Source organism: Prunus avium, chromosome 4, assembly GCF_965620075.1.
Source record: "Prunus avium chromosome 4, drPruAviu1.hap1.1, whole genome shotgun sequence".
NCBI lineage: Eukaryota > Viridiplantae > Streptophyta > Magnoliopsida > Rosales > Rosaceae > Prunus > Prunus avium.
The window spans coordinates 15,720,069-15,792,157 of record NC_142287.1 but is presented as its reverse complement, the minus strand read 5'-3'; the positions used below and the strand labels follow the sequence as shown (position 1 = coordinate 15,792,157).

Genomic DNA, 72,089 nt, shown 5'->3' with positions numbered 1-72,089 from the left:
TCTTCACTGTAAGTGGGGGAATTATCTGATTTCAACTTATTCACCTAATATTATACAACAACATTCACATGTTAGTTTGAGAAAATGAAATACTACAATATATATGTCAATTACAAAACACTTAAAACTTACATATTCCAAAAACCATTTTGGAAACAATTCAAGGTGTTTCTTGGAATACAAATGCGATGGATGTTCTCGCTTCATCATCTCTTCATGCTCATCTAAATATGGCATTATCTCATCACAATTGTTCAATACGAACCAATGCGCCACCTCCATGTCATTTTTGGAAAACGACTCTTCTCGTACAGGATCTCCAAAGGGTCGTGCACTTTGGGCAAAAACAGAAAGTTGCTCATTTCTCACACCTCCGTCATTATTGCGCTGAGGTCGATTGAAAGCCGTGTCCACGTCTTTTAAATACATTCCACAAAAAGTAAGCGCCTCATATTGAACCCAAGCCTCTACAATTGATCCTTCGGGCTTCGCTCTGTTGCGTACGCTTTTTTTCAGCTCTCCGAGTAGCCTGCCAAAATAAAATGAAAAGATGCAAATTAGCAAGTAGGAAGCATGAGATAATGATGCTTACACGAATGATGATGATTATATACCTTTCTATTGGATACATCCAGCGATAGTTGACTGGACCAGCAAGCAATGCCTCTTCTGGTAAGTGAACCATCACATGAATCATACTCGTGAAGAAAGCCGGAGGAAATATCATCTCAAACTTGCATAAGACTTGGACAATGTCATGGCGCAACTGATCAATGTCTGTCTTTCGCAACGTTTTTGCCGCCAGTTGGGAAAAAAATCTGGACAACAATATGATTGGCTTCACTACATCTTCCGGCAATAGGTGTCGAATCCCCACAGGAAGTAGGCGTTGCATAAACACATGACAGTCATGGCTCTTGAGTCCAGTAAATTTACCCCCGTCAACATTCACGCAACGTGCGATATTAGAAGCATATCCGTCAGGAAACTTAACAGACGAGACAAACTGTAGAAACTCTTTTCTGTCATTCGGTTTCATTGAAAAAAATGCAAGATCTCTTATAGCTTTATCAGTGCCCCTTTTCAGCCATAAACCCCTTCGTATGCCCATTCTTTCCAAATCAAGACGAGCTTTTATCGTGTCCTTTGTCTTCTCCTTGATATCTAGAATAGTTCCTATCAATGTGTCAAACACATTTTTCTCAACATGCATAACGTCGAGATTGTGCCTCAATTTTAGTTTCGACCAATATGGAAGCTCAAAAAACATAGACTTGTGCGTCCAGTTCATATGTGTAGCAGGTCTTGTCCGACTAACTGTTTTCCCAAACGGAGCAAAATCCAAACCATTAAGCTGTTCCAAGATTTGATCACCGGACGATTCTCTAGGTCTTGCGCGACGCTCTTTGTTCCCGTCGAACTCTTTATCCTTTTCCCGCCACTCGTGGTCCCATGGCAACCATCTTCGATGCCCAAGGTAACACACTTTTCCAGCGTGCCAACTAGAAGTTACATCTTCCTTGCATACAGGGCATGCCATATAACCCTTTGTGCTCCACCCCGACACCATTGCATATGCGGGAAAATCATTCACAGTCCACATAACTGCCGCCCGCAAAGTGAACATCTTCCCAGTGGATTTATCGTACGTACGCACACCGTTGGTCCATAAATCCTTGAGCTCATCAACCAACAGCCTTAAGTACACATCGATTGACCTGCCAGGATCCTCAGTTATCAAAACAGTCATCATCATGTACTCTTTTTTCATGCATTTCCAAGGCGGCAAATTATATGGGAATACGAAAATCGGCCAAGTGCTGTGGTGTTGATTTAGAACCCCGTACGGATTGAATCCATCAGTGGCAAGTGATATTTCTATATGTATATGTTTTTATTTTAGAAATTTGCATTTGTCCCCCTCTTGATACTCTAAAAAGAAAAACCTAGATGCCAAAAACCATGTAAATTCCAGACATTTGATTATTTCATATAAAGAAACTATATTTTTTATGAAAAAAGTTCAAGACTTGAAAAAGAAGTAGCAGCTGAAAAGAAGTAGCAGCAAAAGCTGTTGTTCTTCTTGTTGTTTATATATATTTTTTTTTTATGTTTTGGAAATTGGAAGGAAGAAGCATAGAGGAGTGGAGAAGGGCTGGGGAAGCCGGCTGGGCTAGTGTTTCTTGGGAGAGTTGGATCTGGGTAGGGTTTTATTTATTTATTTTTATTTTATTTTATTTTATTTTTAAAGCATAGAGAAGAAAAAAAAAATTATTTATTAATTTTTCCATTTTATTTATATATATTTTTAATTAAACAAGTAATTACATTACTTTTTATTTTATTTTATATTTAATTCAATTTAAATAAAAAAAGTGGGCCATTCACATTACACATCATCACTTGTGGTAAAAAGACTAAAATAACCCTGCCACGTCATCAAAACTAACAGAGTTATTAATGGAGATAACAGTGAGGGGTAAAGTGAAACACAAAATCACGGTCAATTAGGTTAGGTCGTCCACTTTAACTTTAAGTGGGTAAAGTGAGATTTGACCGAAGTTTCAGGGGGCACTACAGTAAATAAGCTTTTCTGGAATTTATTCAAAAACCCTAGAAATACCCTAACTCCCCTTCTTCCTCATGGGCACTTCTCTCTATTCGCCTGACTCTCTCTCTCTCCCATCTCTCTCGCATCACATACCAGGCCAACCACTTTGGCCGGTGATTTCTCTCAACCCTGGCATCCTCTAGCGACCATCCACCCCACAAAACGATCGTCTCTCCGTCCTCTACTAACAGAGCAGTCTCTTTGCGTTATATTCTTGCAATTGGCCAACAACACAGTCTCTTTGCATTCTTGTCGCGCAATTGCCATTATATGTGCGCACAATTGTATGTTTATACTTCTACTAAATGCAATTGATGTGTATCCATTCATTTTCATATTAATTATGTACAATGAAAGACATGTTGCCTATTTTCAAGAAATGGATGCAGAAGCAATAAAAAAGAATGGAGTTTAGGGCCAAAACTCCGTACCTAATAGTGAAGGTTATTTGCAGAGGATGAGTCACATGAAGAAACTGAAAATGTCCCATCTTTACAGTTTTTGGACGGCATAATATAAGAAAATACTGAGATTAGCGGACACTTTGAGTATGATGGGTTAAACTTCCAAAATATGAGCATTGCTTATTTAGAGGGGAGGGAGTTTGCAAAATTTGAGGAAGCAGAAAGATTTTACTAGAACTATGCTCTTGCAATTGGTTTTAGCATAAGAATAAGTCGTTTGAGACGTAGAGAGGGTAGAGTTGTGATGGGAAGACAATGGGTGTGCTCAAAATAAGGGAGTAGATCAAAGAAATGGACGAATAAAGAAGATACGGTTAGTACACCAAGGAAAGAGACTAGAGAGAATTGTCATGCTTCATTTGCTGTGAAGTATTGTCCTAAATGGGATGTTTATATTGTGAATAAATGTGTAAAGGAGCACAACCACCGACTTGCTAACTCACGTAAGGTGCCTTTTCTTTGTTCCCACCGGTGTGTTACGGAATTCAACATAGCACAATCTATTTCTATGAGAAAAGCCTCTATTAAAACCAGTCGGACATACGACTATATGGTTGACCAAGCAGGTGGATACATGAAAGTGGGGTTCACCAATAAGGATTTATATAACAGGATGGATTTTGAGCATCGACAAGTGGTATTGGATGGTGATGCACAAGCAGCAATAAGCTACATTAATGCCAAGGCAATAGCAGACCCGAAATGTTTTTTGCATGTTTAGTGTAGATGAGGAGAATAGATTGGCAAATTTGTTTTGGAGAGACTCTCAATCTCTACCCGATTATTGTTGCTTTGGGGATGTATTGATATTTGATAGCACGTACAAGACCAACGTATATGACAAGTAAAAACAATGGATTTTAGTGCACCTCACCATTCTAATCACACAAAACCTAAGGAAAATATTATTTTGCTTTATATTTAAATTTTAACATAAAAATGACCAAATCTCATTATATAAAACTGATCAGTTCATAATTGTATATTAGTTTGCACCCATCTAGCTTATGATTTGGTTATGTTATTGAGTTAAACTTGTGCTTTTAATCCCTTTTCTGTTTATCATTCAGTTCATTGGGCCTTAGGTAGCAATGGTGGCTTTGGATAGGAAAAGATGCAAAATGGTGCAAAAACGAGCAGACTGAGTTAGCAATTTATTTCGGCCTTAACTTCCTCCTCCCAACTTGTATTGGCCCAATTTATATGTGGTTGGAAAGAAGAGATTCTGAACTGCAAGATGGACTGCTAAAACGTATCAATTGATGAAGTCAAGCCCAATCCGTGGGCTCATCAAAATGCACACCATACATTCCAGTCTATTTTTCGGCAGTCAACTTGCAAGGCCCAAAACGTACACTTGTATTGCTCAGATGGGAATGCATTCGTCATACAAGTTGTTTCAATGGGTGTTTATTATGACATATCCAAATTTGAGCCCCATTGGATACATATTGAAACCTCAGGCCTTCCTACACCAAGCCTGGTTCAGAAGAATCTTTTATTTCCAGCAACCAAAAAGAAAACCCACATGGGTTGGCAGCAAAAGGCAGCCACGATTGAACACCTTTGAACACCCATGTGAAGAAAGCTTGAGGTGCAGCAAAAGAAGTATGGGATGGGATTGATTCCAACCACACTAACATAGACAAGATAAAGTGGGAGTTATGGATTTTATTAAAGGAGGAATGGTGGTGTTGGATTTCATCATGATGTTCCTCCCTCTTAGCCTTATAAATAGAGAAGTCTTCAAACTACAAAATTCACTTCAGCCATCCTCCACACTTCCGTCATTCCATCAACACATCCAGAAATCATCCTCATACATTCCCACAACCCCAAACACTCCAGCAATCAACCCAATACTCTAAACTGCCCCAAAATCACCAAAACAGCTCCAGAAAACCTCCCTTCCATTTCCCTACGAATTTCCTCTTTCTCAACCATCATCACTCACCCAAACTCATCCCAAATCACCTACTAGCTGTCATACATCATTCTAGACATGGGGAAGCTCTTGGAGAAGCATTAGACGTGGAGAAGCACTTGAAGAAGTCTTGGACACCACAAGAACTTCAGAAAATGGTTTTTTCTACTCTTATTGCATTCCTTATGTTTTCTCATTTCTATCTAAGTTTATTTTTCATTATGAGCAGCTAATTTCATAACTAGGGCTTCGATGTAACCTAACATGAATATTCTGGGTTTATAAGTTTGAAGTTTGGAGTTTCAAGTTTGATTCATGATTCATGTTTTTATTCATTATGCTTATCAGTTAATATACTTGTTTGAATGATTGATCACCATTAGAACTTGTATGTTAGCTATCTTGGTTTGAATCAAGAGTAGACACCATGCTTTGACTCAAATTGAACTATGAATAGGAAGAGTATGTATGGACATTCGACAACAAGGATTAGATACATGCTTGGTTGTTTAAATTATTCTTCTATGCTTAATGGGTTCCTAATGCTTAATTTATGTTAGACAACAAATGATCAAATTAGGGAATTAGGAACACAAGGTTAGAACTAGACATCATGGCCTAATCATACTTTAGCTAGAATCAATCTTTGAATATGAATTAGACTTGTTACTTGACTCCTTATAACCCAGAATTGAATTGTTATGGTGATTCGAATGCCCTAGTCTCCAAATCTGTTTTCCAACTCTTAAAACCACTCTTTATTACATTTGTTTACTTGTTTTTGTTTGCAATTTCATTTTGCTTCTTTTGTTCAACAATCACAACCACTCTTACTTTAAATTCTGTTTTAGACATAATCTCCTACTTTCTTGAATTTGGTAATCTAAGTACATAACTAGTTTTAACTTCTCAGTCTTCATGGGTACGACCTCGTACTTGTCTTGCTATACTACTAATTGCCCCGTACAATTGCGAGTTAACATAATATTAACAACAAAAACCCAAGTATTGTAATTTACAAACGTAAGGATATCATTTACAAATTTTTGGAATGCCTATGTCCATAATAGTGTAATGTTGGTCCTTACTGTTGTAAATAATTGTTCTTACAATGACAAGGACCCAATCTACTCCTCCAAGGAGAATGGCCCAATTTACTCCTCCAAGGTTCATTCTTACCTTAATATTGTATTGAGGGTCATTTTCTTTGTAAATTACGCTATTACAGGTGTAAGGATCCCTTTTATAAATTTATGGAACCCCTATGTCCATAAGAATATAACGGAAGTCCTAATGTTGTCAACCCTCCGTGTTCACAAGGGTAAGGACCAATTTTAGTCCACCAAGGTCCACGCTTACCCTATTCTTATAAAAGGGTTCCTTGTTGTTGTAAATTATGGTATTACGAGATTAACGATGGCTTTTACAATGTAATGGAACGAGTATGTCTATTTTAGTATAATACGAAGCCTTTATGCTATAACCATTATCCTTGTTTACAAGAATAATGACTCAATTTACTCATCTAGGGTTCATTCTTACCTTAACATTGTATTAGGGGTCATTTCCTTTGTAAATTATGCTATTACAGGTGTAAGGATCCCTTTTAAGAATATAACGGAAGTCCTATATGTTGTAAACCCTCCGTGTTTACAAGGGTAAGGACCAATTTTATTCCGCCAAGGTCCACGCATACCCTATTCTTTTACAAGGGTTCCTTGTTGTTGTAAATTATGGTATTACGAGATTAAGAATGGCTTTTACAATGTAATGGAACGAGTATGTCCATTTTAGTATAATATGAATCCTTAATATTGTAACCACCGCTTTGTTTACAAGGATAATGACTCAATTTACTCCTCCAAAGTTCATTCTTACCTTAACATTGTATCGGGGATCATTTTTCTTTGTACTAGATATCCTTATCTTTGTAAATTACGATATTACAAGATTAAGGATGGGTTTTACAATCCTAAGGAATACAAATGTCTAACCACCACAGCATAATATGAATTTAACAACGTGCAGTGTACGTTGGGAATGGTGTTTGACAACGCATTTATCAATCACTTTCATGTTGTGGATAACAGTTAGACAACTTCTTATTTACGTTGCATATTATGTTTTCGCAACACTCTTTAAACGTTGTCTAATTGTTATCCACAATGTGATTTGGGACGTTGTAATTCTATCAATCATGTTCATCCAAATCATGTTCAAATTTGTGTCATTTGTGCAATACACTCAATATCTTCAAAACAACTTCCAGCAAATCAATCATAAAATAAATATCAGTCACATTTATAAAATAAAATAAAAGCATTAAGAGTGGTACCATTTCAACAAAAATAAACAATCTTAACTGAATTACCACAAAAGTTCAATCTCAATGCCTTTTAAGAACTTTAGTACTCAAAATCCTACTATACCATCAAATGCATTGAGAAATAGTTTGACTCTCCAAACCAGAAGTTCTAATCCACTTACAAAAGTACATTTGTCTTAGAACAACTCTCTAGATAAAGCTTTTGTTGTCAAGTCCTTGAGCAAAACATTCTCACCAACCAGTCATTACAAATCTGCAATTGAATGTAATTCATAAAAATAAAACAAAACATAAGACTACATATTATATATTTGGCAAACTGCTAGAAATAAATGAAAACATGTTTGTGGAAAACAAATATTTACCTCTCTAGAACAATTTGATGCAGCTCTTAGGCCAAGCTATTGTACTTCCTAAAGCATGATCCAAAGTTCGAACTTTATCTGTAGCTCTATATACGTTCACATTAGGAACGCTTATCGCCTCAACCCAAACTTTCCAACAATCTCTTCCAAGAGGCATGTGATGCACTTTCACTCTTGGATCAGTTGATGCTATTTTCCCTTCCGCTATAACTTCTTCTTCATCAAATGCATACCAATTTAGTAGTTGACATCTTGCATTCTCATATTGATAATTTCCTTGCATAGTACCGCTCCCTTCTTGTAACTACAATTTCAAAAATCAATGTAGTTTAAAAGTCTCATTATATGTACTCTACACCACTCAAATGAAAATGTAATGACAAAGATTTTACCTGAGGAGTACACAAATGAGAGCTCATTCCTTCTTCAAAGTTTTTATTTTGAAGCTGTAACAATTTTTAATTAAAAAAAGACTTAATAGATATCTTCAACATTAATACATGAGCTTTGAAGATAAAATACAGATTTTACTAGTTGAGATTGTTTATAGACCAGAGCACTCATTTCTTCCATCTTCTTTTCAAGTGTCTCCATCCTTCGATTTTGAGCATGTACCAAAGATGTTTGGTTTTGAAACTTCTGTTCAAGTTCTTTCACCTTCCCACTGTACTGAATATGCGCATTCAATTTAGTGGGTGTAACTCCAAATCCAACCCCTCGTACTCGCCTGTGAAGTTCAAGTCCTAGTACATGTGTAAGAGCATCTTCATGTATATTTTCTTGTGTTTCTGGATTTGCCTGAACATGATCTGTAATTTATTTCTGAAATTTCATTCACGTTAGTGTACATTTAATGGCAAGTTTAAACAAAAGAAGAAGTATATGTTGTGGAAATCGATCTCACCATTGCTTTGATAAGAGTTTCATTGGGAGTTGCACCTTTCTTTGGTTTATGTCCTTCAATCCAAACATCAGATTTATGTATTGATGATGGATTTGGACTCTCTTTCCTCTATAACACAAGCAATATAATAATGCATTAATACATAAGAGGAAGAAAGGTGAGTTTTTCTTTTTTTATCTCCATGTCTCTGATTTCCTGTAGCTTCTTATATTTAAGTCCTTATCTCTTTTGCTCTAACACCACTCTCTTTGTTAAGTAAGTTTCCCCCCAAAGTTTCCCACCTTTTTTATTTATATATATTGTCTATAGCTGTATATAAATTAATAGAAAGAATACAACAATGCATTACAACTAGACTAAAGAAAATATTACCATTTGATACTTTGTAAGAGCATATCCCTTTCTGCTCATTGTATGTTGGTATTTTTGGTTTTTTTGTATTGCCCTATACTTCTTGCTCTTTGCCTAAAAGATGAATATAATTGTAAAATTAATATATATCTTACAAACACATAAAACTAGGTACTTATAATACTTACTTCAAAGCTTGCAAATATCTTTGACTTGAATTGCCTCCAACAATTGTCCATCATTCTAGAAATTATTTTTTTGTTGGTGTTGTTTACTGTGAATCTTTGCTGTGAAAAAAAAATGCATACCAAAGCTTTTAATACTAAAAAGCCAAATAAATTACTATATTTGAATCAAATCAAGCACATATGAAAACTTATAATTACTAAAAATTTAAATAAATAAACTACATGTACCTGAATAAGTTCCCAAAGATCCTCCTTGTTATTTTTATCAACCTTCGTCCAATCTTCACTGGTGATAGGGATGTGCTCTCACACTATTACTCCAATATAAGACGAAAGTTGATCTGAATGCCTAGAATCAGTCTAACCAAGAGGATTGAATCCAACCTCAAGAGGTTGAGCCCTATTTTTAAGCATTCCCATTCTAGTAGGGCCTCGTTTCTTTTGTTTATTCCCAACAATTGTAGCACTTCCAGCACTTGAAGCAACTTGAGCAATTGGATTAGTTCATCTACTTGGGTGAGAAGCTATTGTAGGAGCAATTGGAGCAGCTACAGCTCCTCTACTTGTTGGAGAAGTTGTTGTAGGAGCAACTGAAGCAGTTGCGGCTCCTCTTCTTGCTGGAGAAGTTGTTGTATGAGCAACTGGAGCTGTTGTAGCTGTTTTATGAGCAATTGGCTTTGGTGAAACATTTGGCGGTAGTGAATCATTTGAATTTTTGAGCCTTTTATTCTTTTGTTGGTGATAGGCAGCCAATATTGCTTGTCCTTGCTTCATTACTTTTTCTTGACCCTGTTTAGAAGCCTTTAAAAACAAACAGATATAATTTTTTTTTTTTTTGAAAAAACACAATTAATATAATAAGGGCTTTAAGAAACGTTTTACTGAAAGCAAATGAGATAGAATTACTTACTAAACTGCTCATCTTTAAGTCTTAACTTTATTCAGCAGGTTCAAGATTTTAAGAATCTTTAGCACACTATACCAACAATGCAAAGCATTTGTATACATTATACTTATCATATAAATAAGTAATGTAAAATTATGAATTACACAATATGCCCCTCTACATCAACCCTTGTAAAAGGTTCATCCTCATAAACATCAAGTGTTTGCAGTGCAACATTATTTTGCATGGATGGTACATCATCACTCTCTTCAAATGTCTTTAATTCATCGTAACCTCACCAAGAACAATAACTCACCAAGAAAATAGAGAAGCAGATTTGAAGACAAATTCAACATTTAGGGCTCATCCCCAAATTCTAGTTGATTTTCAGTTTTCAAGAAGGGAGGATGTTACGATTGGGTTCTCAAAAGCAAGCCCAAGAATTGTGTTGCAGGTTTTGGTTTTTAGGACTGAGCGCCAATTTTTCCTCTACTATTTTGGTTTAGTGCCAAATATTTTGGCAATTGGGATTGAAACATTATAATAATAGAATAATAATTTCTAAAATATTTTTATCAAATTCAACAACATCCATGTAAACGTTGTGAATATTAAACACTATTTCGCAATGCCCAAATCTTCGTTGTATTGTTTAATAGGAATCACAACATGCATCCATCGCAACGTTACGGATATAAAATACTATTTCGCAACGTACAACTCTATATTGTATTTTTTAAAATATAAATCACAACATTCACAGCAATATTGGGGATATATTATATTATTTCACAACGCACAATGCCACGTTGTTATATCAATTTTCAACAACGTGTTTTTTACACGTCATAAAATGATGGTTTGCAATGGTGTATGACAACGTGCGCTAAATGAACGTTATTGATCACCCTTTTTCACAACGTTCAAATAGGACATTGCAATTTTTCATGTGGTCGTATCCCATTTTTGTTGTAGTGAACATAGAGTAATACAAGACCTTAATATTGTAAACATTTGTGCTTACAAGTATAAGGACCCAATTTACTTTCCTAATGTCTCAAATTACCTTAATATTGTACTAGATGTCTTTATCTTTGTAATTTACGATATTACAAGATTAATGATGGAATTTAAAATCTTATGGAACACAAATGTCCAACATAGAATAATACGAGTCCTTAATATTGTAAACATTTGTGTTTGCACGTATAAGGATCCAATTTACTTTCCTAATGTCCCACTTGACCTTAATATTATACTAGATGTCCTTATCTTTGTAAATTACAATATTACAAGATTAAAGATGGATTTTACAATCTTATGGAACACAAATGTCCAACATAGAGTAATACGGAACCTTAATATTATAAACACTTGCATTTACAAGTATAAGGACCCAATTTACTTTCCTAATGTCCCAAGTTACCTTAATATTGTACTAGATGTCCTTATCTTTATAATTTACGATATTATAAGATTAAGGATTTAATTTACAATCTTATGGAACACAAATGTCCAACTTAGAATAATACGAGTCCTTAATATTGTAAACATTTGTGTTTACACGTATAAAGACCCAATTTACTTTCCTAATGTCCCACTTGACCTTTATATGGGAGCTTTAGTTTTAAAACACAATATAGTTTACTAATTTGGAAGATAGGAATACAATTTCATCTAATTAGCATAAGGCCAAAGACCAAAATGAGTACCCAATTTTACAAAAATATCATTAAAAAATATCAAAATTACACACAATGCCATTCCTTCTAGGGCAAACATACTATGTCACATGTCCACATCCAGCCAACCACCACCGGCGGCCAGCCACCTGCAGCCGGCCACCTCCTGCCAGCCGCCGGCGGCCACCTCCGGCCACCTTTCGCCGCCGGCCAGCTACCACCGCCGGACTCCAGCGCCGCTAGCTAGCAACCGCTGTCACCGGCCGCCACCGCCCGTCGCCGGCCTGCCACCATCTGCATGGGACCAACTCCGTTGCCCCTTATTCATATTTAAAAAAAAAAAAAAGATTTTGTGTCATTAAAGGGACTTGAACCTTGACCCTCAAAGGAAGAGGGCTCACTCACAAACCACTACACCAAACTTGATTTTGTAATATTTATTCAATTATACAATATTTATATAAATGATCAACGGTAATGGAAACTGCGATGCAGAAATGGAAACTGCAATGTAGAAGCAGAAACTGCAAGGCAGAAACAGAAATTGCGATGCATAAAGAGAAACTGCAATACAAAAATAGACACTGAAATGCTGAGCCTGGGCAAAAATGCTCAGCTCTAAAGTTAAACAAAACAAAACAATAGTTTTTTTTTATTCAAAACGTGTTAGGAGAGAGGGAATCAGACTGAAAACCACCTAGAATGTAAATTAGGTTATTCATGTTTCTGTTTTTTGCATTGCACATTCCGTTTTCTGCATTGCAGTTTCCGTTTTCTGCAATGCAGTTTCCGTTTTCTGTTTTCGATCCTTTCACAATCAATGCAGCAATGTTACCCAGCAGATAAGCACCAAGAATCATGTCAAAAGACACATAAAACATGATGAATATCATATCCCTCACATTCACTGCCTGTATCTCTCCATATCCTGGAAAACAAAAAAGGAAAAAGCATACACATTTATAACCCATCTTGAAAATAAATCAGGGATATATAATAAGAAATGAATTAGGAAGTTTAATTAATTGATTAATTACCAACAGTGGCCATGGTAACAACGGCAAAATAGAGTGAGGTGATGTAACGCTTCCAGAGGTCAATCTCTTGGAAATGGGAATAGCTATAGTCACCCATCTTCAAGCTTCCAATCCAAGTGTATCCCTCCTGGGAGGGAGGCATGGTTGTGGCCAGATAATAAAAGAAGCAGGCAACCGTATGTGTGCTGTAAAGTTCCACAACAAAAAGCTTGGCAATTCTTGTGAAAAGGTAGTTGATCCTTATATCTTTCTCCAGCTTCTCAAAAAACTCTGTCACTCGGCATGCTCGGCTCAGACGTATCCACAACAGGTACCTCACACCCTCTTCTCTTCCAGAAGCTTGCAATGCAATTAAGATGAGATATCATTTATTAAATTAATTTAATATTTGAAATCGAAGTTAATTAATTGTAGCCCTAGCTTACCTTGTAGATGGCGTCCCAAGGCAGACAACCCAGTAAATCGAGGAGGAAGCGAGACTTTAAGTAGCGGAGGGCGATGAGGTTGCGATTGTAGACAAGTCGGTGAGAGTGGAAGTCGCGGTAGGCGACGAAGAAGTGGACGACAATGTCGATGAGAAAGGCGAGCTGGCCTGCGATGTCGAGCAAGAAGAGGTTCTCCGGCAGACCTCTGAAGAAGCCGAACTCCAAGGGGGTGAAGAAGGACGAGTAGGGAGAAGACGCGGAGAGAGAGAGAGATCTGAGAAACTAACGGATTTGGGTTAGGTTTTTAAATGAAAAGGGTATAATTATCTTTTTAATCACTAATGTAAGGTGGGTCAACAAATCTGGTCTTCCTCTTTGGCCTAATCCAAAATAACAATTCTTTTCTAGGTATTAAAACCCAAACCAAAACATCAAATGTCTTAAATACTAATAAGTAAAGTTATCTATGTCTAATACCTAATTTTCCTCCTTTATATTGTACTAGATGTCCCACTTGACCTAATTTAATTTACAATCATTAAATTCTGTATGTTTTTTATCTTATTTAATTTCAGGCTTTCATGAAAATTTTGACCTGGGATGTAGTGGTTTGAGGTAGGGGTGGGCGCGGTCCGGTTCGGTTCGGTTCGCAGCTCACACCGTAATCGGAACCGGTACTGTTCATCCGATCCGGTCCGGTTTGGTTTTTGAAAAAAACAGAAGAGAAACCGGATCAAGCTGAACTGGTAATTTTCGGTCCGGTTTTCCGGTTTGAACCGGTTCTCTAGCAAGTCACATACACAGTAGACAATAAGGTAAAAAAAATATAAATTTGGTTAAACAATTCTTACTTTTCTGCTAAAAAATATTCGATTTTTCCTTTCATATTTCTCAGATGGCCGACATAAAAATAACCCTAAACAATCTAATACCAGATAGATCAGAAATCATAAACACACCAGATCTAATGAAACTCACAAAAAAAAAAAAAAAAGAATACAACACCAGATCTAATGAAACCACAAAAAAAAAGAAAAAAAAAAGAATACAACACCAGATTTCTCCTTGCATGAGACTTTGATGCTTGAATCTAATCCTAGGATCTTCGTTACCAGCATATGAAGAAGGCTCCATAACAAGAACTCCTTTCATCCTCTTCATCAAATCACACAGAGAGAGAGTGAGAGAGTGAAGTTGCAGAGAAGAAAAAAAAAAGGGTAGAGAGAGAGTGAAGTCGCAGAGAAGAAGAAGAAAAAAGAAGAGAAGAAAAGGGAACGGAAGAAAGGAAAGAAAAGGAAAAGAGGGGGAGAGAGACAGAGAGAAGTCGCAGAGAAGAGAAGAAATAAAAAATGAAAAGGGAGAGGAGGAAAAGAAAAAGAAACGGGAAGAAAAAGAGAGAAGGAGGAATGAAGAAAAGGGGAAGGGGTGGAGACAGGGCCGGCCCTGACATTTTGGTGGCCCATGGCCAAAAATTAAACGAGGCCCTTAGTATATAATTTTTTTTTAATTTGCTCATTCCTATTTTTTTATTTATGAATACGGAGCAAAATCCCAGAAAATAACTAAGCTGCTTAAATAGAACAATTTCATTCAACTAACAAAAAAAAACCAAAAGTAAACGATCCATAAACAACAAAAATCATATTTAGGTCATAGAGCTTCTTAAATTTCAGCAAAACAAAACAAAAGTTCTTTAAGTGGTTCTTCCATAGGGCTTAGTTCTCAAGTGGCTCAATTGTACACAAAAAGCTCCTTTGACTTCCACTTCATCATCTACAAATCAAAAATCAAAAGCAGTAACATTAAAAATACAAACAATCATTGAAAAATTCTTGATCTTCTAGCATTTTGAGAAGCAAAATCATCAATAACCTCTTCAAAATCAATATTTTCCAACATATTCTTTTCAATACATAAGATTGCCAATCCATTTAACCTTTCTTGTGACATAGTTGAACGCAAATAAGATTTTATTAATTTTAATTTTGAAAAACTTCTTTCTGCAGATTGTATCATTCTCTCTCATTTCTTCTTGACTAATTGGTTGTTGTGATTCATTAACTAATTCATCAGATGGATCTTCAATTGAAGAACTAGTTTTAAAAAACTTATCAAGAGCTCCTTTTTGAGTTTGAATCATTTTTTCTATTTTTCTAATTTTATTTCTTTTTTGACTTCCAGATTCATGTTTCCTAACCATTTTTGTTACTGCAACTCTTAAATCTATAAAGTGACAGACAACAAATGAACAAAATAAACACACCAGACCAAACACAACCAGCAAAGCAACCAAACACAACCAGCAAAGGAAAAAAACTAAATTTAAGCAATAAAAAAAAGCAATACAACCTGGTTTATGCTTAAGTTGTATTAAACCGCTTCAATCTTGCAGAGATTTCACTTCAATTGATCTATATTTCACATCTGCAATAATATAAAAAATATGTATAAAGATATGTATAAAGAATTCAAATCTGTATAAAAAAAAATCATGCAACAAAACAGAGTACAGAGATGACATACTTACACTAAAACTGCATTTCAGGTGTCTAAATTTCTTTGATTGGACTAATTTTTGGATATGTTATAGTAGGGATGAAGAGGAACAAGTTTGATAGAGGGAGAATTTCGATTTGAGCTTAGGAAGTTGATGCTTTGGATCTGTGAACATGGCTGACGGATTTGATAGCTGAGAGGTGTTTGGGAGAGATTTATTTGAGAAATCTTGAGTTTTAAAAGAAGCTGCTGCACTGGGCAGAAAAAAGAACAAAAGATAAAAGAAGGCGTGGGCGTGGGAGACAGAGATGAACAAAAGATAAAAATAATGCACAACTAGGTAGACAAAAGAGGATGGCTTGGCGTGGGAAACATATGAGGATGGAGTGGGAGAGAGATGATAATTGTTTATTCAATGGTCTCTCTTTTGGCTCAATTTGTTTTCTTTATGTTTTTTTATTTTTAATTAATATAAGACTTTATTACTACTTAATATACTGTATACATATAAAAATTTGAGGCCCCAAAAATCGGAGGCCCATGGCCATCGCCCTCCGCGCCCACCCCTCCGGGCCGGCCCTGGGTGGAGAGAGATCAGCGAATGACAAAAAGAAGAGGAAAAGAAAAGAAATAGGAAAAGTAAGAGAAAAGAAAGAATAGAAGAAAGAATAGAGGAGAGAAAAGAAAAGGGCAAGTGGGATCAACGTCTGCGAAAATTCTGTGGTGCATCGGATGTACCGGTACAGCCAGTTATCCAAGGGCCAGTATTGTGTTTTAAAAATAAAGGGCTAAGATTGAATGACCTGAAGACCTGTTGAGCCCTTTGTTATTAAATATCACGTGACATACACATGACTCAGAAAACAAGTAAAAATCTTCAACGAAAGCGCAGAAGCCCTCGCGTGCACTGGAGCTATTTATCTCTGCGATTAATCTCTCTCTCTTGAAAATCCAATCCTCATCTATGTACCAAATCAGAATCTGGGCGTCTCACCTCTGCCGACGCCGAGATGCAACAGTGATCGGACATCGCCGATTCCGGAATCACCATCCACGCAAGGTTTGCCTACTTAGTTGTCTTCTTTTTCCATCAATTCAATTTAGAAGATTACTCAGTTTTTGTCTTTGAAGAATCATGATCAAGAAGCTTGGAAGCAATTGGGTTTTGGGGTTGATACATATGGCAGATCACCACATGCTCTCCATTTGTTTGCTAAAATGTCACACTCATGTTGGGTATGCAATGGCGGTACTGTGCTTCTTGATTTTGATCTTGGCTTCCATATGGGCATTCGAGACAATGGTGGTGGTGAGTTTCTCATGAGTTGCTTCATTGGAGGGTTGATGACAGAGCTTCACCAGGATTTGTACTTGCTTCGTTTTGTTTCTGTTGAAGAAGCCTCTACGCCAACTCTAAAATTGCTCAAGGCTATGGTGATACAGGACTTTATCAGGAATTGTTCAGTTGTCATTTTCCTTGATTCTGGTAGTTCACGAAATTTCATTGATTTGGCACTATTCAAGTGGTTAGGGTCCAGGATTATGATTGTGTCCACACTGTTTTAACTCTTCCGTTGGGGAATTGCATTCTTGATTTTGACCTTGGCTACCTTCTGGGCATACATGACCAAAGTGGTGGATTTGAAGTTGATAATGGGCATACTGGAAAAGAAGAAAATTTCTGCAAGGTTTATGGCCAAGAGCTTGAGTCATTGAGAGCTTTACTTCTTTCTCCCAGGGCTCATTCCAAAGGACTTGGAGCCATTGATGTGTTAGTGAGCTTTCCAATAATTTGGGAGTTTTATGTGGGTGGGCTACCAATCCAACAGCAGTGAGACCATGAGTATTGTTTGGTTTAGCATCTCTGTAATTGCGTGCTCTGATGGTGGCCTTGTTCAAGCCAACCAGTTGATATATTGTTACAACAATATGAGTTCAATGGCACACATCCATCATTGAAATGGAGTTCAATGGACCCCAATTTTAGAGTTTTCACATGTCTAAATTGAAGTGTTTTTGTAAGTGAAAGCTCATCATGAAAAAGGTATAGAGTTATGTAAGTTATTGTATACTCATGTTTTCATACTCTATCTCTCTCCCTAAACCCAGCTTTTGGATGCACAGTTCTGTTTCTAATTGAAGCTTAATATGCTTGGGTTGCCATTACCATTTCAAAGATTGTATTGCTAAATCTGTAAGTGTATGGTTCAAATGTGATGTTCATGGTTGGTATTGGTTGCTATGATTGCCATAACTGATATATATTGGTTGCTCTGGCTAAGGAACGCAACCCCTGCTGGGCCCATTTTTCGGTTTGCGCACAGTCACTCTTGCATTGCATCATTGTAGTGCAATTTCATGTGTGCTATGCAAACGCTACCCGCCTGTGAGCAAACTCCACATAGCTTAAAAACGCAAAAATCCATTTTTCTTATTTTCGTTTGCGCACAGTCACTCTTGCATTGCATCACCATCATGCAATTGCATGTCTGCAATGCAAACGCTGCCCGACTATTGGCAAACTCTTCGGAGCGTACACACGAAGCCCGTTTGTTTGAACATGCAACTTTACTCAACAAACGCAACCGCTCCATTCGTGTGAACAAATAGCCTGTTTGTTTGAAAAAGTAAGTTAGTTGGGTCTATTTTTCCTGAGAACGAACAACTTTACTCAATGAACTCAATCTTTGCGTTTGCGTGAACATATTGCCCTTTTGTTTTCCTTTCATATTATTTTATTTTACATAATTCAATTATGTTTAACGTATGAAATGACCAATTTGCCCTCATATTTAATGAAAGATTGGATGAAATATTAAGTAATTAAACGGCAGGGGAGATATTGGCGATAAAGACAAATTCATATCCTGAATTTTATAATAAAAGGTCATGATATAAATTGAAAATTGGGTACAAGTTCAAGGACTAAATACTTTTTCCAACCAACGAGCTATTTTTTCACGCTAACACATGGGTTGCGTTCGTTGTGTAAAGTTTTCCATTTCCCAGAAAAATAGAAGGCCGACAAGAAAAGGCTTTTGTCATAACAGAAAGAAAAGAAAGGGAGGCCGAAGGGCCCGTCAACGGGCAATAAAAAGAAAGCTTCCGAATCAACTCACTTTTTCAAACAAACAGGCTATTTGTTTAAGCGAATGCAAATGGGGCATTCGTTGAGTAAAGTTGCTCGTTCCTGAAAAATGGACCAAACCAACTTACTTTTTCAAACAAACGGGCTATTTGTTCACCCGAACGCAGGGGTTGCGTTCGTTGAGTAAAGTTACATGTTCCCCAGAAAAATCAACCCAACCAATTTACTTTTTCAAACAAACGGGCAACTTGTTCAAGCGAACGCAAGGGGTGTGTTCGTTTAGTAAAGTTGTCGTTGTAACATCCCGGTCCGAAAAAGTAATAAAATAATTAAAGTAAGAAAGAATAAATTTAAATGAAGAAATAAATTGAAATAAACAATAAAATAAAATAATTTGAATTAATTAAGGTTTTTTTAATATAAAAAAATAATATATTAATTAATACTAAATGGCAAAAAGGTCATTTTATGTTTGGGAAAGAATTTGGGGACAAGTCCAATTTTTGGGGGAGACTATGTCGAAATTTCGGCAGAAAGTCTTGGTTCTTAGTAAGTGGGCCCGACATCGGTAAGATGTCAGAAATTTTCACAGAATTTGTCCTGGGTTCCGAGGAATTCGGGGCGGGTCCTGTCAATTTGTTATCAGAGCCACTTTGCCGTGTAGTGTGAGTGTGCCGACGAGGACGTCAGGTCCCTGAGAGATGTGGGTTGTAATATCTCACATTGACCAACGGAGAGGGGGTGATGTGCCTTATATGTACATGCCCACCTCCATCTAGCACGAGGCCTTTAATTGCACCCTTATGTCATGGAGGGGCACCAAAAGAGTACTTCATGGAATTACTTATGAAAGATCTGAAAAGTAATCATGTTGAGGTGGATGATGATTACAATTCGGTAAAAATGATCCTTTCTGGTATTCCTCTCGAAGAATCATATTTGCAATATTGGTTGTTAATCCTAAAGAAACGGAAAATGATAGTCTTAGAAAAGGGAAAATTTCGGTAGAAAGTCATTTTATGTTCAGGAAAGAATTTGGGGAAAAGTCCAATTTTCAGGAGAGACTCTGTCGAAATTTCGGTAGAAAGTCTCGGTTCTTAGTAAGTGATCTTGGAAATTTTCATCGGATTCGTCCTGGGTTCTGAGGAATTTAGGGCGGGTCCTGTCAGTCGTTCCCCGGAAAAATATTCCCAATCAACTTATTGTTTCAAACAAACGGACTATTTGTTCAAGCGAACGCAAGGGGTGCGTTTATTGAGTAAAGTTGCTCGCTCCTGGAAAAATGGACCCAACCAACTTACCTTTTCAAACAAACGGGCTATTTGTTCAAGCGAACACATGGGTTGCGTTTGTTGTGTATAGTTGCCCGTTCCCTGGAAAAATGGACTCAACAAACTTACTTTTTCAAACAAACGGGCTATTTATTCAAGCGAAGGTAAGAGGTACATTCGTTCAGTAAAGTTGCCCGTTCACCGGAAAAATGGACCCAACAAACTTACTTTTTCAAACAAACGGGCTGTTTGTTCAAGCAAATGCAAGGGGAGCGTTCATAGAGTAAAGTTGCTCGTTCCCGGAAAAATGGACCCAACCAACTTACTTTTTCAAACAAACGGGCTATTTGTTCAAGCGAAAGCAAGGGGTGAGTTCGTTCAGTAAAGTTACCTGTTTACCCGAAAAATGGACCAAACTAACTTACTTTTTCAAACAAACAGGCTATTGTTTCACACTAACGCAGGGGTTGCGTTCGTTGTGTAAAGTTGACCATTCCCTGGAAAAATGGACCCAACAAACTTACTTTTTCAAACAAACGGGTTGTTTGTTCAAGCAAATGCAAGGGGAGCGTTCATTGAGTAAAGTTGCTCGTTCCCGGAAAAATTGACCCAACCAACTTACTTTTTCAAACAAACGGGCTATTTGTTCAAGTGAACGCAAGGGGTGAGTTCGTTCAGTAAAGTTACCTGCTTACCGGAAAAATGGACCAAACTAACTTACTTTTTCAAACAAACGGGCTATTTTTTCACATTAACGCAGGGGTTGCGTTCGTTGTGTAAAGTTGACCGTTCCCTGGAAAAATGAACCCAACAAACTTACTTTGTCAATCAAACGGGCTGTTTGTTCAAGCAAATGCAAGGGGAGCGTTCATTGAGTAAAGTTGCTCGTTCCCGGAAAAATGGACCCAACCAACTTACTTTTTCAAACAAACGGGCTATTTGTTCAAGCGAACGCAATGGGTGAGTTCGTTCAGTAAAGTTACTTGTTTACCCGAAAAATGGACCAAACTAACTTACTTTTTCAAACAAACGGGCTATTTTTTCACATTAATGCAGGGGTTGCATTCGTTGTGTAAAGTTGACCGTTCCCTGGAAAAATGAACCCAACAAACTTACTTTTTCAATCAAACGGGCTGTTTGTTCAAGCAAATGCAAGGGGAGCGTTCATTGAGTAAAGTTGCTCGTTCCCGGAAAAATGGACCCAACCAACTTACTTTTTCAAACAAACGGGCTATTTGTTCAAGCGAACGCAATGGGTGAGTTCGTTCAGTAAAGTTACTTGTTTACCCGAAAAATGGACCAAACTAACTTACTTTTTCAAACAAACGGGCTATTTTTTCACACTAACGCATGAGTTGCGTTCGTTGTGTAAAGTTGCCCATTCCCTGGAAAAATGGACCCAATAAACTTACTTTTTCAAACAAACGGCATATTTGTTTAAGCGAACACAAGAGGGGCATTCGTTGAGTAAAGTTACTCGTTCCTGAAAAAATAGACCCAACCAACATACTTTTTCAAACAAACGGGCTATTTATTCACGCGAACGCAGGGGTTGCATTGTAAAGTTACATGTTCCCCAAAAAAATCAACCCAACCAATTTACTTTTTCAAACAAACAAGCTGCTTGTTCAAGCGAATGCAAGTGGTGCGTTCATTTAGTAAAGTTGCCCGTTCCCCCGATAAAGGGACCCAACCAACTTACTTTTTCAAACAAATGGGCTATTTGTTCAAGCGAACACAGGGGTTGCGTTCGTTGTGTATAGTTGCCCGTTCACTGGAAAAATGGACCCAACAAACTTACTTTTTCAAACAAATGGGATATTTATTCAAGCGAACGTAAGGGTTACCTTCGTTCAGTAAAGTGACTCGTTCACCGGAAAATTTCTGAAATGTAAAGTCAATATTATCTATATGTATTTGGAAATCATGTGAAAGAAATGTTACTATTTTAGTTTGATGAATTACCCCTAAACATTCACATCATAATAGTGCTGGTTGATGAGAGTTGCTTCGAAAACAAAAAAAAAAATAAAGGAAAATAAAATATATTTTTGTTATTCTCCCAATTCCAATAAAATGCAACTAGGTCTAGTTATAGTATGAGTTGGCAATCAAAACGTATATGGATAGAACTTATAGTGGGGTCTCAAAAAACAAGTAATTTCTACTGGGCCTTTATTCTATTTTTAGGTTCATTAAGGTTTTTATTGGTTGGGACGTCCAGTTATTTTGGTAGGAATTTTGTATCTTTATTTCCTTCTCAGCAAATAATTTTTTTTTCCACAAGGGATCAATGTCTTTCTATGGGATCGCAGATCTTTTTATTAGCTCTTTTTTGTGGTGTACAATTTCGTGGAATATAGGTAGTGGTTATGATCGATTCGATATTAAAGATGGTGTAGTGTGTATTTTTCGTTGGGGATTTCTTGAAAAAAAATCGTCGCATATTCCTCCGATTCCTTATGAAAGACATTCAGTCCATCATAGAGGAAAAAATGGCAAAAAAGAAAGTATTAATTTCTCTTCTATATTTTGCATTTATATTTCTATTATTTCGTAGGACCTTCCAATTCAAGAGATAGCTGTCCATATATTAATAAGGGATGTATGGGTTCTTGAAGAATTTCATTATATCCCTTCTAAGATCATTAACTCTTATACATAGAAAATGAGACTCAATCATTTTATTGCGAATTTATATATAAGCTGTTTTCTTTCACTCATATAACTATTTGATTTAGTTCATCAACCCTATATAAGTCTAAAGTTGATTTGGAAATTTGACTTTTAGTGAAAAAAAATCTGAAGAACACCGTTGCAGAAAATGTTTAGCCACGAAAAATCTGATGAACATCCGTCGCTAAAACCTTTTGGTGACGAAAAATCTTCAAATTTCTAGGCAAATCAACAGCTGAGTTTTTTGAGTTTTAGGTCCTTTTTTAGCTTCAAGTCGTCCTAAAATATAATGTACGCCACTTGAGACCCCCAAACCTGGTCCAAATCATAATAATAATCATTCTAAACATGTCGGTGGCTTCAGATTGACCTGAAAAACAACAAAAAAGACATTAGGCAGAAAGTTTGATTTTGACCAAAATAAGAACCTACTTAGCTATGTTGCTATTTTCTGGCATTTAACTTCAACCAATGACCAAAAAAACTTTTGTAACATATCTGAAACGTGCTTTTGTAACAACCCCTTGTATTTTTCTCGTGCTTCTTTTTTAAATCATTGTAACATGATATTTAAATCACAATAAAATTTACATTTAAAACTAAAAATACTCAAAATGAACTAAGTTATCTAGCACTTAGAAGATCACGAGCAACACAATGTAAGAAAACCTTTCTTTTGTTCTCCACGATCTTGACCTTAAATACAAGCAAAATAGAAAGAAAATAACTTTGTTAAAAGGCCTTGGGTTTTCATTTATGCAATGAAAAAAAAGAGGCTTAATCAAATACACCAAAAATTTGACCAACATAAGCTCTATATTTTGACTACCTAGTAAATTTTTGTTCACACAACATATCCCCATCTTCCCTTTCAAGTTCTTAAAGTTGAGTTTAAACATATCAGCACCCTTCAAGTATTTGGAATTCAAGCAAACACATACCAACATAAAGGGTACATATATGATCTCCGGGTTTCTACATGGCATATCTTAAGAGACTAAAATGAGTGCTTCATACCAGGCACTAATGCTTGATAACCAACAAATTATTGAAACATCAACTTGCAAGTCCTGTGTGAAGTTCCCACCACAATTAAATCATACACAATCAGAGGCCTCATGGGTACTTATATATATTTACAATCAGATCAAGAGGCACTATAACAACCCAGCAAAAACGCACAGTGGGAAAAGAAATACAAAATTTGAATAATTAATTTCTGGAATTGTTAAGTGAAAAAACTGAAACAACAATTCAAAATCACTAGTGATTAGCAATTTACAGCACCAAAAATCACCTCACTCACATCATATAAACATGATAACAAATCCAAGTTACTGAAAAGCAAACACTATCATGCAATTGTGTCTAGCGACGAGAATCTGACTACTAATCCAAAGCCTAATACACCATAAACCCCCTAAACACCACAACATCACATTGGTGACCTGGATTTGCACACAGTAGCTTAGTAATTGCATATACTGATATGCAATTGCACGACACTACTTGCAAGTGCATTAGCCCTCCATTATAATATTGCACAAATAATGCACACAACCCACTCATGCATATCTCTCTTGGGCCGGGATTCTTAATCCTTTCAAATTCAAATCCAAATCTTAACTAATCCTAACATTACACTTTTGGAACACTTTACGCTTCATAACAAAATATTCGAAAACACAGTCAAACCTACCTACCTACCACGAAATCACCTCACTTGCATATTTTAAAAACAAAACTATATATTGTAATTGCATTCAGTGACTTGGATTTGCATACAGGCGATTAGTAATTGCATATAGACATATGCAATTGCATGACAGTATTTAAAATTGCATGAACATTACAACCAACAATGTAGGATACCCACTTCACGTCACCACACTTTCACAATCAGAAACCCACTTCATCTCACGAATGTCAACAACCTACTTCCCCTCTTGCCCCAAGTTATCACCACAAAATTTCAATTAACAATAACATAAAACAAAGTGTTAACTTACTTTCACAATGAGCTAATACCAAATGCTTTCACAAGGGATCGATTGCAGATGAGAGGAGTGCCAACAACCCACCAATGACTGGAAAAACTCAATTCCAATTCCTATTATCAACCTGAAATGCTAACCCCTAAAATTATCACCAAAATCCAAACCCTAAAATAAGGGGGTTTTGACAATGATGACAAAGAAGAGAGAGATGTTGCAGAGAGGAGGAAGACCACGAAGAGGATGACTTTGAAGACCACGAATAGGAGTTCAAGAAGATGACTTTGAAGACCACGAATAGGAGTTCAAGAAGAGGAGTTGAAGAAGATATTGAAGACCACAAAGAAATCAATTTGAAGTTCAACCAGATGTTGCAGAGAGGAGGAAGATCACGAAGAGGATGGCTTTGAAGTCCACGAAGAGAAGTTGAAGAAGATGACTTTGAAGACCAAGAAGAAATTAGTTTGAACTTCAGCCAGATGAGCTTAGGGAAGAAGACGACGTTGATGCGCGTGAAATCTTTCACTTGTTGACCTGCTGCTCAGGTTTCCCTTGTTTTTAAAAACAAGCACAGTGACTGGCTGTACCGATACGCCCGATGCACCACAGAAGTACTCGTCTGCTGGTAACGTAGAAAAAGAGAGCTTTGGGAAGAGAGCAGCGCTTTGGGAAGAGAAAAGAAAGGGAAAAAAATAGAGAGAGTTTAAGTGGGATTGGAATGGGCTTTGAAAATAAAATGTACATGGATTTTAAAGTTGGGCTTTTTATTTGGGTTAAGTCGAATTGGGCTAAAATATAAGATATTTTAAAATAAATAAATAAATAATTAATATAACCGGTCCGGTTCGGTCCGGTCTGATTCTGTAGTATGTAAAACCGAAACCGAAATCGGTTCAACCCGGTCCGGTCCGGTGTCAATTTGTTGACTTTTTTAGTCAACCGGTTTCTTTTCCGGTTTTTTCCATTCGGTTCGGTCCGGTCTTCCGGTTTTCCGGTTCAAATGCCCACCCCTAGTTTGAGGTGTAACTTTGCAGTAATCATTGTACGTAGTTTCACTGGCCACTGAATTGTGTTGGACTTTTTATTTATCGTAAATCATGTGTTTTTAAGTCATTATCACAAACAGAACCTGTGTGGATTTTCGTCATATTTTACCTTAAGGAATAATGATGTTTCTATTTATAAATCCTTTTGTAGGAATGTAGGTTGTGATTAAAAATATGCTAAGCTAGAATGACAGCCAGAATGATGCTTCTATTTATATCCTTTTGTGATTATAATTCTAAGAGCTGTAGTCAGAGTGATTGGCAAGAGATGTAACTAGATCAGAAAATTGCGTGTTCTGAGAATTGTGTGTAGAGTAAAAATATGCTAGCTTTTGTTCATTTCGATGTGAAAAAATGCGAATATATTTGTGTGTAGAGTAAAAATATACTGTCTTTTCTCTTCTTAATGCTGCTTACAGTCAATGTGTTCTTAGTCTTAATTTTGTATGTTTTGCTATTTTAAATTGCACCTCTTGACATTTTCTGAAAAACTTATATACTTATTGGGACAGAGAGAGAGTGAGAAAGTAAAGGTAGGAAACCACTATAAATTAGAGATTAAATCAAGTTCCAAAAGAAATTGATTATAATGTAGTAGTTTCCGGTTAGAAACCTCCCAGTAGTATAGAAAACAGAGAAAAAGAATGAAAACTAATACCTTAGAGGTGCCAGTGAAGTTTAATAATTATACAAATTAAAACAGATTAGCCAATCGTTGTGTTTTAGAAAGATAAGACCAAAGTCTTTTACAATTGTTAAGTTTTCGTTGAACTGGACAATAAACTGGACATTCGATCCAAATATAATGCAATCATTTCTTTATTTCGCAGCTTGGATACACCAAAAAGCAAGGGACTAGACATTTGTATTCTGCTGTCATTTTCGAGGTATAAAAACTCCTCCAATTCATTGTTTTTTTAAATTAAGCATTATTAGTCATGTTAGTCAATTGATTTTAATCATTTTGTAAGATTTTATATTTTATTTTCGTCGATCGTACTTGCATACAAGTTATTTAGAAGTAATCTTTATTCTATTGATTGATACAAGTTGAATATGCTTTGATGCTAAATTTTCTCCCCTCTTTTAAATATTTTCCCCTTGATGTTCTCATTGAATATTTTATCTAAATCATTAATCTGATGAGCTTGGTTGATTATAAATTTTGAGTTAGATGTCTCAATTATACATATTGATTTAACAAGGCTTTATATTAGTATATATATACTGTTTAATCATTATGAACCGAAGTTGGTTGTCCGATAAAATAATAGATATCTGTAATTGTTATATTATATTTGAACTTTTATTCTTCTACAGGTCTTTCTACAAATATATTTTGATCAAATAAAAATTAGTATCGTTGTTTTCTAATCATGATACAGTGATATAAAACAATTTCTAAGTGTGTACTTTCTTTATAATATGAATGCATATGCATGTATGTACATACACACACATATACATATGTATGTATTATTTTATGTTTTTGTTTCTCCCCATTATACCAATTTATATACAAGTTCTTTACCTATTCAATTTTTTGTTTTTTTTTTTCGAAGAAATTGATTTGAATTTGAGTTTTTTGATTGTTTTCCACTTATTAAGGCCTACAAGTTTTCAGTCTAAGGCAAGAAGGAGAAGAAGGAAAAGAAGGAGAAGAAGAAAGATGGAGGAGGAGATGATGGTTAAACTGATGATGAAAAAGACTGGTGAAAAGGGAATAGGAGGAGAGCATGTGTTTTGTTGAAATGAATAGTGAGCAGAAGAATATATTCTCTTTCTTGCCCGAATTGATTTATTTGTTACTTTAATGATAGCTTTAAATGATACATCTTTAAGAACAACTTATTATTATAATTACTAAATTACTAATGTTTCGAATTACTTAAATTTTATCTATAGATTTTAATTGATGTATAAAGTTGAATACTTTTGCTTTATGAATTTGATTATTCGGATTGAAAACTACTTTAATCATTTTGTAAGATTTTATATTTTATTTTCATCGATTGTGCTTGCATACAAGTTATTTAGAAGTTATTTAGAAGTAACCATTTTTTTGGGATTTTTTTTTCCCCTTGTAATGCTTTTTAAACAATTGTTAAAATAAAAGAGAATCTCGCTTTTGTTAATTATAATTTAAAATAATAACAAAAGGTTCACAAGTGGGCTTCTTTTTTTCTTTATCTGTATGTCATAATAAATTTTACTATATACTATCAAATATTAACATTTACTCAACATATATGAATTATACAATGATATACCTCTTTGTTAACAAATATTAGTTCTAGAATAATACACGTTTAACATCAAGTTTGCATATATGCCTATAAAATCGTTTACTAAAACCCTTTTTCTTAATCTTCCACATTTTAATAGATTTATTATTTGCTTATGTTAGTTTGTTATTACAAATGTCAATCATTTTTCTCATAGTTTTTCTAAACATAGATACTTTTGTATATCTACAACAACAACCATTCATTCTAATTTATATCATGTCTTTATATAATATTCCAATTTATCATCTTTTTTTTTCTTAATGATTATTTATTTATGCTATTCCCCTTTTTGTTCAAATACAAAACCAAAATCATTTTTATCAAACAATTATCATAAGTTTCTATTTTTCTTTATTGTTTTAACTTAATTCTGTTCTTCTACTTATGTATTTTAGGTTGTTATCATCCTGCTTTTGCATACGTGTTGCTACAAGTGCTTAATAATTTCTCTCATTACAGGTCAGTATTTTCTAACTTTTAAAAAAAACTGTGCATAACATTTATAACTAATTGATTAGCAAATATTATATCATTTGAAGATTCTCTTTTATATAATTCTATCATCATATTTCTACATTTATTTTGCATTCTTAGAATTTAAATGTTATTAATAATGTGAAATATTACTTATATATATATATATATTTTTTTTTTTTTTTCTAGACATCAATCTGTTTTTGGGAAATTGAAATCTTCGTTGATGATGTCGAAGAGAACTAGAAATACCACGAGAAAACAAATCATGCAAGAACCTCATAATCTCATCATTTCAAATGTTATACAAGTCCCAAATAAAAATGTTTATCATATTGATGATAAACATCCAAGCGAGAAAATTCCTATCAATAACCATCAAAACATTTCTCAAGCTGATAACAAAAGACAAAAATGTGTTGGAAATACATCGTCTATCGATGTGAATACAGTTGAAACAACAACAGATGAAATTGAGTTTCATCATTTTAATCAAATGAGTAAAGGTCAAGCGATCTTTCAAAGAAATAGGCAAGGTGAGTGTTTCTCTTTGCTCTAAATTTTTCTACTAAACTCAAACTACATTGTTCTATTACTAATAACCTACATTTATGTTTTCTATTCTCTCCATTCTACATTTTTCTCCTCTATAGGAATAATCCAAGAATATGCGAATTTTGGAGAGAAGAATCATAAGTGCATTTATTGTGGTGCACTTTTTTGGTTAAAAGAATCCATTAAACAAAGATAAAAAAAAATAATGAGCCTCTCTTTACTCTTTGTTGCTGTGGGGGACTTTTTCTTCTGGCAGCTACAAATGGGCTGGGCCGTCGTAAGGAGTGAATTGATGAAATTATCCCCCTGTGTCTGAGTTCGAAGATTAAGCCCCCAAGAATGTTTCAAAAGGGTAGTGAAGCCTCAGGAAACTCTTTGGTTACCTTCACCAACGAAAATAACAACAACTTACAGATAAATTTTCTAGCTTGGCATGAGAGGCTTGTGGCATGGGAGCAAAATTGTCATGAGTTTAGCACTTAAAGAGAGAGAGCTGCAAGTTCCTATGAGAGACAGGGGTTCTAAGGGAAAGAGGAAGTGTGAGATCCCACATCGACCAACGGAGAGTGGGTGATGTGCCTTATATGTACACACCCGCATCCATATAGCACGAGGCTTTTTGGGAGCTCACTGGCTTTGGAGTTGTAGGAACTCCGAAGTTAAGCGAGTTGGGGGCGAGAGCAATCCCAGGATGGGTGACCCACTGGGAATTTGGTCGTGAGCTCCCAGAAACAAAACCGTGAGGGCCAGAGAGGGGGGGCCCAAAGCGGACAATATCGTGCTACGGCGGAGCCGATCCGGGATGTGACAGGATGAGATTATAAGAAGGTTTGATGAAGAGGGAGAAAGATGGGGAAGAATGACGGGTGGCTTAAGAAATTTCCGGCAGCTTGACAGAGGCTCTGTCAAATGCTATAACAATCTGCCAAAAAGGGGAAAATGAGGGAGAAGGGTGAGTAGAGCACGAATTTGCTGGGTTTTACAGGTGAGAGAGGAAGCTTGCTCTCCAGATGTGGATGATGCTTGCTGGGTTGAAGATGCCTCATTTTATAGCCGCTGGAAGCTGTCCTTTCCCAAGAAACCCTAACGGTTTCTATCCAATTTTGGCCAAGCTTTTTCCTTCCTTTCTCCTCCTATCTTAATATGGCAAAATCTTCTCTGCCCAATCCCACAAAATCAGGGATTCTTGGGAGCTCAATGCTCTTCCGCGGCTGCCACAGTGGAGAACTTCTTATTTCCAGCCATTTCCTTCCCTCATTTTCTTCCTTCTTCCATGGCCAGATCTGATAAGGGGAAGAAAATGGGTATGCATGCTGGTTCAAAGGGTGATTCCTCTCCTAGCAGTCAGCGCGCCAACATCCCTTGGTCCTTTGGATGTTTTTGCTTGAAACTTGTTTCTTCCCATGGGCTGGAGCCTCCCAGCCGCTCTGTGCACGTGGTCCTCTAAGCTCCCTTCGCAGCTTTGTCCTTCAGCCAAGTGCTGGGGCTTTTGCCACTTCTTATTCTAATTGTATGGGCCTCTCAAGACAACAACATGATTTATTAAATAAACGGGCTATCCTTATCAAGTGTTGGGCCATCTTGATTGAGGCAATGGGCTATTCTTGGTTGGGGCTATTGTGGGCTATTCTTGGTTGGGGCTATTGTGGGCTATTCTTGGTTGGGCTATTGTGGTTGAAGTAATGGGCTTTTTTCTCCCTTGTGCTTACCCACGTTTGGGCCTAAGAAATGGGCTTGAGTGCCGAGGCTCCCAAGCAACCCGGGACTTCCATTTCTTGGCCCACCAATGGGCCTCATGACAACTTATCACCATCCATACCATAACCCACTCAAAGCAAGCCCCGGGCATTTGAGTGGCTTGGGCCCACTTGGGCTTGTAGCGTGGTTGGGCGTGAAATAATAATTTCCCACTTGGCATGGCATGCTTTAATTTTATCGTCCTTGAAGAGGGACACGATGCTTATTTAGCGTGGACTTGTAAAGCCGGTGTATTTTATTACATTATCTTAGCATGACAAATTCTTTACTTGGCATGGCACGTGGACTGTGGCTTGCGTGTGACGGGCTCTCGTGTGTTCCAACCCGTGCCTTTTCCTAATAAAGCGCTGCATTGGGCCGGGAATTTATTTGGGCCCAACTATGGATTTTTTGGGCCTCAACAGTTGCCAACAAGGAAATATTAAACTTTAAAGTCCAAAACCAACACCCCGTTTTTTAGAAAATTTGCTTGATCCTAATAAAAAGTGTATTATTCAGAGAAATATCAGGGTTTACAATTCTATGTTTGCATTTACTTCAATGGGAACCAAAATTGATAAATCAATTAACAATGGATCAAGCCCTTATATTTTCAAAATCAGTGGTCAAGTTCATCATACAAGGATTTGATCCATTGTTAATTGATTTATTAGTTTTGGCTCCGATTGAAATGGTATTGTACAAGCCATGAATCTAAACGAAGAAGAATTCCTATGAGAGCTTTTATAGCTTATCATACAAGAAAGAATTTTTCAATTAGATACACTATTAAAAGGTGGAAGATTGTTCCAACAATTTTTAGTAGACGCTTATGCAACACTTGAAGAGGATCGAATAGATTATATTAGGAAGAAGAAAAATAAAATTTAAGAAGTGAGGTTTATAAAGGCATTTATGATGCAATTTCAAAGGGTGACAATGATGCTAATAACATAGGTCAAAGAGTGATATTGCCCAGCTCATATACTGGAAGTGCTAGATACATGCTTAACAATTATCAAGATGCTATGACAATTTGTAGACAATATGGAAATCCTGATTTATTTATAACTTTCACCTACAATGTCAAATGGCCAAAAATTGTAAGAGAGTTTAATACAAAACCTGGATACAAACCAATAGATCGGCCTGATAATTATTTAAAATAAAACTTGATGATATGATTGATCGGTGCATATTTACATATCATTTTGTACCCTTCTAGCTTATGATTTGGTTATGTTTTTTGAGTTAAACTTGTGCTTTTAATCCTTTTTGTGTTTATCTTTCAGTTCATTGAGCTTTAGGTAATAATGAGGGCTTTGGATAGTAAATGATGCAATCCATGCATGTTAGGGCCTAATTTGGATGAATGGATGAAGAGCTTAAAGACAAACTCAATTTTGGCTACAGTCCCCTGCCAGCCCAGTTTCGTAGGTCATATTGCAAGCTTTGTTTCAGCAACCTACATAGCTCGGATGAGGCCACATTCTTCATGAAAGTTGTTCCAATGGGTGTGTAATATAACATATCCGAAATTCAGCCCCATTGGATAAATATGGAGTCTGTTACCTAGCAAACACAGAGCCATGCTCAGGATGGATTTTATCAGCGCGCAAAATGAGTTAGCAATTTGTTTTGGCCTTAACTTTCTCCTCCGACCTTGGATTGGCCCAAATGATATATGGCTGGAAAGAAGACATTCTGAACTTCAAGTTTGAGTGCTTAAAGTCTTAATTTGCTTAAGGGAAGCCCAATTCGTAAGCCCTTGAAGTTGCTGGTCATGCTGACCTCAGGATGAGCTATTATTTCTGGTTGGAAGCTTGGTCATGGTGACATGAAGATGAGCTAGGGCTGCTGGTGGGATTTATTAGTGAAGTGCATCAACCATTTCAGATTTTATAATGGAAGTGTTGTATGCATTAGTGAAGTGCATCAACCATTTCAGATTTTATAAAACAAAGTGTTGTATGCATTAGCCATACTTAATTCAGATTTTCAGCTTCCTTAGGCCTATATATAGTGAGGTTTCCCAAGCTTGTAAACACACCCCAAGGGGGGGAGCTCTCAAACACTTCTCTAGAGCTCCCTTCCCTTCTCTCCCTCAAATTCTCTTAGTTTCTCTTTCTAGTTTTCAATTGTTATAATGAGATCTTTGTGCTGAAATTCTCCTTAAGTTTTTCCAAGTTCTACTTAATTTTCATTGTTATGTAAATTCTTTTCTTTAGTTTCAAGTTTGATTAGTTTCCAAGTTTCAATTATGGTTTTTGTTCTTATTCATTATGCTTATAAGTTAATATGCTAGTTTGAATGATTGATCACCATTTAGGCTTGCATGTTAGCTATCTTGGTTTGAATTAAGAGTAGACACCATGCTTTAATTCGAATTGAACTATGAATAGGAAGAGTATGTATGGACATTCGACAACAGGGATTAGATACATACTTGGTTGTTTAAAATGTTCTTCTATGCTTAATGGGTTCCTAATGCTTAATTTTAGGTTAGACAACAAATGATCAGATTAGGGAATTAGGAACACAAGGTTATGACCACACACCATGGCTTAATCATACTTTAGCTAGAATCAATCCATTAATCTAATTGAACTTGGGAACTTATCTGCTTGAGTTAGTTATTTCTTTCTTCCTTGTTTTATTTATTTCCTTTCTTTTTCATTTCTGTTTTGTGTAGGAAAAATGAATTGGATCATTTAATCACCAATCCTCGTGGGATCGACCTCGCACTTACATATGCTATACTACCAAACGGCTCGTGCACTTGCGAGTATCACAAGTTGAGGATGCAACTGAATCCATTTTGGTGCAGCTGTATCTACGCAACAATGATCAATGATATCAAATCAGGAGAACCTTTTGGAGAAATTGAAGCAGGTAAACACTACAAAAAAAAAAAAAAAAAAAATTGTTCCGAGAGCAGTGGCTGTCAGACGGAGTCGGAAAATCAATCATCGGAAAAGGTACATTTTCGATGAGCCGTCAGAAAAGTTTTTATTTTCGACCAGCGATGTGTGTCGTAAATATTATGACGTTGTCGGAAACTAATTTGGCAAACAATGATAATTTAGTATTTCCGATATACCAACATTGTCGGAAATAATTTGAACTTAGTCGGAACTGTTTTTTATACGACGAGCTTTTGTTGTTGCCGACCAAACTTTTCTGACAACAAATCTTGTCTGAAATACTATTTCTGAGGACTAAATTTATTTCCGACAATGTTTGTTCATCTGAAATAGACATTTTCGATAGCAAAATTGCATCGAAAAATAATTACTCTTTGTTGGAAATAATGCATAGGATCTATTTATGAGGAACACAGGTCGTCAGAAATGTTATTTACGACGGTGTAGACCGGTTGGAAATAATGAAACGTGTCATCGAAAATAGACAATTACGATGGGAATGTGGTGTCGTAAATGAAATCACTATTCTCGGAAATGACTCGTAAGTTATATTTCTGATCAACATAGATTGTCATAAAAGTTTTTTTTACGATGAACAAGTATGTCAAAAATGTAATCAGACATGTCGTAAATAGAATAATTATTCTCATAAATATTACATTTTTATAATAAAATATATAAATAATATTTTCAATCAGAAACTTTTTTCATAAATATGTTTTTGTCATTCATTAATATAAAAAAACAAAACAATATTCATTTCATATCAACTCGTATATGTCTCCAAATTCTTAAATTTGAATATAGTTTCTAAGTCTGACATTACTAAATAAAATGTATTTGGGAGATGATAAAAGAACTAGTTGGGCTCCTCCACGACATTGTCACTAAGATAAGCATCAGAACAACTTGCAACATTGTCCTGGTATAATAACAACAAAAAACAAAGAATTATGATAAGACTTGATAGAATTTGAAAATGGGAGTAACAAATACAATTAAGAAGTAATATACATAACAAAAGCTATACCGCATTAGGTGATTGCCTTGCACAGTGAGCAGAATTTTGTGGGTTATTGTTAATCAGCATTTGAACTTGTTGTTGCAAAGTGTTCAATTGACTTTTGACATCATTCAATTCCTCTTTCAAATGCCCATGATTTTCTTCCAATTCCACGCACCTACGCTTATTACAGTTTTGGTTAGTTGAGGCGTAGTATACATCTTTAGCTTTGACGCCACCGCCTAAGCCAAGAAGACGACCATGACTAGGGGCAATCACCTCCTTATATATATCCCAATCATTGACATCAAGGTTTTCCTGTTCAACATCAGCCTTTTTGTTTTCTATTGTTTCCTAAAGTGAAATTATAAACACATGTTTCATATATAAACCCTAAACCCTAAAACTAATAAGTGATGATTAATTAAGCTACACTTGTCGAAGTCTAAGAAATAACTAGAATAACTATTGGTAATAGCAATAAGTAGTGTATATGTTTACCTTCCCTTATATATTTCAATCAGCATACCCTTTCCTTTTCCTCCCTTGGCCTTCCCTCTGCCTTTTTTTTTCCCAGCACTTAATCCTATTTTAAGAACAATAATTAATAACATAATATTATTTATAGTTTTCAAATAATATAAGCTATACCTTGGGTATATGAAGGTTGAGTCTCAAAGCATGTCTCTTGAGTTTCTTGTACTCCCTTATCATGAGCTGGTTCAATAGAGGCATGTTGGACTGCAGAGGATCTAAGTATGGAAAACCATTAGTTCTCTTACTTTCGTTACTTTGTGTTTCCTCAGTTGGAAAACCATTTATAACTTTCTTATTAAATTGTTAAATTATATTATTCCTGTTTATACATAATTAGATGTTTATGATTATTGTCCTAACTCGATTTTCCCCATTCATCAACATTAACACTTACTATTTTCCCACTTTTTTATAACAGGGTCAAGACCTCCATCAAAGAGAAGAAAAGTCATGAAGAAATTGCAAAACAAAACCCGCCCAATTAAACAGCATGCTGCTCAAAACTATCCAAATTTTGCTATTTTGATAGCTGCTTCCCACTATTAACATCTCAATGTATATACAAACATGTCTACTAGTAGCCTGTAAAATAGGTTAGTACTTCCTTTTTTGCAACTTATACTTCCATAGTTAAGCATAATGCTACAAGTTAAATCTCATTGTATATATAAACAATCTAATTTTGTCTATATAATTTCAAAACCCACAGTATCACGCGGGCTTTTTTGCTAGTAACAATGAAAACTGACACAGCAAATGGAATAGAATTTTATTTTCTTTAAACTCAGAAAGATATTGGTGAACCAAAAATTAATTTGAGCAAATAAAATAAAGGTTGAAAGTAAATACCTGATTTTCCGAAACCACCCATTCCAAAAATCTTGTGCGCCCTGATGCAAATATATCTTCTATGAACGGTAGTTGGAGGTTCTTAGTTGCAGATATAACAGCAAATCCCTTTGAAATGGTAAACATGATCACTCCAAATATGATGACCCTCCCAACCCAAGAATCTTTTCTGACCCACTGAAATTGATAAAACAAATATGAAATCAATATTTTTATCTTCCTTTTGGTCATAAATGTTACTGTCAAACTAAAAATTAAAGAAAAACTTACCTGACTTTTCTTTCTCTGTTTAGACTTTGGCCGCTTGATGTATGTATGAAGTGAAGAATTAGAGAGTTTTTCCTTTCTAATTTTATAGCCAAAAAGATCACCAAAGAATTTGAGAGTTCTAAGTCGATGAAGAAAACTGATGGGTGTAAAATATGTGGCTTTATGTTTATATAGCAGAGGTTGTGTGAATTTTTTTGTTTTCCTATTTCTTTTCTTTTTGAACATTTAGAAACTCAATAATGATAAGGTAGTCACGTGTTCTCTGCAAACTACCTCTCTCACGTTCATATTGTTGAGAATTAATGACTAACTCACTGCCCTTTTAAGATCTTGTTGTTGATGGACTTTGGACAAAGAACTCAATGATGGATGAGTCTTACACACACACACAGAAATTAACCAAGCACAAATGACACAAGTGTTTATAGAGGTTCAGCAAATTGCCTACATCCTCTTTGGTGATCACCTTGAGAAATTTCACTAATGAAGATAGGTTACAACTTTGGTTTACAAAGGAAACCCCCTTAGAACACTACCCTCACAATCTGTTTCTCTCACACCCTTGCTCAACACCTTGATACACTTAGAGAACTCTCTTGCTCTCCCCTTAGTTTTTCTGAACACACAACTAAAACTTTAGCTCTAACTCAACTTGGAATACCAGCTTCTTCCACTTACAATTATTCAACTTGTTTTCTCCTCTTGTGTTATCTTACTTCACCCCATTTCCTACACAAGCCAATAGACAAGAGATAAGATATCAGCTTGTCCTCCACGTTCTTCCCTTTAGTCACCACTTAGACTAAATGTCAGATCAAGTAGGTAAATAGAATCCAACTCAGCCACCTCCCACTTACACCAGAAAATGGAGAGTGATATCTTTGAAATAAGATAACCAATTAGCCATGAGTGCTCTCCCAACTATCCAGCAGGTAGTCAACGTTCATTTAACTCAGAAGTGACCCACTAAGCCTCTGAAATCTTGTGGAAAGCGATAGCCATTGAAAACACTGTTGAAAACGCGTAAGAAATCGTCACAGCACGACTGGGACGACCGGTCGCCAGGAACTGGCGACCGGTCGCTTTTGGTTTTTCCTCCAGACCTTGAATCTGCTTCTAAACGACCGGTCGCAAATGCTAAGCGACCGGTCGCTAGCTTCCTGCGACCGGTCGCGAAGAACTGGCGACCGGTCGCTCGTTGATGTTGCTCCAGACTTCGAATCTGCTTCAAAACGACCGGTCGCAAATGCCTAGCGACCGGTCGCTTTTAGGCAGATTCAAAATATTCCTTTCAGCGCCAAAACCAACCTTGTATCCTTAGGTGAGCCATTTTCCCAACAATCTCCACCATGGCGAGCCTAATACTCCTTGTGGACATCATTGCCTTCTAGGACATCTGTAATGTCTTGAGAATCGTCCTAATAACTCTCAAGAACTCCACCTCAATCTTTAGCATGTAACAAGATTGAGCAAGCTCAAACAATGCTTGAACTTAGCTGTTGTGACTGGCTTTGTTAGGCAATCTGAAGCGTTCTCATTTGTATGAACCTTCATTATTGTGATGTCTCCATCATTCACCCAATCCCTTATCCGGTGGTATCTCACATCAATGTGTTTGGACCTCCCATGGAACACTTGATTCTTCACTAAGCAAATAGCACTTTGACTGTCACTTAGAATCACCACCAAGTCTTGAGCTATCCCGAATTCCTTTGCCAATCTCTTCAGCCATACCGCTTCTTTTGAAGCTTCCGTTAAAGCCATATACTCCGCTTCCGTAGTAGACAAGGCACTAACCGATTGTAACACTGCTCTCCAACTAATCGGTCCTCCACCACAAGTGAAGACATATCCTGTGGTGGATCTCCTCTTGTCTAGATCTCCTGCATAATCAGAATCTACATACCCCGACACACATGCCTTTCCTTGTTGTCTTTCAAACAATATCCCAAGCCTTTTGGTGCCCTTCAAGTACCTGAGAATCCATTTTGCTGCTGTCCAATGTTCCCTTCCAGGATTCGCCATATACCTTGACACCACACTAACGGCTTGGGCTAAGTCGGGGCGTGTGCACACCATTGCATACATGAGACACCCTACCAAGCTTGCATATGGAACTTTACTCATTTCCTCCTTCTCCACATTCGTAGAAGGACATTCTTTTGCACTTAACTTAAAATGCTCCGCCAAAGGAGTAGACACCGGTTTGCAATCCATCATATTAAACCTTTCAAGTACCTTGGAAATATACTTGCTTTGTGACAGCCACAACTTGCCTTCCTTTCTGTCTCTCCTTATCTCCATTCCTAGGATCTTTTGTGCAGCACCAAGATCCTTCATGTCAAACTCCCTTCCAAGTAATGTCTTCAAATTCTGGATTTTTGACATGTCCTTACATGCAATTAGCATGTCATCAACATAAAGAAGCAAAAGGATGAAGTTACCATCCTTGAATGCATGAGAGTACACACAACAATCAGATTCACATCTTCTATACCCAATCTTCATCATGTAAGAATCGAAGCACTTGTTCCACTGCCTTGGAGATTGCTTCAGTCCATACAAAGACTTCTTCAACCTGCAAACCAGATTTTCCTTCCCTGCTTCAATGAACCCTTGAGGTTGGCTCATGTAGATGTCTTCCTCCAATTCACCATGAAGGAAAGCAGTCTTCACATCCATTTGCTCCACCTCCATGTCCTCTTGTGCTACTATGGAGAGTAGTAGTCGTATAGAAGTATGTTTCACCACCGGAGAGAAGATTTCATCATAATCAACTCCCTCCTTTTGCAAGAATCCTTTTGCCACCAACCGAGCTTTGAATAAGGTGGCACCCTTCTCATGCATTTCTTCTTTCTTCCTAAACACCCATTTGCAGCCAATAACCTTGCGACCTTTGGGTTTAGGAACTAACTCCCAAACTGAGTTTTGGTGTAGAGATTCCATCTCTTGCATCATAGCTTCCATCCAACTTTCCCGTTCCTTGTTCTCAACAGCTTCTTGGAACGTGGTTGGTTCTTCTTCACTAGCATTTAGGGCATAGTGAACTGCATCCATCTCCCATCCAAACCTTTGAGGTGGTTTGATGGTTCTCTTGGGCCTGGACCGAGCTATAGATGATGGCTCCACCTGTTCTTGAGCCTCTTCTTCTTCTTGAGTGTGTTGTTGATGCTGCCCAGCTTCTTCCTCTTCAATGTCGGACTCCACCTCCTCCTGAACGTCTTCAGTTGGCTGTTTCTGAGTAGTCTTTCTTGACACCTTCTTGAGTGGAACTTCAAAGGTTGTTTCTTTCTCAACAACATCCTCCTTTGCCTCTGAATTCTTGACTTTGTTCATAGGTATGGTCTTCTCATCAAACACAACATTTCTGCTGAGTATCTTCTTGTGGTTCACTGGATCCCACAGCTTGTAGCCCTTCACACCACTCTCAAATCCAATGAAAATACATTCAAGAGACTTTGGCTTCAACTTGGATCCTTCATCACTAGGAATAAGTGCATATGCACTGCACCCAAACACCTTAAGATTCGAATAATCGATTGACCTTTTAGACCATACCTCCTCTGCACACTTGAACTCAAGATTTCTTGAAGGCGATCGGTTAACCAAATAGGCAGCGTGGTTAACCGTTTCTGCCCAAAAAGATTCGGGCAACCCTGCATGAATTCTCATACATCTCTCACGCTCCATGAGAGTTCGGTTCATCCTCTCCGCAGCTCCATTTTGTTGGGGTGTCTTCTTCACGGTAAAGTGCCTCTTAATGCCTTCACTTTTGCAAAACTCAAGGAACTTGCTGTCCTTATATTCACCACCATTGTCACTCTTTAGGATCTTGATCTTTCTTCCGGTTAGGTTCTCTACTTCCGCCTTCCACTCTTTGAATTTGGTGAAGACCTCAGATTTCTCCTTCATGAAGTAGACCCAAACCTTCCTGGAAAAATCATCCAAGAAAGTCACAAAATAGCGAGCTCCACCCTTCGATTTAACCGGTGATGGCCCCCATACATCCGTGTGAATATAATCTAGCACACCCGTGCTTTCTTCCTCTTTGTTTCGCTGCTTGAAAGCTATTTTTGATTGCTTTCCCATGGTACAAAATCTGCAGAACTCAAGCTTGCAACTTTGAACACCTTTCAACAATTTTCTGTTGTGTAGTTCCTGCATGCCCCTCTCACTCATGTGCCCTAGCCTCAAATGCCAAAGCTGAGTTTCATCTTCCGAGTCCTTGCTTGTAGATACAGCTGCTCCACCTATGATTGTTGTACCACACAACCTATATAGACAATTAGGTTGAATCTCACCCTTCATAATCACAAGTGAACCTTTTGAGACTATGAGTTTCCCTCCATTTGCTTTGAATGAATAACCATTCTTATCAAGAGTTCCAAGGGAAATGAGATTCTTGCGCAACTTTGGAATGTGCCTTACCATTCCAAGCGTCCTAACAGCCCCATCATGCATCTTTACCTTGATTGTACCGGTTCCTTTGACTCTACACATTGAGCCATCCCCCATCATCACTTCACTGCTATCTTCTTTCTCATACGTGTCAAACCACTCCTTGTTTGAGCACATATGATATGAGCATCCGGAATCCAAAATCCAATCGGAAGAGGAACACCTTGAAGAATTAGCCAATGCATTTGTTTTAACATTGCTATTAACACACAAAAGCTCACCATCACTTTCCGTGACATCCTCCGCTGTGTTTGCTGCATTCTTCCCTTTGTTCTTCTTCTCCTTCCATATGGGGCAATTCTTTTTCCAATGCTCCTTTGACCCACACTCGAAACAACCATCTTTCGCCTTGGATTTGGACCTTCCTCTATTGCCTTTCTTGCCTTCACGCCTCTTTGAACGACCTCTCTCTCCGGTCTTTGCAACTAGACCTTCACCTTGAGAGTTTTCTCCCGAACGTTGAGTCATCCTATGGTGTGTCATGATGTCTTGCACCACAGGCTCAAAATCAAGAGTAACCTTTCCGAACATAAGAGTGGTTCGGAAGTGTTTATAGGACGAAGGTAAGGATGTCAACAACATGAGAGCCTTATCCTCCGGACTATAATTCACATCCATTCTCTGCAAGTCAGCAACACATCTATTGAAACTACTTAGATGTTCCATTAGATTTCCTCCCTCCTCCATCTTAAGATTCAGGAGTTCTTCCTTGAGGAAGAGTTTGTTGGACAACGATTTCCCTGCAAACATCTCTTCGAGCTTCTCCCATGTTTGCTTCGCTGTATCCTTTATCACGTTGATGAGCACCTCATCGGAGAGATAGTTTTCGATAGCTCCTCTGGCTAACTCGTCAAGAACTCCCCACTCATCATCCGTCATGCTTGCTGGCTTCTTCTCCTTGCCAACCAACACTACATGGAGCTGTTGTTGTGTAAGAGCTGACTTCATCCTTCGTTGCCAAAGAGTGAAGTTCTCCTTCCCTGTGAAAGGCTTTAACTCCACCTTCATACTTGCTGCCTGTGGTGGCTTCATATGCTGTGAACTGCTACCACTCTCAGCTTCCATGTCACTTGCCATCTTCAACACACTAGCACTCCAAGAGAAGAACTAGCTCCAGCTGCCAAACACAGCTCTGATACCACTTGTTGAGAATTAATGACTAACTCACTGCCCTTTTAAGATCTTGTTGTTGATGGACTTTGGACAAAGAACTCAATGATGGATGAGTCTTACACACACACACAGAAATTAACCAAGCACAAATGACACAAGTGTTTATAGAGGTTCAGCAAATTGCCTACATCCTCTTTGGTGATCACCTTGAGAAATTTCACTAATGAAGATAGGTTACAACTTTGGTTTACAAAGGAAACCCCCTTAGAACACTACCCTCACAATCTGTTTCTCTCACACCCTTGCTCAACACCTTGATACACTTAGAGAACTCTCTTGCTCTCCCCTTAGTTTTTCTGAACACACAACTAAAACTTTAGCTCTAACTCAACTTGGAATACCAGCTTCTTCCACTTACAATTATTCAACTTGTTTTCTCCTCTTGTGTTATCTTACTTCACCCCATTTCCTACACAAGCCAATAGACAAGAGATAAGATATCAGCTTGTCCTCCACGTTCTTCCCTTTAGTCACCACTTAGACTAAATGTCAGATCAAGTAGGTAAATAGAATCCAACTCAGCCACCTCCCACTTACACCAGAAAATGGAGAGTGATATCTTTGAAATAAGATAACCAATTAGCCATGAGTGCTCTCCCAACTATCCAGCAGGTAGTCAACGTTCATTTAACTCAGAAGTGACCCACTAAGCCTCTGAAATCTTGTGGAAAGCGATAGCCATTGAAAACACTGTTGAAAACGCGTAAGAAATCGTCACAGCACGACTGGGACGACCGGTCGCCAGGAACTGGCGACCGGTCGCTTTTGGTTTTTCCTCCAGACCTTGAATCTGCTTCTAAACGACCGGTCGCAAATGCTAAGCGACCGGTCGCTAGCTTCCTGCGACCGGTCGCGAAGAACTGGCGACCGGTCGCTCGTTGATGTTGCTCCAGACTTCGAATCTGCTTCAAAACGACCGGTCGCAAATGCCTAGCGACCGGTCGCTTTTAGGCAGATTCAAAATCTTCCTTTCAGCGCCAAAACCAACCTTGTATCCTTAGGTGAGCCATTTTCCCAACACATATTCCAATGGATGGATAGACACAAGACTTTTTTTACGTCGTTATCTGTCAACTGTCAGTTATTTTTTAGACTTGCTGAAACGCAATGGTAGGTAGCAATTCAAATGCTACACCCAAAGACATCCACCAGTCTTCAGGCTTGGCTTTTAACCAAAAAGTTGAAGACACCAGTCAATTGGCTATCACTTTTTCAATCCTGCTCTGTTGGTAAGATTTGGAAAAAGATATTGTTCCAAGCACGAGAAAGTTTCTTGATAACGTGGAAAAAAGTTTGTATGTATCACAAAAGATTTGGAAAAAGATATTGTTCCAAGCACGAGAAAGTTTTCTTGATAACGTGGAAAAAAGCTTGTATGTATCACAAATTAATCACGTTTCATCATGCATGAGGATTTTATTCTATATGGTGGAACACGATTAAATGAAAGTAACAAGATAGTCTTATTCCCGTCACATGCAATTTCTTCTTTAATTTCTTAGGCTTCTTCATTGTAGCATGAAAAGTCCCAACTACAAGACAAAATAGTGTTTGTCTTTAGATAAGCACTCAAGGCCATCCTCACCTTTAGAGTTGAAGAGGAACTTTCCAGAGCTTTAAATTTAAAGGTATTTTTTTTCGGTAAAAGGAGTATTATATTAAGAAGAATAACACAACAGTCAAGGGCTACAAACAACAAAGACCAACCAGAGAGGCCAATCACAAAACAGTAAACAAAACAACGACAAAAAAACTGAAGGAAGAAAGCTTAGAAAGCGTCAAGTTCGGTGGGCAAGGTAAACCATCCCGTGAAAGTATGAAGACCAGGGTGATTGGAGGTCGAATGACCCAAGCCTCAGCGCACAACCCCCTTCTTGCCTGCGAAGCCACCCAGTCAGCTGCATGGTTCGCATCTTGAGGAGTCCATGTCCATCAGAGAGAGGAGAATGAAGCTTTTAGCATTCTAATGTCATAGAGGGAAAAGAGTCCAAAGGTGGAGTGTTGAAATGGTTTCTATCATCTTTCAATCTCATATGTGATAGGAATTCCACAACACTTCTATCGGCCAATGAGGCCTTGAGCTATGGCGATGGTGGGCAGAAATTTGATTTGTCATACACCAAATTACAATGAGTTTTCCAAATAGCCGAGCTAGTAAAGGCAAAATGAGTTATAATTCATCATTTCTCTCCTCCGAATTAAAGGTCTCACACAACCAAAGATCATTTATCCACCTATCCAACGAAGTGAAAGCTTTAGGCAGAGGTCTGCATGCTCAGATTCTTCCATGGAAAAAAGGCAAATAGGAGACTGGCAGAGCTTGCTCCTGAAAAGGACCCCAAAAGTGGGAAGGAAACCATTGACCGCTCACCACAGAAATTTTTTGATTTTAGGGAGCGTTTGGCAATTATGAATGCGAAGCCAGACTTTAGAATCAATCACATGGGAAGAGCTTGCCTTCATCACAACCTGATACTTTTTATACTCCATGAGGTAGTAATATCCTGATTTGATCGAGTATCTCCCATTCATAGTGTCTGGCCAAATAAACCATTTAAATTACAGACATTTGATTATTTCATATAAAAAAAAAACTATATATTTTTTTTAAAAAAAGTTGAAGACTTGAAAAAGAAGTATACAAAAACTATATTTTGTATGGCCAACATTAACACTCACTACAAAACAAAAAGCCTTTTGCCGTCGAAAATGCCCTTTTTCAACGGCAAAAGTCAGTCGGAAGTCGTCGCTAAAAGGCCGGTTGCAAATACTTCATTTCCGACCATTCCGTTGGAAATAATGTATTTCCGACGCCCATACTTCGTAGCTATTGCTTAAATTTATATCGGAAATGGATTTTTAAAACGACCCTACATATTCATTTCCGACCATACATGTGGTCGTAATTACTTATTTGATTGTCGGAAATAGTTATTTTATCGTGATTTCTTGTTTTTGCGAATTCATATTTTCGACCAATGAGTGTCGTTAGAAATACTTTTTCCGACATTGATACATTATTTGTGAGGTCTAGATTTCGTCATAATTATCATTACCGACCAAAAGAGTTTGTGGAAAATATATAATAGATCGTCGGAAAAGAGTATAACAAAATATTTCCGATGGGCAAGTTATGTCAGAAATATATATTTCCAACCAAATTTATTCGTCCCAAAGTTTGTCGCAAATAGATTAATCCTGTCGGAAAATATTTTCAACGAAACAAGTGGTCGGAAATATAATTGTTTCGACCCGATTATGTCGTGGGGAATGTTGTCGGAAATAGGCAATTATTGTCAGAAAGTATTTCCGATGATAAAGTGTTTGTTGGAAATATGCATTACCGAGAGGGAAATGCGATCGAAATATATAATTATTTTATTAAAAAAAATTAATAAAAAGAAATTTGAATTATAATAAATGTTTTCTAATCATCCATATTTAATTGGTAATAAAAAAAAAAAACATACGACAGCATACTGTACTAAAATTTTAAGCATTCAATTAAAATTATTCTCAATAATTAAAACATAAACAATCCCCATCATCCTTAAAACATATAAACAATCCGCAAATATATCAAAACATTGAAATTCAAAATACATATTGTAGCAAAATACAATTGATGTTGCACTACTCGTCTTCGAGGTGAGCATCTGAACAACTTTCTACATATTGTCCTGTCGAATAAAAGATAATAATTAATAAGACATAAATCGTTTGAGAATAAAAATAACAAATACAATATTTAACAGTGAGCAAAATATTGAAATGAGAAGAAAAGAGTTCACCATTGAAGCGGATTGTCTTGAGCGTGCATAAGTATTTGAGTTGTTTTCCCTCATACTTTGAACTAGATCTTTCAATTCATACAGCACACTTTTCAAGTTCTTCACTTCCTCTTTTAATTTCTCATGCTCTTCTTCACGTTCTAAGCATATACGTTTATTACAACCTTGGTCATCTGAGGGATACACATCTTTTGTACTATAGCCACCACCCAAGCTAAGGATACGACCGTGACTTGGCCCACCAATAACCTCCTTGTATATATCTCAATCATCTACTTCATTCTCGTCTTCCGTTGCAGCAACCTTTTTATTCTCCATTTTATCCTTCAATGAAATAGTAGAAATATAAACATGGATATAAAAAAATTTCATGTGAATAAATTTTTTTTTAAAAAAAGATAAACAAAGTACGGGCAACGTACAAAAAGTTCTTTAGCCTTTTCACTTGGCCAACTTTCTTCCCCTCAATTCTTAGGCTTACTTACATGGAACTTTTTGAAACAATCAATTGGACTCGGTTCAATTCCAGTTTGATCAAGCTAGTAAGATTTAAACAATGAAGTTTGTTAGGACCAAATTTGGAAATAACCACAAAAGGAACAGTCAACAAAAAGCAACAACCAAATGGATATTTTTACCTCAACTTTTCTGTACTTTTCCACTGGAACAGAACCTGTTGTATGCACAATTGTGGATTTCGCCCTATTAGACTTGTTTCTTTTACTTTTATCCTGCATGAAAAAAGTAAATCATAACCTAATATTAACTTAGTGAACCCATATAAGGCATCTATAAATAAACCAAAGCATACACTAGCCAGTCATAACAATATTATTTTAAATTGAGTTTTTACCTGCCATGTAGGCTGCAACCAATGATCAACCAGTTTAGACCAAACATCTTGAGATATCCCTAATGGGCAATGAGTGTATCTATCACCAGTAGTCTTGTATTTCTTAAAAACGCTATTTCTCAATGACGACATCTAATCGGAATATCGCAATTTAATATGTTCTTCGAATGCCTCCCTCATCTCTTCTTATGAGCATGTGTGTGTATATCCTGTTGCGTTAAAGCGATCATACAGTAAATCCATTTGAGTTGATGGAAATGTTTTAAATGTTGGCCATGCTCCATCGATAGCTTGATAAAAAAGCACTCCTATAGTTCGCACAGCTCCAATGGTTATAATCCTAAAAATTTAAACCAAATTTAAATAAATAAATAAAAATGAATCTACGCAAGAAATGGCTAACTTTGCATGCCTTATACATTACCTTCCTCTACGTATTACAATTGGAGTGCCGTTTCCATCTTTACCCTTAGCCTTCCCTCTACCTTTTTTTTATTCCAACAGTTGAACCTAATAAAAAAAATACAAATATTTGAAGTACTGGGGAACTTCTACTACAACCAATTTTTTAGTGCGAATCAATGAGATATCAATGAAGAAAAGTGAAGAAAAGTCAAAGAGAAGAAAGTCATGAAGAAATTGCAAAACAAAACCCGCCCAATTAAATAGCATGCTGCTCAAAACTATCCAAATTTTGCTATTTTGATAGCTGCTTCCCACTATTAACATCTCAATGTATATACAAACATGTCTACTATTTTAACATAACAAGTAGCCTGTTAAATATGATATTACTTTTTATTTTCTTTAAACTCAAAAAGATATTGGTGAACCAAAAATTAATTCAACACATTCACAGAATAAGAAAAAAAATACACTAATCATTTGAGCAAATAAAATAAAGGTTGAAAGTAAATACCTGATTTTCCGAAACCACCCATTCCAAAAATCTTGTGCGCCCTGATGCAAATATATCTTCTATGAACGGTAGTTGGAGGTTCTTAGTTGCAGATATAACAGCAAATCCCTTTGAAATGGTAAACATGATCACTCCAAATATGATGATCCTCCCAACCCAAGAATCTTTTCTGACCCACTGAAATTGATAAAACAAATATGAAATCAATATTTTTATCTTCCTTTTGGTCATAAATGTTACTGTCAAACTAAAAATTAAAGAAAAACTTACCTGACTTTTCTTTCTCTGTTTAGACTTTGGCCGCTTGATGTATGTATGAAGTGAAGAATTAGAGAGTTTTTCCTTTCTAATTTTATAGCCAAAAAGATCACCAAAGAATTTGAGAGTTCTAAGTCGATGAAGAAAACTGATGGGTGTAAAATATGTGGCTTTATGTTTATATAGCAGAGGTTGTGTGAATTTTTTTGTTTTCCTATTTCTTTTCTTTTTGAACATTTAGAAACTCAATAATGATAAGGTAGTCACGTGTTCTCTGCAAACTACCTCTCTCACGTTCATATTCCAATGGATGGATAGACACAAGACTTTTTTTTACGTCGTTATCTGTCAACTGTCAGTTATTTTTAGACTTGCTGAAACGCAATGGTAGGTAGCAATTCAAATGCTACACCCAAAGACATGCACCAGTCTCTAGGCTTGGCTTTTAACCAAAAAGTTGAAGACACCAGTCACTTTTTCAATCCTGCTCTGTTGGTAAGATCGGAAAAAGATAATGTTCCAAGCACGGGAAAGTTTCTTGATAAGGTGGAAAAGAGTACAAACTTCCAAATTCCAATTCATTTCAATCCTAATATTTGTAAAAAATTTGTATGTATCACAAATTAATCATGTTTCGTCATACATAAGGATTTTATTCTATATTGTGGAACACGATTAAATGAACGTAACAAAATAGTCTTATTCTTGTCACATGCAATTTCTTCTTTAATTTCTTAGGCCTCTTCATTGTAGCATGAAAAGTCACAATTACAAGACAAAATAGTGTTTGTCTTAAGATAAGCACTCAAGGCCATCCTCGCCTTTAGAGTTGAAGAGGAACTTTCCGGAACTTTAAATTTAAAGGTTTTTTTTTTTGGTAAACGGAGTATTATATTAAGAAGAATAACACAACAGTCAAGGGCTACAAACAACAAAGACCAACCAGAGAGGCTAGTCACAAAACAGTAAACAAAACAACGACAAAAACTGAAAGAAGAAAGCTTAGAAAGCGTCATGTTCGGTGGGCATGGTAAACCATCCCGTGAAAGTATGAAGACCAGGGTGATTGGAGGTCGAATGACCCAAGCCTCGGCGCACAACCCCCTTCTTGCTTGCGAAGCCACCCAGCCAGCTGCATGGTTCGCATCTTGACGAGTCCATGTCCACCAGAGAGAGGAGAATGAAGCTTTTAGCATTCTAATGACATAGAGGGTAAATAATCCAATTTGAGACAGAAATATCTCCCTGGACAGTAGCAAAACAAACCTTGAAATTAGTTTCCACAATAACATTAGTGAAACCTCTTACATGGACCAGCTCTAATCCACTTCGGATCGCATGACACTGAGCCTGCACAACTGGTGATGACTCAAAACAATGTGCACTGCCATCAAGCAGACTACCCGTATGATCCCTTTATCACTACCCCTGTAGAGCCTGCGTTCGTAACTTTGTCCCAAGCGTCGACACAGTTAATTTTTGACAGTCCCCACCAGAGGATTGACCCACAGATGACTGTCCAAAGGTGGAGTGTTGAAATGGTTTCTATCATCTTTCAATCTCATATGTGATAGGAATTCCACAACACTTCTATCGGCCAATGAGGCCGTGAGCTCTGGCGATGGTGGGTAGAAATTTGATTTGTCATACACTAAATTACAACGAGTTTTCCAAATAGCCGAGCTAGTAAATGCAAAATGAGTTATAATCCATCATTTCTCTCCTCCGAATTAAAGGTCTCACACAACCAAAGATCATTAATCCAACTATCCAACAAAGTGAAAGCTTTAGGCAGAGGTTTGTATGCTCAGATTCTTCCATGGAAAAAAGGCAAATAGGAGACTATAGCAGAGCTTGCTCTTGAAAAGGACCTCAAAAGTGGGAAGGAAACCATTGACCGCGCACCATTGAAAATTTTTGATTTTAGGGAGCGTTTGGCAATTATGAATGCGAAGCTAGACTTTAGAATCAATCACATGGGAAGAGCTCGCCTTCATCACAACCTGATACTTTTTATACTCCATGAGGTAGTAATATCCTGATTTGATCGAGTATATCCCATTCATAGTGTATGGCCAAATAAACCATGTAAATTCCAGACATTTGATTATTTCATATAAAAGAACTATATTTTTTTTTATAAAAAAAGTTGAAGACTTGAAAAAGAAGTAGCGGCTGAAAAAGAAGTAGCAGCTAAAGCTGTTGTTCTTCTTGTTGTTTATATTCTTTTTTATGTTTTGAAAATTGGAAGGAAGAAGCGTAGAGGAGCGGAGAAGGGCTGGGGAATCCGCCTAGGCTGGTGTTGCTGGGGTAAGTCGGCCACTTTAACTTTGAGGGGTAAAGTGAGATTTGACCGAAGTTTCAGGAGGCACTATAGTAAATAACCTTTTCTGGAATTTGTTCAAAAACCCTAGAAATACCCTAATGCCTTTTCTTCCTCGCGGGCGCTTCTCTCTACTCGCCCGACTCTCTCTCTCTCTCCCACCTCTCTCGCATCACACACCAAGCCGACCACTTTGGCCGGCGATTTCTCCCAGCCTCGGCCACCTCCGATGACCATCCACCCCACAAAACGATCGTCTCTCCCTCCTCTACTAATAGAGCAGTCTCTTTGCATTATAGTCTTGCAATTGACCAACATCGTAGTCTCTTTGCATTCTTGTCGCGCAATTGCCATTATATGGGCGCACAATCGTATGTTTATACTTCTACTAAATGCAATTGATGTGTATCCATTTATTTTCATATTAATTATATACCATGAAAGACATGTTGCATATTTTCAGGAAATGGATGCAGAAGCAATAAAAAAGAAGGGAATTTAGGGCCAAAACTCCGTACCTAACAGTGAAGGTTATTTTGCAGAGGCTAAGTCACTTGAAGAAACTGAAAATGTCCGCGACTTCTCAGGTGGATTCTCCTTTTGCAAGAATTCGATCTTGACATCAAAGACAAAAAGGGGACTGAAAATGTTGTCGCCGACCACCTTTCGAGATTGGTTCAAGAAGGTGGAGAGCTCCCTATCAACGAATCATTTCCAGATGAGCAACTGTTCTCTGTCTAACAACTTCCTTGGTATGCAGACATAGTAAATTACCTTGCCCAAAAGTTTATTCCGACAAATTGGGACAAGCAACAAAGGAAGCGCTTCCTCTCCCAAGTGAGACACTACTATTGGGATTATCTGTACCTCTTCAAGCATTGCCTTGATCAAATCATTCGAAGATGTGTTCCTCAAAGTGAAGTTCAGAGTATCTTGACGTTTTGCCATTCATATGCTTGCGGTGGGCATTTCGGTGCAAAGAAGACAACTTTAAAGGTAATGCATAGTGGATTTTATTGGCCTACTTTATTTAAAGATGCACACCATTTGGTTATAACATGTGATAGGTGCCAAAGAACGGGCAACTTATCCTCAAGATCACAGATGCCCTTAACCAATATTTTGGAAGTTGAGTTGTTTGATGTTTGGGGCATCGTTTTTATGGGCCCTTTTCCTATATCTCATGGTTTTCTCTACATTATTGTTGCGGTGGATTACGTTTCTAAATGGGTAGAGGCGCTGCCCACACGGACCAATGATCACAAGGTGGTGTTAAACTTCTTGAAAGAACACATCTTTACCCGTTTTGGAACCCTGCGCGCTATCATTAGTGATGGAGGCTCCCACTTTATCAATAAGCCTTTTGAAGCTCTAATGCGGAAGTATAATGTCACACATAAAGTTGCCACTCCTTACCACCCGCAAACAAGTAGCCAAGTTGAAGTTTCCAATAGGGAGATTAAACACATCCTTGAGAAAACCGTGAATCAAAACCGTAAAGATTGGGCTTTGAAGGTAAGCGATGCATGTTGGGCATATAGGACAGCTTTCAAGACTCCTTTAGGCATGTCTCCTTATCGGCTTGTCTTTGGGAAAGCATGCCATCTTCCGGTGGAGTTAGAACATCGAGCATTTTGGGCCTTAAAAACATTGAATTTTGACATAAATGAAGCTGGGATTGCAAGGAAATTCCAACTTAATGAATTGGATGAATTGCGAAATGAAGCTTACGAGAATGTGAAGATTTATAAAGACAAGACAAAAGGTGCCCATGACAAAGCACTAGTACCCAAGCATTTTGAGCCGAATCAAAAGGTGTTGTTGTTCAACTCAAGACTTCAATTATTTCCGGGCAAACTTCGTTCAAGATGGTTTGGACCGTTTCTAGTTGTTCGTGTATTTCCAGATGGGGCTGTTGAGATTCAAGACATGAAAACAGGTTCTGTCTTCAAGGTGAATGGGCATCCCCTCAAACCTTACTTGGAGCTAATTGATACTTTGACGGCACAAACCAAGACTATTGAGGTGATGTACCTCGACGATCCCCTAGATATGTGAAGATCATTGAGTCTAGTTGAAGACTTTAAATTTAGCGCTTCTTGGGAGGCAACCCATGTTTTGGATGCATGATGATGATGAGAGGATTTTGGTGTTTGCTGCACTTCCTACTCGAGATTATATGCCCAGGGAGCTCTAAACCTTACTCTTTACTCTTTCTTTTCTTGTTTTAATTTTTTTCCCTTTACTTGATTCATTGCATGCATTTTGATTCTTTTTACATTGAGGACAATGTTTCATTTAAGTTTGGGGGGAATAATCTGCTTTAAATACTTGTTTGTCCTTGCAAATTTTTAATGTCCGAAAACGTAGGGTTTTGTTTTGCTTAAAACTGTTTTAATTGGTAACTGTTATGACAATTTGGTCTGTTGTTGCATTCTATGTTTTTTCGTGCTGAATCTAACCATATAAAGATCGTTGAAATCGGACCAGCGGTTTGAAAGTTATGAGTTAAAATCTGAACAGAGGTTGAAACTGCCAAAAACTGCATTTTGAAACTCTTTGTTTTCTTGGTTTGTTTGAGTCTTATTTTATTTCTTTTGTGTTTTTATGTACTTCAGTAGTTAAGTTGTTGTTTTTAATGTCACCAAACCCATAAAAAGTAATTAAAAAAAAATCTACAAAAAAAAATCCAAAAAGATTTTCTTTTTCCTTATCTTGAGTCATTTTAGTTAAGCTTTCCACAAGTCAATGATAACACTTGAATTCTACTTGTTATATAGTTTTTGAGGTTCTTTAGTTAACTTTTTCTTACATGATTATTCTCATATTTTCAATGCACATAGCCAATTGAATGCAATTTGCTTTTGACTTAGAGAATTATATGTGGATTTTAGTCTAATACTTGTATAACCCTTGTGAGTTTTTGTGCCTCGTGCATATTCTTTTCTTGAGAGTTATATATCCTTTTCATGAGGGCACTATCATCTACTAGAACTTGCTTCAATATCTTTCAAGGCTTTGTATTGATTCACATGATTCTATCTAGGAAGTGATTAAGGCACCTAGGATCACCACCATATGGCCAAAGAAGCTTTTTTCCCTACGACATTATCCTTAGATAGCCCTTTGAGCCTAAATAAGCCTTTTCTTTCATGAACCACACTATCCTTAACCACAAACTTAGACACTTCATCCTACCTTGTTCTATGAAAATTGGTGGAGCTTTAAGTTTGGGGGAATTGCACCTTACCTTGTGAGTATCAAAGTTGTTGTGAAAAGAAAAAAAAAAAAAAGAAGAAGAAAAGAAACAAAGATGAGTTTGAGGTTGGTGATTGTTAAAAAAAGAAAAAAAAAAAAAAATTGTTTCGCTACCTCAATGTTGTCAAGATTGAAGAAGTTTGAGAAAAGATGCTGATCAAAATGAAGTTGAAGCCCAACAACAAAATTTGGCTTCCAATGAAGTGCATAATTGGTGATACCGCAAGAGATACAAGAGAATTTGCAATCCTTCATGGTCATCACGTGCTCTACTAACTCTCATAGAATATTTTTGTTTTCCATACCCTTTCTTTCTTTTAACCCATAACCCCATTACAACCGCAATTTAAGACCTTTTGATCCTAGAAATTGTGTGAATTTAATTTGTGGAGATGTGATATGAAGAGCAAGCTTATAGGATTTGATTTTGTTTTCATACATTCATTTTTCTTGAGTGAAACACTTAACCCAAACTTTGAGCGTTTTCTTTGTGAGTGACATTCTCGGTGAGATTTGGAGTTGAAGCTTTGATTTGCATATACCTATCCGGGTTGAGTGAGTTGTATTGATATTGGCTATTTCACCACTACTACAAAAAGTGAAAAAGACGACCAGAAAAAGATGACGGCATAACAAAAAACCGTCGTTGTGTTTAAAAAGATGACGGTAACAAAAAACCGTCGTGGATAAGTGACTTAAACAACTAAAAAATGGAGGTATTGTTGAATATTTTTTTAAAACGACGCACACAAATAAAAAAGCGTCGTCTTATTAAAAAGGTTTTCTTCAGAGTTAAAATCTGACCAAAAAACAACGACAGCATGTATGAATCCACCGACGTAGAAAATAAAGACGACAGTTCACCAAAAAACCTGCCGTGTTAACTCCTAACTAAACACGACTAACTGTTCTTAGTCCGCATCATATAATATAATGGAATCCACGTCGGTATATTACAAAACAACGACGTGTTAAATCAATGTACCATGATGCGAGAGATTAATTTATCGACTTATTATTTTGGAGTGTACTACGACGGTACCTACAACACTACTGTCGTATTTATTTACCACGTCCTAAGTTCAAATTACCGTCGTATTTTTTCTATTTATACGTCTGCCTTCTCTATAAACCGCTGTCTTATTTTTATTGCTTTTTAAAATTAATTAATTTTTCTTTTATTTTGGTAATATCTTTCTTAATATCTATCAGAAAGAACTATTGCCAAAATACTTAAAACCATCACAAGGAACAACCAAGTATCTTAACACAAAACAAAATTTAATTCTCAAGTCAATCCTCAACAACATTTTCGTCTTAAAAGGAAAATCTCAAATGATCAATATTTAAAAGGCAAATACATCGTGGTTGTGTTTCTTTTCTGCCTTCACCCTCAGCTTGTTCAACTGTTTCTTCATCTCATATGCAAGTTGGGCCCTCTCCTTCCTCTTGTTCTCAAGCTCCTGCACAGCCACAGATAAATTCATTAGTGACTATTTGAAAGCTTGCCCAACAAACAGTACAAGAATCAGATAATTTCCAAAAATAATAATTTCAGTTCACGAAAACAGAATCAAAATCAACAAAGTGTGAAAAGCTCACTTGAGAGAATCAAGAATTACCATCCTCTTTATCTTATCATAAGGAGGTGGAACACCCTCGTATGCCTTCAAATGGGCAAGTGCGGCTGCACCATGCTTGGTCTTGTGAGGAATCATTCTGCAAACAAAAGACAATTTATACAAAGAAATTCCCCATTGAGTGAAACAAAGCAGAAAACGCAACTAAAAACATTTGCTTTCAGAAAGACAATTTTTTAGAAGTTGATGAGACAGAGCCAAGGGCAAGAAGAAGTTGGAACCCTAATTGAAAACTGAGAGTTAAAAGACGCGTGAAAAAATCATATTTAAACAAATTATCGTAAATATCCACATCGGTTCTATTACAAATAGCGATGTCATATTCAACTAATCAACGTCGTTTTTTAAGTAACCACGTCGGTTTCTTAAAATAAATAGTCGTTGAATTTCGAAGGACAACATCAGTTTAGATAAACAAGCGCCGTCATAACCACGTCGAAATTCCAAAAGTCGTTTGGCTTTAGTGATAACCACGTCGGTTCCTAATTATTTTCCGTTGTTATAACTAAATACTAGGGCGGTTTTTAATAAAACCGTCGTTGTATTGAACTCAGTTTCCCTAATGTTCTACGTTCTCTCTCACCGATAAAATATCTCAGTTTCCCTCTTATTTCCCAAAAGCAGCATCGTCTGAATCTTGTCATCGTCATCATCTTCGTCTCCAAATCACCATTTTCTTACGTCGGAAGGAAACTTTCTTTGCACGCCAAAGGTTTTTTCTCAATCTCTTCCTTTTTTTTATCTTTCACTTGAAAGAACGAGTCTGGAAACAAGTTTCCGTCAAAATGAGGAAATCTTTCACTGGTTTGATTAAATTCATTAGTCCATCACTCTCACGACGTCAAAAGACGACAGTTCTATCTTGTTTACGACGTTAGAATCGACACACCACGACGGTCGTTAAATCCGACCTAATGCAAACTGCACGAAGGTGGTTAATAACCGTCATGGTGTGACAATTAATATGTCGGAAACAAGATAAAACCGTCGTCTGGTGGGAGAAGAACTGTCGTTTTTCTTGTATCCCATCTCAGTAAGACGACGGTTGTATTTTGTGTTTGACGTTGTAATTTTTAAACCACGTCGGTTCTTAGGCTGAAAAACCGACGTGGTGTATAAACATTTACGTCATTAACGAGATAAAACCGTCGTCGTATTTCCATACATGGTTTGAGAGACTGTTTAATAGGACGTCGCTATTTTTGTGTTACCGTTGTGGTGTTTTATTTACGACGACGGTGTTGTTTTACAACAGTCGTCCTAAATTAAATATCACGGCTATATTTTTTCGGACGTCGTTTCTTTATTATTACGTCGTTCGTTTTAAATAACCGATGTTGTTTTTCTTGCAGATTAATTAAAAATGGTTTCGAAATCTCAAAACAAGGAAGCTCAAGTGTTAGAGGCTCAAATGGATGAAGCCAAATCAGTTTCAAAGGCTCAAAGGAATGAAGCCAAATCAATTTCAAAGGCTGAAATGGATGAAGGCAAATCAGTTCAAAGCAAATCCTCGAAGAGGATGAGATTTTCTTCAACTTCCGATAAAGACCCCAGCACAGCCGCATTTGTTGAGGAACCAAAATCCACCCGCGGTATCAACACAATGAGCCGTGTTGTGAAGAGGAAAATTCAGAAGATTAAGCCTGTGGTTGAGTTCAATAAAAGGGGCAAACCACATGGCAAGGCTGCTATTGAGATGCAGTCTTACATTGGTGTTTTGGCACGCACCAGAGTCCCTCTTGTGGACAAGAAATGGACTCAATTGCCCAAGGACGTGAAGGAGCATATTTGGGAAGCTGTTCAAATAGCCTATGTTATTGGGGATGGGTGCAAGAAGATGGTCCTGTCATCTGCCGCCAAAAAATGGAAGGATTTCAAGTATAACGTAACTAGGCAGTATATCCTTCCGTTCTCACTAACTCTGTTCTAAATTTGAAAAATAGAGTGTTTTATTTTGGTATAGACATCGCACTTTTAAATAATCGACGTTATAAAATAAACACCACGACGGTTTTTATTTATTGCCGTTTCAAAAAGAATAGAACGTTGTTGCATTCCTAAAAGGACACAATTTAATGTGCAAACAACCAATTAAAAATACCCGCAAGTGCACGAATCTATCGAAGTATAGATTATGTAAGTACGGGGTCGATCCCACGAAGAACTTGTCGGCTTCCTATAAGTTCTAATTTGAGTACGTAAAGAACACTTAATTAACACACCACAAATGCACAAATGAAAGAGGGAAACTAGAAATGAGTAAAGAAGTGTAAAAGAAATGAAACAACACAAGAAAACTAAAGAAAAACACAAACAGCACTTTTTATCACCCTTTTATCACCTATGAACAGTGCTAAAGCGACCGGTCGTGAGGCAGAAGCGACCGGTCGTTTTTGGGCAGAGTTGAAACTCAAATTTTGATGTTAAAAGCGACCGGTCGTCAGGTAAAAGAGACCGGTCGTTTTTGGGCAGATTCGTTTTCTCTGTTTTTCAGTTTCGACCTCTGTCCAGTGTTTTGCCTATAACTTTCCAACCGTTTATCCAAATTTCACGTTCTTTATACGGTTGGATTCAGCACACAAAAACAAAGAATACAACGCGGACCAAAAGTCCAAAACAGTTACGAAAATAAACAGAATTCAGTAAACAAAACACACAACGTATGAAACACACAACTCACACACACATTGGGGGGGGGTTTTGATTTGGTTCAAGTGACCTATTTCTATTGCATGAAAGTAAATGGACTTTGAATTTAAATGAGAATAGCAGAGATGAATTATCAAATTGTGAAATTAAAATGTAACAAACACTAGGGTTTCGGAATCCACCCTAAACAACTCTACCTTTGTTCATGAATACTCAAGTGATGAACTCTAAACGTGTTGATGAAAATGTTCGCAATCAAGACCATGGGTCGTGGCTCAAGACGCATTGATTCTCTCTAATATACGTAAAGTGCATGGTTCGTGCTACAATACTTGTGCCCTCCTCATAACCGAACCTAGGTATGGTTCGTACTTCGATTCAATTACAAGGAGAACCCATTAAGTTCAAAGAGAATATGAACATCACAAGAATCCTAATAGCATGGTGTTTACATTAGGTATTCAAGAAACCAATTCACATGGATGATTCTTACTTCATCCATTTATTGCTTAGGATAACATGAAGATACACATAATCCCAACAATCTCAAGAAGCATGCTTTCAAAGATGGCCAACCAAGGAAAAACACACATCAAGGATAGATTAATTTGGTGAATTGGAAATCATCAACAATATCTAGAAATTCATACACTCAAGTATCAAAACAATAAGGTAATCATGTTTAGGGCTTCAACCTAAGCCCTAGCTATGGAGTTTAGTTGCTCATACTTATTCCAAATACAAACTCAAAATAAAATTAGAAAGAGTTTACAGATTTTGAGAAAATGATGAAAGCTTCAAGGTCATCAATGGTTGAAGCTTTCTTCTCCACTTTGCTTGGCTGCACCTTGGCTTTCTCCTAGCTCCAAACTCTCCAAAATCTGCTCTAGATGTGTAGAATTCAGAATTGAATTGCTTTCCACGTTCAAAGGCTCCCTCCATATCTGATTGCCAATTGCTTTCCATTGCCCATCAATTTCCAGCTCACAAATATAATATAAAACTCATACTTTCCTTAAAGCCTTTGCCCTTGTCCCCTTTTCCATGATGAAGTCTTGACTTCACAAAGATGCCAAATGCTTCAGAAAATATCTCATTTACAAAGGTAATTTCTTGTTACCAAGAGTTATGGTAACAAGAAGAATCAAGATGACACAAAGGAGGTAAAAGCTGGCCAAATTCGGATTTCCAGAGCTGTGGTAACATGCTGGATTGGTTGGATAGGCAATACTTGTCCAATGGAGCTCAAATTTGGATATGTTGTAGTTAACATCCATTGGAACAAGTCTCATGAAGATCATGACCTCATCCGAGCACCAGAGCATGTTGATCCCAGGCCAAGAAGTTGACCTACGAAAATGAACAAAAACAGAATTTATAACTAATAATGCACTTTTAGCTCATTTTCATCCCAACCAAGGTAAAATCTAAGAAAACACAAAAAGGAAGTAAAAAGCTATAAAATGTCAAGAACTAACTCAAAATAGTGGGTGAATAACATGAAAAATCATGTGTAAAAATGAACCGAACAAACGTCGGTTTTTGCATAAACCAGACGTCTAGATAGAATTAATACGACGGCTTAAATTCCGGAGACGACCGTTTTGTTTTAAGTTTACTCACGCACACACTCTCCCTCTCTCTATCTATTTCACTGAAATTTGTGGTGCACAATTTCTGGAAAAGAATGCATATTTCGATTGAGTTTTTTCACTTCTTCATTAAAATTTACGACCGTTTTATCTCATCTAAACGTTAGAATGTTTATACAACGACGGTAATTTTATGTCGCCGTATGAAATTAAGTCCTACGTCTGTTTGTTCAATAGTCCGTCGTCTTAATTGAAATACTACGACGGTCTTTGAACCCTATGTTCTATTAATCTGTTGCCTTTGAATATACGACGGGTTTTGTCTACTGACGTTGTAAATTATAAACAACGATAGTATTTAACTACTGACGTGTTAAATGAATACTACATCAGTTATTTAAGAAAACTGTCGTTGTAAATGATATATTACGTCAGTTTATTTATCTATTTTACACTCTGCTCAGTGTCTAACAATCTCTCTTTCTCTCTTTTAGGATGATTTGCAAAAGCAAGTCTCCGAAGGCACTCTGACTGTCTCCGGGAGCAATGATATCTTGACTCTTGCTTTGGGAACCCCCGAGCATGGTGGGAGAGTCGGAGGAGTTGGTGTGGGCGTTTCCCCAACTCAGTTCTTCAATTTGCCGAGACAGCAAAGAGTAAAATTTGCTGACAAATTGAAGGAAAGTCTTATGGAGGCAGTCAGAGAAGAGACATTGAGGATGTAGGCGAGGTCAAGGGAAACTGTTATGGAAGTAGTCAGAGCAAAGAGGGAAATTATGTTGGCACAATTCTGTCAACTAGTTCCTAATTTTGATCCCAACATGCTCAAAACCCCAATTTCTTCAATTCCTTTATCCCCTCAAGATCAAAGCCCAAAAAATCCAATGTCTGATAAGGCAAGCTGCTCTGGGGCCACTAATATGAGACCCCTAGCTTTGGGGGTAGAAGATCCAAAGCCTGATGCTGATACTGCTGGAAAACAGCAAGATGACACGGTAAAATCTCTGATATTTTCTTTTTCTGCCTTTTAAATTTTAAATAGACGTCGCTCTTTTAAATATCCGACGTTAACATTTAAAACAACCATGGTATATATTTACCAAAGTTGGAAAAGAGTAATACGTCTGTTTCTTCCAAGAACCGTCGTTTTAAGTTAAATACCACGACGCTTTTACTTGTTTTGCAATTTATTGGGCATTGAAAATAACGACTGTTGTTTTTGCCGTCGTCTAACTCTTTTATAAACCGTCGTCTATTTCATAAAAGCATTAGCTGCATTTTAATTAGACGACCTTTCTTTAGTGTAGCGACGTTATAACATTTACACAACGATGGTTCTGTATTTATAAACCGTTGTCTATTTCATAAAAGCATTAGCTGCATTTTAATTAGACGACCTTTCTTTAGTGTAGCAACGTTATAACGTTTACACAACGATGGTTCTGTATTTACCGACGTCTATAACCTTTCCTCCGTCAGTATGTACTAGAAACCATCATTTATATTGTATACCACGTCTGTTTTTTGGGTTAAGTTTGAGTCGTTTATTTTAGTTCGCACACAAACTAACTTATATTTCTTTATTTATTTCTTGTAACAGGATCTCTCAAAGCTATACATGCCACCTCTTCTGTTAGCCTTATGCCAACTTGTCCTGACCAAGTTGTTGCCTACTAACAAGACCCTGACAGTTCACATGCCCAAGGAAGTGTTTGACTTTGAACATGATACCTTCCTCTTCCCTGAAGATATTTTGCAGTTTGGTTCCATGGTTGAGATTGGAACCACAGTGATATCAGTATACATGAGGTAATTCTAGAAATCCCATTTTGTTTTACATTTCCCTTTCTTTTAAATTAAAATCTCATTTAATTGAATTTCATATATTTAGGTACCTATTTGACTATTTAAAAATGGCAAATATGGTAAACCTTATTGGCCTTGTGGACCCTGGACTAGTCAGTTCTCAATTTGGATCTCTATCAGACCGAACAAAAAACCTGTCCAACCGCCTGAAAACAGTAGATGGGAATTAATTTTTCTTGGTCCCTTATAATCCAGGGTTAGTCCCCTTAACTATTTAAAGTATTTTCCTTGTAATATTTTTCTTTGTAGTACTATTTAACCTATATGGATCATTATGTGTAGGGGTCATTGGGTGATGGTAATTGTGAGACCAACAACGGAGACTGCCTATTACATGAATTCACTGCCAAAACGCTCCGTTGACGACGACATGAAAAGTATAGTGAAAACATAAGTTGATTAATTCTGATCTAAGATTTTTTTTTCCTTTAATGCATTTCAAGTATACGACAAGTTTTTATAATACTGACGTTATAATGCCAATACAACGACGGTAAGTTATTACCGATATTTTAAATAATTTATTACGTCCGTATTGTCTTAAAAACGTCGTGTTAATTTAATTACCACGTCGTTTGGGTTTTATTTAAGAACGTTTTAATTTTTTCTGTTCAATTTTTTGTTATACGACGTTTTTCCTGTTACCGATGTTATAATGTTACACAACGACGGTAGTTTTTTTACCGCCGTTTGAAACAAAATACCACGTCATTTGTTTTAAAACTCCGTCGTTTTGACTGATTTTCCATGACGGTTACTATTTGTATTTAGATTTTTCGTTTTGTCATTAACACTCTTTGTTTTTTTGTAACAGGTCAATGAAAATGTTTAACATTCATATAAACTTCATCACGTAAACAGGCCATTTGGAAAAATCTACACAGCACTCCTGAACAACCAACAAGTGTAGAGTGTGGCTATTACGTGATGCGATTCATGAGAGATATAATTCATGATCCAGACCTAGATTTCGAGAAGAAGGTAAAAGGCAAAATTTTAGATATACTTTCTTTATTATACTACGTCAATTTTTCTTTAAAACCGTCGTTTGTATCTTTATAACACGTCGGTTTTTTGGTTTATTTTGCAGTTTGAAAAGAAATAAGATCAAGTTCAGTATACACAAGCACATATTGACGAAGTTAGGCATGAATGGGCAGAATTCGTTAACAGGCAAATACAGAATGATAATTGATGTACATAAATATTTATTAACAATGTTTAGGTTTATTTTAGTTTATTAAAAATGTACATAAATATTTTTGTTGTAATCAATCGAACAACCATCAAAAAAATTAAATTTTTTTTTAAAATTTGTTTAGTTCCCAAAAAATTCATGAAAACTTAATATAATTCCCAAAAAACGACGTCTCCTTCTAATTTACACGTCGCATATGTGTATACAATGGTCGTCTTACTATAACTAGAAATATAACATCGACGGCAATTATTAAAAATGACATGTAACAGTAATAAACACGACGGTCTCTATTTACTTCATCTTGTATGGATAAATTTGCACTGATATACTACGTCTGTTAGTACAACCATATCGACGTCTTCATAATATACAAAGGCGGTTATTATAAAAAATTTGACGTCATATAAATAAACAAAGTCAGTGATCTAAAACAAGATGAAGTGATAATACAGTAACCCACGTCGGTGATCCAAAACAAGATGACGTGGAAACTTAATTATCCACGTCGGGGAGTAAAACAAGACGACGTGGTAACTTAATAACATCTTTTTGTGTTCGTTTGGACGTCTAAAACAATATATAACGTCAGTTTGTGTTGTTTAACGTCGTTGTAAAAGGATACAACGTCGGTTAGGTCATTTGGCATTTAATTTTAAATGACTTTTATATTTTATTTAATTCCATATTAAATTCAAAACTAATTCCAAAAATTAAACTGACAAAGCACTCATTGAAATATTGTCTCTCCCCTAAAGCTTTAAAAAATATAATTTTACAAATATACCGACAAATTCTATGCACTCATTGAGACAATATCTTGCCCGTTAAGGCCTGAAAATGTAATTTTAGTTTTCAAAGTTCAAATGACAATAAAATTCAAACAAATTTAGAGACAAAGCACGGTACTCCTTATACTTTACATAACATAACCCTCAAGTTTATGTGATCCATTGGTGCCCATAAATTCAAAATGATGAAATCCATATTTTAGCCTACTATTATAGAAGGCATTGTTGTAAGGAGTCCGTAGCAATTTTCAGTTCATTTTTCTCATACCTGTGTATTTTTTTTTATAATTATTGTAAAATTTAGGGTTTAGGGTTTATTGAAACGACGCCGGTTTTCTCCCGCTGTTTTTGGTCAACTACGCGCGTTCGAATCCCAGGAAACCCAAACCCTGACTAATTATATCATATTTACGACGTCGGTTATTAAGGGGTGACGTATGTTCCGTTTACGACGACGGTTTTGTATGGAAACCGCTGTCGTAGGTGAGTATTAAACGTCCATATCTAAGTATTTACCGCCGTCGTTGAAAAATGCGGTACTTTAAAATTTTTGACCGTGATATAAAATTTTCAGAATTTCCCTTTAACCATAAAATAGTTCATTCTCTCTCTTCAACATAAATTTGTCTTAAAGTTTTCGCTCTCTCTCTCAAAGCATTGGGTATATTCTCTCAGCTCTCTCTCAAGCTTTTGTTATATTCTCTCAGCTCTTTCTGAAGCATTGGTTGTCTTATCCATGTAAGTGCAAACCCTAATCTCTTTATTTAATGATATTGCACGGCTTCTTAAATCCATAAGTGTATTCATTCGTAGCTATATTTGGGTTATTTTATGTTTTAGTGTTTGCATTCTTGTAATAATTACTCTCTGTTTGGGTTCTTTTATGTTTGTTTGGCCATGGGTTCTTGGAAAAGGAATGGGGATGGGAGATTTAAGCTGTTTTTTTTTTGTTAAACCACGACGACGGTTGATGACCGTCGTCTAAATGTTTATTATACGTCGGTTGTTCATTTACTCCCGTCGTCTGAGTTTGAATCCGCAACTGGTAGCCTAAAGTCAACTATTTCTCCATTAACCGTCGTCTTTAGGCTACAGAACCCCGTACTTTGTTCTTCAAAAAGCAATACAAATTTCTGGGTTTGGGTATCTTAATGACGACGGTAACTATAGATGCCGTCGTCTGAATTTATATTAAACGAGGATTATGTTGTAAAAACCGTCGTCTTGTTCTTGTTTTATTTTTTATTTTCAATTTGTTCTCTGCTATTTGAATGAGGTAGTGTTTCATAGCTGGTCTTTCCACTTTAATATATATATATATATATATATATATATATATATATATATATATATATTATTTATATGATTTTATAGTGTGTGAGATGGATAAGTCATGGATGCATGCGGATAGAAGATCGAAGGCATATGAGTTAGGGGTGGAAGGATTTTTGAATTTTGTTGTAGAAAATATTGGAAATACAACTCATATTCGTTGTCCGTGTGTTAAATGTGGGAATATTCGATTGTTTGTGGTTGGAATTATAAGGGAACACTTATACTTTAATTGAATTGACCAAAGCTATAAGATTTGGACATGGCACGGAGAACCTTAGGAATGGACTACCAATGCTAGTAGAAATGTGGAAGAAGATGAGCAAAGTAGGTTCAGTTATGTTTCTGAAGAATTAGGGATGGATGATAATGATTTTGCCAATATTGGATCTGATCCTTATGAGTTTTCCAATGTGATTGGGGATGGCGATGAACCCTTGTACCCTGGTTGCACTAAGCACTCGAAGTTGTCGGCTTTGGTGAAGTTATATAATTTGAAAGCAAAACATGGGATGAGGGATGTTTGTTTTACAGAATTATTGATACTTCAAGGAGAATTGCTTCCAGAAGGAAATACACTACCTTCCTCTATGTACGAGGCAAAAAAGACTTTGTCTGCTTTAGGGATGAGTTATGAGAAAATCCACGCTTGTCCCAATGACTGCATTTTGTATAGGAAGGAGTATGAGGATTCAACTAATTGTCTTACTTGTGGTATCTCAAGGTGGAAGGAAACCAAAGATGGGTTCTTGAAAGAGGGTGTGGCAGCGAAGGTGGTGTGGTATTTTCCTCCAATTCCAAGGTTTAAAAGGATGTTTCAATCACATAAGACAACTAAGAGTTTGACTTGGCATGCTGCAAGAAAATCAGTTGACGGTCATATGTCTCATCCAGCGGATTCCCCGTCTTGGAAACTTGTTGATGATAAATGGCCCGACTTTGGTAATGAGCCAAGAAACTTGAGATTGGCTCTCTCATCTGATGGATTCAATCCCCACAGTTCTTTAAGTAGCAGATACAGTTGTTGGCCAGTTATCTTAGTTACATATAATCTCCCACCATGGCTATGCATGAAGCGGAAGTTCATGATGTTGACCTTATTGATTTCCGGTCCTAAACAGCCCGGAAATGATATAGACATCTACTTAGAGCCTTTGATTGATGATTTAAAATCTCTGTGGGATGAGATTAGAGGAGTGTGTGATGCCCACATAGGAGAATACTTTACACTTAGAGATGTATTACTATGGACAATTAATGATTTTCCTGCCTATGGAAACTTATCTGGTTGTGTTATTAAAGGATATAAAGCTTGTCCAATATGCGGCGATGATACACCTAGTCACAGGTTGAAAAATGGCCACAAAATTTGCTACATTAGGCATAGAAAATGGTTACCAATCAATCATCCATATAGGAGGCAACGTGCAGCTTTTAATGGGAAACCTGAATATGGCATGCCTCCTGAGCCATTAACCAGAGAAGAAATGCTGCATATGGTTGAAGATATTAATTACATATGAGGCTCGAAAAATGGGGGAAGTGTTGGTGAGAATGATGGTGACAGAGTTTGTTGGAAGAAGAAATCAAAATTCTTTGATCTCGAGTATTGGAAATACCTCCCTGTGAGGCATGCCCTAGATGTTATGCACATTGAGAAAAATGTTTGCGATAGTATCATTGGTACATTGCTAGAGATCCCTGGAAAAAATAAAGATGGGATTGCTGCTCGGTTAGACTTATTGAACATGGGGGTCAAAACTGATTTGCAACCCGAGTATGGAGAAAGACGTACTCGCTTGCCTCCAGAGCCTTGGAATTTCTCAAGAGCAGAGAAGAGAGCGGTTTGCAATTCTTTCTTTGGTATGAAGGTCCCTGAAGGTTATTCTTCAAATATAAAAAAATCTTATATCTTTAAAAGATTCAAGACTTCTTGGCCTTAAATCTCATGATTGTTATTCATTGATGCAACAATTGCTCCCTGTGGCAATTCGTTCTGTTTTGGAGAAGCCTGCAAGGTATGCAATAACTCGATTGTGCTTCTTCTTCAATGTTATATGTGCAAAGACGGTAGATGTTTCCAAGCTAGATAAGTTGGAAGAAGATGTAGTAGTTACTTTGTGTTTGCTTGAGAAGTACTTTCCCCCTTCATTCTTTGATATCATGGTTCATCTAGTAGTACATCTTGTCAGAGAAGTTCGTCTATGTGGGCCAGTATATTTTAGATGAATGTATTCGTTTGAAAGATATATAAAAGTGCTAAAGGGGTATGTTCAGAATCGTACTTGTCCCAAAGGTAGCATTGCTGAGCGGTATATAGCTGAAGAAGCTGTAGAGTTTTGTACCGAGCATTTATCTGATGTTAGTACAGTTGGAGTGCCTTCAAGCCAGAAGATGGGAGTTTCAAAGCCATTATCAGGTTGCACAGTGAGCTTAATTGATCTGGACTTGTTGAACCAGGCGCATCTATATGTCTTGGAGAATACGGAGGAAGTCCTACCTTATATCGAGTACGTATGAGTTTAATTTTTCATATGTAGCCATTTTAAATATTATTACTCCTTATGTTTATCTTATATACAAGGGACCGTAATGCTTGATTTTTTTCGTGTCAATTGTAGGGAACATATGATCCACATCAAGACCACTTATCCAAAATTTAGAAAGAGAACAAAGTGGCTACAAGATAAGCACAATAGCACTTTCATTCAATGGCTATGCTTTAAGGTATATATGTTATTGAATGACATATTGAACTTTTAATTTTCTTTCTTTCTATATGTTAGATTGAATTAAGATATATGTTTAATTTGCAGGTTCAAAGTGAACTTAATGGGGAAGACAATAATGGCGTATCAGAAAATTTGAGGTGGCTAGCAGTTGGTCCAAGCATGGCAGTGCCATCATATAGGAGCTATCTTATTAATGGTGTCAAATTTAACACCAAGGCACAAGATGATGTGCGAACTGTCCAAAATAGTGGAGTTTATTTACTTGCACATACTATGCAAGATGCTAGTGCCAAGGATAAAAACCCTATTGTCTCCAATATGGGTTTTTATGGGGTTATTCAAGAAATTTGGGATCTTGACTTCCAAAAGTTTAGAATCCCAATCTTTAGGTGTGATTGGATAGATAACACTTCGGGCGTTGTAGTCGACGAACTTGGATTTACCCTTGTAGATCTGAGTAAAATTGGACATAGGAATGACCAATTTGTTATGGCTTCTCAAGTCAAACAAGTATTTTATGTTGACGACTCAATGCATCATGGTTGGTCGGTAGTGTTATCAATGCCTAATAGAGAATATAATGATGTTATTGGTGATGATGTGCTAGGTGATATTAGAATTGAGTGTGAGCCATTTACTAGAGGGATACCAAATGTTGACACATTTGATGACCTAGTGGGTGAGTTTGGGAGTGAGAATATTAGAGATGGGTGTGAAGATATATGGATTGGTTGATTGTTGTAATGCACGACATTAGTTATGCAGTTACTTGTATGACATTAATTAATAGCTTTGTATATCATTTTAATTCCGATCACATTTTCATTATGTAGGCTTTGGGCACGACAAATCAAAAAATAAAAATAATGGGTTAAAGCTGAAAATACAACGGTCAAGTTAAAAAAAATAGCAAAAAGAGACGTCTAAAAAATAACCAACGTCGGGTTTTCCTAAACGACGTGGAACGCCAATGCAAAAATGAAATAAAAACCACCATTTGAAAAATAAAACACGTCGGTTAATTAAAATTAATTTAAACGCGGTTAATACATATTAACAACAACGACGGTTAAGAAAATAATTCATGACGTACACTAAAGAATAACACGACGGAAGAGAGCTCAAACCAACGAATTTAAGGATACCATCTATTGATGATTACCGTCATAAAAACAATGTTGCACGTCAGTTATAATAAAACAATTGATGTCTCAGAGAATACACACGTCAAAAAAGGTTATAAAAGGGACTTAACAAAGACTAGCCACGTCATGGAATAAGCAAACCACCGACGTAATAAGTTGTAGAACAACGTCGAAGAATTGGGACATAGTAAAGTTCTAACCACGACTTTCATTTTAAAATAACCGACGTCAAATCCATAATTCAAGGCGTTTCCTTATATCTTAACGACGGTTAGGCTAAAAGCAATGACGACTCAGAGATTACACACGTCTAAGTGGCTCACAAAAGAGACTTTTAAAATGCCAACCACGTCAACGCCTATAAAAACCGACGTTGTAAATAATTAACCACGTCCTAAAATGTGACTCCTAGGCCATTGTAAATGGATTAAACATGACAGATATTTCACATTAACCGACGTGCAATATTAAATCCACGTCGTTTAGTCCTCTGTTCAAGCCGTCAAAATTATTTTCAACGTTTGTGGTGACCTAAAGAGTCGTGGTTATATGTTTGTTACGTCAGTCCAAATAAATATGTGCCATGTTAAAGCTTTCAAACGTCACTTTTTTTTACAAAAGTGACGTCTAACCTTGTCCAAAAGTGTACTTTTGTATGTTAAATTTACCATGTTATATGTTTTAGACGTCAGTTTTTTTATTTAGTGAACGTAGTATATGTTGACCACGACGGTTTCTACATTTTGCACGTCGGTTTTCTTTCAATTAGAGACGTGGATAATCATTTTTACGTCGGCTTTGTAGTTGTTCTTGACATTTAACATTATTTAAACGTCTGTGTTTTACTAAAACCGTCGTCTAATATAGTCGAAGTTGTCTTTTTTAAGCTATTTATGTATGAATTAGACGTCAGTTTTAGTTGTTTTTGTGACGTGTAATATCTTAACGGTGTCGGTTATTTTCCGTCGTTATTTAATGTATTAAAAGATGGTGGTCGATTTCACGTCGGTTTTAAAACATGCTGCACAATGGTGGATTCCCGTCGTCTATTTCAATTTCTGTAGTAGTGCACACACTACACTTGAGGATGTTATGTACGGTTTTGTTAACTTTTGAATCATGCTTGTGGTTTATATGATGGTTATTTGATTCTTTAGAGTTATATACCTTGCGTGATTTATTGAGACTAATATGTGGAGGCCTAACATTCTTTTGAGTCTTTGTTTTGTTTTGTTTTGCTTGAGGGCAAGCAAAGTCTAAGTTTGGGGGTATTTGATATAACCATTATTTCATACATTTTTATTATCTTTCTCTTAGTTCTTGCTATGTTCTTGAGTGAGTTTAGTGCATTTTTACTTAGTTTGTGTTTTACTAAGTTTGAAGAGTAAAGATGGAAAAGCAAGCAAAATGAACAATTTTGGGATTGAAATCCTGGAGCAGAATGTGCTGTATAGAACAATCAACTTGACAGAATATACTGTACTTGCTCAAAACGAACCAGATGTTGAGCCTTATATCGTTGGAAATATACGGATGTTAGCTTTCTATAGAATTTTACGGTTCGTGATTCGGACATGTGTGGAGAGAGTAGTGCCCGTTTTAGTACAGATAGTTCAAGCAGAATGTGTTCTGCGGGTTTTGCAAAATAATCCTTTTGAAGTTCAATCCTTGGAGTTTAATTTGTGTCAATTACATTTGGGAAGCGTCTACAAGGATGTGGAGTTATTTTCTAAGGTATGATCCTATATTTAGTAGGATTTTGGATGCCAACTCATCAAAGACAATTGAAGCCAAACTAGGAAAGCATAGTTACCAAGTCAAAAGATGATTTGTTCCTTATTTAAAGAAGACCAGAAAATAGGGTTCTCTGATGCTGGAGTTTGAAGGAGAGTCAAAGCCACTGCCATCGTCAAGTTCTCGAGCATCGTCACAATCCATAAGTTTTATTTTATGTTCTCTAGTTTTTCAATTATGTTTTCTTTGAATATGAGTAACTAAATTATTCTCTAGGGCGAGGATGATGCCCGAGCATGGATAGTTATGATTTTTAATGTTATTTAATGGATTCTAAGTTTCTTTTAGATGAATGTTTAATCACTAATTTAATTGTTGCTACTTGTTTAAGTTTTTTGACTGATCACCTTAGGGCTTTGCATCTAGTAAATTGGAAGATGAATTTGAGGCAGAACTCGCAATATAATTCAATTAGCTTCTTGTGATTAAGTGTTGTGAATTACATTATTGCTTGATGAAGAATAATGGTTTGCTTCGTTCTCTCGTTTTCTAGAACGTAATGAATCCAACTTGTTAAATTTATGCCTTAACTAGGATAGATTGCAGGATTGGGTATATGATCTTTGTCTGAACTAGAAAAGAATCTTACACTTAAGGAAAACTATGGTCTGAGTGCCTGAAAAGGACTTAGATACGGGAATTATCATCTAAAGAATCGAAAGAATATGTTGAATGCATTGAAATCTAACTTGGATTGCTTGTGGTTGATTCTGAAACCCTAGACCTTCATCATTGTCTTTCAACCTTAACATTCAACCTTTTATCCTCAGTTGTTTTTATTAATTTCTTGTTTGTTTATTCTCACAACAACAATCTCTACAAATTCACTTGCGTATCAGTTAGATTTAATTTAGGAATTCGAATATTAGATTAATTTGGAATCCTCATGGGAATGATACTTGGACTTGTCAAACGCAATACTACATCATTCTTGTGCACTTGCAAGGACAGAACAGATTCAACTGACGAAACCAATGCAATCATAATTGGAAGACCAGCAGAACAGTTGTTTAGAATTTGAGCAGAACAGTTGTTTAGAATTTCTTGCAATGAATTGGTTGTTCAAAGAGGTTTTACTGACCAACAACAATTGCCAGATGCAATTCTACAAACAAGAGGACAAGTTAAAAAAATTCAACTTCGATTTGGGAGCATGAGAAGTGATTCCAACAGAAATGATCTACTCATTCAAGCAATCTTCGATGACACAATGCCACTTCTTGAACCAACATCGCAATCATCTGACAAAAGTTTGGCTGCACATGACAAAGAAAACATTGCTACCCAAATGGTTCCACCCATTACCCCCACTTCTCTCAATGCAAATTCCAAGTGCATCTTCCACAAGCTCAGCTTATGCTTCTATAACAGAGGTTACCCCATTTTCAAAAAAAATATTTAAAGACGCTGTCAAAAGAGCTCTCTTTACCTTTCGCCCATCAAAAAAACCAAAAAGGTTAGAATTTATAGGACAATTAACTCCTTTATATCAATATTTACGCATTTTCTAATATTTACCAACATATTTCTTTTTCTTCCATTTAGCATTTCCCTAAGTCATGTTCGAACCAAAAACAAATCTGAAGAAATTGTTGCTACAAAAAGCATGGAGGAAATTGTATCAGATTCTAATTCACCAATCATTGGCTTAAAGAAGAAAACAAGCGAAGACAATTTGGCAACTAGTTCTCCTACCCTGAGATTAGAGTTTGTATTCTCTCTTTTACAATTCACTTATCTCATTTAAATACATATTACATGCATAATATTCAATTATTCATACCTTCATTCTTCACTCAATCTTTATATATTAAATTGTAACAAATTGTGTTGAATTTGACAAAATCATCATTTTTGTGATATTCTGATTGATGCTTTGTTTTAATATTGGGTTCCTTTCAATTAAGGTATTATAAGATTATCTCTAATTATTATATAGGTCTAAA

At 36.6% G+C, this 72,089-nt stretch overlaps 1 protein-coding gene, 2 long non-coding RNA genes and 1 pseudogene across 7 annotated transcripts; 2 read left to right on the top strand and 2 right to left on the bottom strand.

The window, feature by feature from the left end:
* The first annotated feature begins 16,385 nt into the window (after positions 1-16,385).
* Positions 16,386-17,835, top strand: LOC148294894 (uncharacterized). The gene is made up of 2 exons (XR_015834994.1): positions 16,386-16,719; positions 17,191-17,835. It is a non-coding gene; the product is annotated as an uncharacterized LOC148294894 (long non-coding RNA).
* Positions 17,836-28,764: 10,929 nt separating this feature from the next.
* Positions 28,765-31,439, top strand: LOC148294893 (uncharacterized; annotated as a pseudogene).
* A 3,004-nt stretch (positions 31,440-34,443) lies between these two features.
* On the bottom strand, positions 34,444-36,555 carry LOC110761879 (uncharacterized). The gene is made up of 6 exons (XR_015835141.1): positions 36,372-36,555; positions 36,102-36,278; positions 35,367-35,467; positions 35,217-35,301; positions 34,743-34,893; positions 34,444-34,634 (listed from the first exon to the last, which is right to left on the bottom strand). It is a non-coding gene; the product is annotated as an uncharacterized LOC110761879 (long non-coding RNA).
* Positions 36,556-45,482: 8,927 nt separating this feature from the next.
* LOC110750613 (uncharacterized) lies at positions 45,483-48,026 on the bottom strand. 5 transcript variants are annotated; one of them, XR_002525771.2, is made up of 8 exons: positions 47,836-48,019; positions 47,566-47,742; positions 47,071-47,156; positions 46,647-46,986; positions 46,467-46,524; positions 46,216-46,332; positions 45,794-46,117; positions 45,483-45,682 (listed from the first exon to the last, which is right to left on the bottom strand). XR_002525771.2 is itself a non-coding variant. In XM_021950973.2 (8 exons), exons 4-7 carry the CDS (start codon positions 46,776-46,778, stop codon positions 46,058-46,060), a joined length of 339 nt encoding a protein of 112 aa, XP_021806665.1. In that variant the 5' UTR covers positions 46,779-46,986; positions 47,071-47,156; positions 47,566-47,742; positions 47,836-48,025; the 3' UTR covers positions 45,483-45,682; positions 45,794-46,057. The 5 variants fall into 5 exon arrangements, 3 of the variants coding, with proteins under 3 accessions (XP_021806665.1, XP_088107688.1, XP_021806679.1); XR_015835087.1 differs by having other exon boundaries at positions 46,432-46,524; positions 46,647-46,954; positions 47,836-48,017; XM_021950973.2 differs by having other exon boundaries at positions 46,279-46,332; positions 46,432-46,524; positions 47,836-48,025.
* Between the last annotated feature and the right edge of the window lie 24,063 nt (positions 48,027-72,089).

Bases quoted from the DNA above. Each gene is read 5' to 3' on its own strand.
- LOC110750613 (XM_021950987.2), bottom strand. From the start codon at position 46,778: ATGTCGTCATTGAGAAATAGCGTTTTTAAGAAATACAAGACTACTGGT. The intron at 46,525-46,646 runs GTAAAAACTCAA...TTTTTCATGCAG, and splicing joins GGTTGCAGCCTACATGGCAG to GATAAAAGTAAAAGAAACAA. The intron at 46,333-46,431 runs GTAAAAATATCC...AAATCTTACTAG, and splicing joins AAAAGTACAGAAAAGTTGAG to CTTGATCAAACTGGAATTGA.